The 65,819-nt window shown below is 37.8% G+C and overlaps 3 protein-coding genes across 3 annotated transcripts in view; 1 reads left to right on the top strand and 2 right to left on the bottom strand.

The window, feature by feature from the left end:
- The first annotated feature begins 10,949 nt into the window (after positions 1-10,949).
- On the top strand, positions 10,950-36,577 carry LOC105049332 (protein TRANSPARENT TESTA 9-like). The gene is given in 22 exon segments (XM_073261363.1): positions 10,950-11,248; positions 15,404-15,455; positions 15,536-15,612; positions 15,692-15,825; positions 15,921-16,017; positions 16,211-16,268; positions 20,825-20,933; positions 21,018-21,141; positions 21,964-22,150; positions 22,253-22,584; positions 24,658-24,764; positions 24,849-24,919; positions 26,485-26,595; positions 29,511-29,573; positions 29,957-30,094; positions 32,475-32,580; positions 32,663-32,734; positions 32,874-32,920; positions 33,971-34,130; positions 34,282-34,448; positions 35,904-35,952; positions 35,955-36,577. Coding segments are annotated over 22 exon segments (2,571 nt in total). The 5' UTR covers positions 10,950-11,195; the 3' UTR covers positions 36,212-36,577.
- A 3,397-nt stretch (positions 36,578-39,974) lies between these two features.
- LOC105049331 (protein SMAX1-LIKE 4) lies at positions 39,975-44,528 on the bottom strand. Its single transcript, XM_010928955.2, has 3 exons — positions 42,949-44,528; positions 42,012-42,225; positions 39,975-41,924 (listed from the first exon to the last, which is right to left on the bottom strand). The coding sequence occupies exons 1-3, from the start codon at positions 44,217-44,219 to the stop codon at positions 40,410-40,412; spliced, it is 3,000 nt and encodes a 999-aa protein (XP_010927257.1). The 5' UTR covers positions 44,220-44,528; the 3' UTR covers positions 39,975-40,409.
- A 19,491-nt stretch (positions 44,529-64,019) lies between these two features.
- Positions 64,020-65,819, bottom strand: part of LOC105049330 (mannosyl-oligosaccharide 1,2-alpha-mannosidase MNS1) — a 48,470-nt gene continuing 46,670 nt past the window's right edge. The window contains exon 4 of the mRNA XM_073261320.1: positions 64,020-64,373. Coding sequence (XP_073117421.1) covers positions 64,302-64,373 — 72 coding nt within the window. The 3' untranslated portion in view covers positions 64,020-64,301. The remainder of the gene's footprint in view (positions 64,374-65,819) is intronic.

Below are 65,819 nucleotides of genomic sequence, written 5' to 3'. Positions count from 1 at the left end.
ATTACATCCATTTTCTATCCTGCAAGAGACATGTGTGACACTCTCACTCTTGTAACTGGAACATCATACCCACTTTTTCACACTAGACAAAGCGTCGAATCAATTAATTGCCCTATCAACAAGAGATCGTATAGATCATCAGAAAGCACTAAATATCAGCCATCAAGTGGGGCTAGCTGAACTGGCATGCCGTCCGCATCATTTGAGGGCTTCATAAATAAATTATCCAAAGAAAATCGGTACGGCCATCAAAGTGGTGCAAGTGGCAGCCATCCGATGGACTTGGGCGAATGGGTGCTTTATTCAAGCCATCCAAGGTTTCTATAAATAACGGTCATGTTCCTTATTTTCAACTTTACCATTTTGCCGTTCATATGCACTAAGGCGGCGGTGCCTTTCGATGAGCATTCGAGATCTTTCCTGGTGATGCTTTGGTAACCTCCCTCAGTCGAGTGATTTGCAGGTTGGCTCCAATATTATTCTCCAATCCCCTAGTTTTCTTTCTCCTCTGCTTTGTCTTAGTTTCCTTTCTATTTCCTCACTCTTTTGTTCTTGTCCCCTCTCTCTTTTTTTTATTGTTTTGGGATAGGCGAGCAAAGAGTTTGGTAAGAAGTTGGTCGTCTAACTCTTCATCTCAGGGTACAGTCCTCAAAAGTCTGACATCGTGCACATGGCTAAAGAAAAGGCCTTTGTACCTAGGCATTTTCAGTCGATGTGGGTGCGGATGATCTAAAATTGATTAGAGCTCAGCTCTGGATCCCACCCAAGTACCGATTGGCAGCCACGAAGCCGAGTGATTGAATTTGCGATGTTCCTCCAGGTCAACTCGAGCTGTACGAGGAATCATTTCGGATCAAGTTAGACTTCCCCTCTACACCTTTTTATACAACTTTTCTACTTTCTTGATATGTCATTGAGTTCAATGGTACTGAACTTATGGCATTTTATTTGTGGATTTATAGTCGTTTGCTTCTTGACTGAAATTCAACCATCCATCATCCTATTTAAGATATTTTTCACCATCAAAAAGTACCCCCGTATAGGTGATTAGTGGTACATCTGTCTTTAGAGAGGAATCCCTCCTTTGGTCCGAGGTACTCTCTCCTCCATCCATAATTAAAAGAAGACGTTTCTTTTTATTTCTTGTTCTTCAGTTAAGGACTGGAGATTTACCTCTTGGGGCCGACCTAAAAGATCAGTCCTTTGAGATCTAACCTTAAGGCACAAAGAATTTTGATGCTTCAAAATCTTGAGCAGGTACAAGATTCTACTATTAAAGGAGCTGTTATCAGAATAAATGCTCTTCAACATCGAACTCAGTCAAGCTGACTCTCGAAGTAAATGTTGATCTTCTTTAGTTAGCTTCTCTTTTTTTTTTTAATTTTGATTGATTTATCTTGGATCAATAAAGACATGAGCCAAAAGAGATCGAGAGGCAGAAGAAAGCATTGCAGAAAAGAAGAAGACCTTAGGTGCCTTCGAGGTTCAATAGAAGCATCCATGATCGGATGCTTTGGAGGTCGGGCTGACCCCAGCCTCATACAAGGATAGCCGGCTAGTGGGAGTTCATCGACCTGAGCCAACACAGTCCTTGCTTCTCCAGTCTGGATTCGTGTGCTGGGGACCATACTGCCACTCCATTCTTGATCACCTACCCTCTAAGAGAAAGGGGGACCACATCGATCACCCACTTGATTAGAATTATCAGCTCAGAGTTAACCCCTACCTTGGCTAAGCAGGGGTTGGCAATTCCTTCGATTTGGCCCTTCAAGTCCACATTAGAGGAGTGGGGTTTCAATTCTCGACAGAGATACATACTAAACTACTACATCTAGATAAGTCACACTCCATTTTTTTCATTGTTTTTGTTGCATTCTCCAAGTTGACTAATCTTTACTTTTTATAGCTTGGCCACCATCTGACTAGCTTTATGCAATCAGCCAAGTCGGCTAGGTTAGAGATCGCCAAGGCTCTTCACAGAGCTAAGGCAACTAAAAAGAGGGCCCTTGATGAGAAGAGGCTGAGAAGAAGGCTTGTCTAGGGTGGGAGAGGCCAACGCTGAAGTGAGGTGCCTAAAAGAGGTACTGGAGAAGACTGAGGTAGATCTTGCCTCGGAAGAGAAGAGGTGGTAGATGCCCAAGAGAAAGTCACCGAAATAGAAAAGAAAGCAGAAAATCAAGCTGTTGAGGTAGTGCAACAGGTAGTGAAGGCATTTCGAGCCTTGAAAGACTTGGTCGAAGAGAAGGCCAACTATATCGCGGAGGCCTTCATTGCCGCCAGGAGGTGTGTCGCCAAAAGATCACCGATCATTTTTATTGATCCTATGATTGATTTTGATGATTCTAAAATATTGAGTATAAATGATACTAATCATGTATTTCAATGATGAATATAGGATTTTCAGATGCTTAAATTAAAAAATTCATCTATAAAAAAAATCTCCTCAAAAGAAGCTAAGTCAAGGAAAAGAATGATTTTAAATGCTCAAATAAAACTCAAACAAGAAGTTTTTGAAAATTTTCATAGTAGAAAAGGTCATAAAAATCAAAGTGGAAGCGACTCTTAAAAGTTGAAGTCAAAAAGCACTCATGTAGAAAAATATTTAATATTTTTTAGTTGGCTGTCATTCGAATCGACTTAAATTTCATCCGAATTGACTCAAGTTAAAAAATAAAAAAAAATTTTGGTATGTCATAATTTCAACTGGCATGTACTCGAGTCAACTCGAAAAAAAAATAGAAAATAATTTTCAGAACCACAAAATTCGAGTAGACTCACAGAAATTTGAGCAACAGCTCGAGTCGACTCAAATATCTGAATTGAAGTTGCAAAAAAAGATAAAAAAATATATTTTTTTAAAAAAAGTTTGAACGAACTTGCAGACAGCTCAAGTTGACTCAAAGCCTAACGGTTAGTTCCATAGAATTTTCAGAAGTATGCAAATTTGATTTAATGACTGATTTTTATTTCTAACGGCTAGTTCAGCTCTTTCAACGGTCAAAAATCTATCTCCAATCAATTTCAAGCATATTAAAGTTCAGAGAATCAATTAGGAAGGTAGCCAAGGATTGAAAAAAAAAATTCATCAAATTAAGTGAGTCATTGAATATCTTTAAAAAGAGAGAGAAAAGAGAGATTTATATACAGAAATCAGAGAGCTTTCAAGAGCAATTATCTTTATCATCTTTTACATCCTCTCAGACATCAAGAAGAGAAGTTAAAGCATCATTTGAGCAATCCAACAGTAACTTCTTCGGACTTCAAAGAGTTCTAATTTTCTATTTTCATTTACGTTGAAATTTCATACTTTGTATTTTATTTTCATTACAAGTTTCTTTGGGAGGAAAGGTACTTAGAATTAGGCCTGTCAAGTCTAGAATTGAATATTATAAGTTTTGATTGGTGAGTCCGTAAAATCAACTAGGTTGATTGTGAATCCAAAAAATAATCAGTATACGATTTTGATTGGTCATGAGCCCATAAATCCAACTGATTTGATTATAAGCTAGGAAAATAATTAGTGTAAGATTCTGATTGATAATCTTGAAAAATTATTTGGATTTATTTATGAGTCTGGATAAAACAAATACTTGTAATCGAAAAAATTATTATGAAATTCTCAAAAAAAGCTTAAAAAATGGATGTAGATGCGGGGTTGTACCGAACCATTCTAAATTTCTGAATATTTGTATTATATCCTTTCATATTTACTTTACTTGCTTTTAGTTTCTATTTTGTGTTATTTTAATGCTTGCATAGCTTTCTTATATCTTGATTCCACTACTACATATATTAAGCACTTCATAAGCACTTTAGATAAGTTAATTTGAAGTATAAATTATTTTAGATTTTAGATTTAGTTAAAATTTTTAAACAACTCAATTCATCCTTCTTTTAGATTGTTATCTTTATGGACAACAAGTAGTATCAGAGCAGGTGCTCTAATATTGTTTGTTGACCCAGTGGTCTTGAGTTAAAGATCATGACAATCCAACATGAATCTATTTTTGATGAAAGCATTCTATAAATCGACCCCTACTATTTAATGATTCTAATTATAGCTATTGGAAAGCTAGACTGAAGATTTTCATACAAACATATGATTATAATTTATGAAAAATTATAGTCAATGGCTCACACACACCCAATGCATTGATTGATGATAAAAAAATAATCTTTTAAATGCTAAGGCCATGAATATGTTCTATTGCTCTTTGAATATAAATGAATTTAACATAATTTTTTCTTATATTTCAGCAAAATAAATTTGTAAAAAATTAGAAGCAACCTACGAGGAAGCAAATCAAAAAGAAAAATCAATCTCTCGAGAAGATAAAGAAGCTATCCTCAACTTATGTCTCATAGCTCATAAAGATGAAAAGAAAAAGAAGAAGAAGAAACAAAGAAAAAGAAGTATTGATTAAGAGGGAGTAAGACAAAGAAAAGAAAAATGAAAAAAAGAAAGAAGGTATTGCAAATCCTTGCCTTATGGCTCAAAATGATGAAGTAAACATTGAAAATTCTTCCGACTTTATATTTGAAGAATTATTTAAAGCCTTTAATGAGTTAATGAATGAGTATAACAAGATAAGATTGAAAAATAAAGAGCTTAAATATTCAAATACATCTCTAACTTAAAAAAAAATAAACTTTAGTGGAAAAAGAAGAACTAGTAGAAGAAAAAGAAAAATTTGAAATTTGAAATTTTTTTATGAAAGAAAATGCTAATCTTAGAAAAGAGATGAAAGAAAATGCCAATCTTAGAAAAAAGATGGAAGAAAATGCTAATCTTAAAAAAGAGATTGAAATATTGAAACCTATAATTGAAAAGTTTACATTTAGTTTTCAAAAGCTTCAATTGATCTTGAATAATCAAAATACTGTTTTCAACAAGACTAAAATTAGTTTTAATTTTTTGATAAAATAGAAATTAATCAAAAATATATTTGCTAGAACTTTACATAAAAATTATCTTATTACTTGCTTTAAATATAACAAAGTAGGTCATAAAATTTTTGAATACAATGTCAATAGAAATGGTCATACTTTTATTAAATAAATTTAGATTCCAAAAGAAACTATATACACTAACTTTTATAGGCTCAAGATGGCTTGAATATCAAAAATTAATAAATAATTTTATAGATATACCAAGCATCCAAGAGCATGAAAGAAGCAAAATCTCAAAGAATGGATGCTTAAGACTTAAAGTAAATGGATGATGATATTTAGTAAAAGCTAAATCTTTTTTACATCATACCATCATTGCTTGCTGAATTTATATTGCTTGACTAATTAATTTTGATAATTTTTCAGTGCCTGCAATAATCTCACTCTATTACTTGAATGCTCGAATATTTTGATAAATATACTTTCTTAATTCTAAGTACCATCTTAATTGTTATAAGCATAAGTTTTATTTTAAATTCAACAAGTTTGATGCTTACACTTATAAATTTGATTGAAAATGTGCTCTATTTATAAAACTAAGAGAGAGAATCAAAAATATAAAATTTTTTATATTAAATATTAAAAATAAGAAGAGAATTAAGAAAATTAAATCTTCTGCCATCTGTTTTGCAAAACAGAGGGAGAAATGATTTTAGAACTTAATAGAGAAAATTATTATTAATCTTAAAAAAAATATTGATGAATATTTATATCATGCTTATCTTGATTTAATCTTATGGATTTATGTGAATATTTCAATGGTTCTGCTTATTTAAGCTAATTCATATCTTGTATGCATCTAGTTTCAAACTAAAATTTAAAAAATATTCTACTTCATTGATTTATTTTTAAAAATAAATTTAAAAATTGCTCTTCTATTTCTTCAAGTGATACCTTCATTGGTTAGGGGCTGCAATCTTTCAAGATAAATCATTTTACATATTTGAATATTCATGTTGTTTGACTCATTTTAAAAAAAATTATTTTTGAAATTAAAAAGAGAAATTTTTGATGAACTTGTGTAATTTGGTTATCTTGATATATTTGAGCATTTATGTGGTTTTCTTCATTTAATTCATTTTGACAAATTTATTCATACTACTACATATTTTGATCTTATCATCATTTTTAACAATCAATTGGTATTAAGAGTGAAATTTGAAAAATATTTTTTTAAATTGGTATCAAGCTAAATTTGAAATAAATTTGATAGATTTTTTTTGACATCAAGAAAATCTTTCAAGAAATAACTATTTGACCTAATTTTTAAACAATCAATGTAAATTTGATTATTTCTCAATTGGTATCAGGGTGTTTCTTCTTAAAAAAATTTTTAAATTTGGTATTAATGAGATCATTTTTGCCTTGCATCTTATTGTCTCATTTTTTTTTGACAAAAGAATTGAATATTGAGTCTCAAAGCTGGCATTGCATTACTACATTCTTCAGCTATTTTTAGATAAAATCGAGAGTTTCATATCTTTTTGAACTTAATTGAATGATACTTCCTAAGATGAGGATGATCTAGATTTAAACAAAAAAAATCTCTCTATGGTATATCTTATATGATCTATTGATATCAATTCCAAATGATTTATCTTGAATAATCTATTAGTACATATTTCAGATAATTTTTTCATTCAAATTTTATTGATTCATTTTTTAACAATTGATATGACTCATTTTCTTTTAATTCTTCAACTTTCAAGCTTAAAAATTAGTTTTATCTAAATTTAATCGATTCTTGAATTTGAAAAGAAGAAATAAGTTTTAAAATATATATATATATATTTTATATTTTGCTTTAAATAATCTTTTCAAAATTTTTAGCTCTGAAAAGTTCTATTTCTTGAATTTTTAGGTTAAAAACTGTTAGATGTATACTCTAGAAGTCAATCTTAGCAGATGCATATCATAATTTTAGGACATGATTTTATACTTAACAGGCACTCTTAATTCCATTTATGTTATATGTGACTATGAATTGTCCAAAAGATTAACAAGATGATGACACATATTCTTAAAAGTCAAGAATTTAAGGTATGTGTCATTGATGATTAATTCTTAAATTACTCATGATCATAGGATCATCATGGGGATGATGATTGATCCAGACAAATCGATGTACGGATCACTTCTTTCAAATAGATGAGTTTCGAGTCTGCAATGTAAGAATACTGGAGCAAAAATGCAAGTGATTGTTAGAGACTAACGAGCACTAAATGTGATCAATACAAAAAATCACATGGATGTCTACTCATTCATTAGTGACTTTCTCAATGCTACAGTTATGTGACTGGTCTTTTGACTTGTAGTGCCACGACTGTTCATAGTGAGGTTGCTGGAGTTTGACTACACAGAAATATTACCTCAATGTATCCTTGTAGTGAATGTTGGCGATAGTTGGTCCACTGTAGGAGTAGGGTGAGTATTTAAATGGGATTTATTGACTTTAGTAGAAAGGAGTAATCCTATATGATTTATGAGACTAAGTTCAGAAGTCCTTAACCAAAGCAATGTGATTAGTGAAAAATTTTTTTTACAAATATTCACAGGATGAACTCGAGTTGAATAAATCTTATATATGACTAATGATAGGATTTGATGAGTTCTCTATGACCTCTATCTAGTCAGAACTTACGATAGAAAGACTATATTATACGATAACTGTATCTAGAAATTCATCACTTTTATTCTGTTAGATTGCTACTACATACTGCTAGATATTATTGATAGATTGTGAGGTCCATGAGTATCATCTTGATGATCGATGATCCTTGATAGATAAAGTTGGAATAGTTTCAGCTTATAGCAAGAAGTTTCGATAATATGCCTCACTACCAGATAGAATAGAACATATAGAGTCACACACAAAAGAAACTTTTAACTGATCAAATTGTTGATTTATGATTATGAATCGTAATAGGATTTAATTATCAATATGATTGATAATTCATCAAATACAAATATTACAATTGTCAAACTTACTAAGTATTAATAAGTTGTAGGAAGATTTAATTTACAATTGGATTGCAATAAAATTCAACATGATTGAGCTATGGGATTCAATCAGATTTAATTAAATAAAATTTAATTTGAATTTGATTGGATCAAGTCCTACTAGATAACATGCTTGATTAAATCAAGTCCTATTGATTATGAGAAAACCTTATATCCAAGAAATAATCTCTAGTTTGATGAGGATTTGATTCAATTAATTTTCTAATTGGATTAAGACCTAGTTGGATTCTTAATTGGATTAGGACTTAATTAATTATTTGATTATAACTAATTTCTAAGTTAGTTAGGATTGATCCAAAATTAGTTAGAGCTTGAACCATAATTCAAAGAAGTCCTAGTTTGACTAGGACTCATCTCTTCCAAACCGCCCATCTCTTCTCCACACTATTCCTCTCTCATGCATCTCCCTCTTTCATATGAAATATTCCATGCTCAAGTTCTAGAAAGTAGAAGCTCTTGCACACCACAAATTAGGAGGATTCTTATCTAAGCTCAAACTCCTTCATGCTGAAATTAAAGCCACATCATAAGCTTTTTGATGCTACGAAAAGATGGGATTTTGAATCCTATTCAAATCGATCCTAATGCCCCTTTAAAAGGCCTCTCTTGGGTGCTGGTTGGGCTGGTTAATGCAAAAAAAATCAGAAGTTTAGGTGTGGATTTTGGTTGGCTTTTAATGTTGAAGGACTGCTGGTTTTTATGGAAAAAATCAGAAATAGGTCCTTCCTTGGCATGAGAAAAAGAGAGGAAGAAGGTTTTCTTCATGGGCTGAAGAAAAGGAAGAAGAATCTTCCTTCTTATGCATGGGAAAAGGGAGAGAAAGAGTTTCTCATTGAAGGTCTGAAAATTAAGAGAGAAAGGTTTTCTCTCATGTGTGAAAAAAATGAGAAGAAATGATTCTTCTCTAGATCTCTAGCGTAGAGATCATATGCATGGTTTCAGGAAGAAAAAAAGGAGAGAGTCTCTTTGTTCTTCATCTTCTTTTACACCGTCCTGATCTTATTTTTCTCTCAGAGTATCTTGAGAGAAAAGAAGAGTTTTCATTAACCATCAAGACGTAATCTCTATAAGGGAGTTAGCACCCTGATGAGATCAAAGACTTCTGATCAGATCAAGGCTTTATGTGGATACCTATAGAGATCGGATACTTATACAGTATTAAAGAGACCTAGTAGACATGCAAGCTCATCGCTTTGTAGGTGAAGATTGACTCACAATAAAGATCCAGATTTGAAGAACGAAAAAGCGAAACAAGTACGCGATCCGATTATGTATTTATTTTTGATTAAAATCAGATCATGTTATTTCTGTATATGAACTAGATCCTTAGGTACCTTCATATGATGAATGCATGTTATTGATTAAAAAAATTTAATCTATCATTCTGTTACATTTTGATTTTGAAAAAATTTTAAAATCCACATGCATGAGTACATTAGAAATCCCAACAAAAATATAGATCTAACTGAACTTAAGAAAATATTTTTGCATCTATTCTTTTAAGAATGAAGTGCCATCAATCTTATATTGCTCAAAAATTTTAACTGACGTATTTTTTCTGAAACCAGCCAAGCTTGAATTAAATTTGATATATATCTTTAATTCATTCAAAAAGGAGAAGAGTCATTTTGACCAAAAAGAATTTGAATTTAAGTTATTTTGAAATGAGAAATGTACCATAAAATCTAAATTTGATATATTTTTGAATTAAAAAAAGGAGAGATGTTACAAAAATCTGAATATATGCTTGAGTTGCTAAAAATCTAAATATATGCTTGAATTGCTATAATTTTTTACAAATTTAATTTGATTTGAGTTGATTTTGATGATTCATTTCTTAAATTTTTCTTTGCACTTTTTAATGCCGTCAAAAAAGAAAGAGTATGTTAAATTGAGTATATGCTTGAATTATTTGAATTGATTCACTATGCTTGAGATGCTTATATGCTTGTTGGAAACAATCATATGAAATGAGCATTTGATGAGCATACGTATGTATTCATTTGAATTTATGATAAATTTATTAAGCATTCATGAAGTAAATGCTTACCTGTGTTAAGTTTATCACTTCATGATTATATTGGTAAATTATTTGAAACACATTATATTGCTTGAATTGATTTATTGTGCTTGAGATGCTTATATGCTTGTTTGAAACAATCACATAAAATGAGTATCTGATGAGCATATACATGTATGTATTTGAATTTATGATAAATCTATTGAAGCATTTATGAATTATATGCTTACATGTGATTAGTTTATCACTTCATAATTATATTAATAAATTAATTAAAATATATTATGTTTTTATTATGTATATATTTAAAATTTTATCATCATAAAAAAAAAAAATATTAATCCTATGACTGATTTGATAATTCTAAGATATTGAGTATAAATGATACTAGTTATGTATTTCAAAAATGAATGTAGAATTTTTAGGTATTTAAATTAAAAAATTTATCTATAAAAAATTTTCAAAAGAAATCAAATAAACAAAAAAATAATTTTAAATATTTAAATAAAATTTAAATAAATTTTTTTATAAACTTTTATGATGAAAAAAATCATAAAAATCAAAATGAAAGATCCATGCAACTGTTTAGCAACATGTCGAATGGGGATGCCTTAATACGGTTGCTCAATTTTTTTATATATAATAATAGATATAATAGATATCACATCCTAAACATTTCTCATTTCTTGTGAAATAAACGTTTACGTGGGCAACGCACGATACCGGAAGTCCGGTTCCAACCATCACGCAATGCCAAGCTGGTCTAACCAAAGCAAACCACCTGGTTCACTCACTGGCGCCCGGACGGCGTGGCTTGTTCGATCCAGACGGACGGACTCGATGCCCTCCTGTCGGCAAGGGGGACGGCAGATCACGGTCCCGCGTGGAAACTCGCCGTCCGATACAGAGCGAGCTAAGTTTTATTTTTATTAAATTTATTTTTTTTTTCCAAAGAATACTTTTATCCTCCTGGAACGGGAAAGATCCATCTGAATTTGTTCCCCTCCGACAGCGAAGAGAGCTGCAGGCGGCGAGGAAAACCAAGATAGGAAAGAAAACAAGAAAAGAAAACGCAAAAGAGGATAGAAGAGAGAAAAATTGTGGGAAGCAAAGCTAAAGATCCCGCCTCCGTTCGGCGGATGCGATGGTTCTTTGGTTGGATTCGGGCGTCGTGTGATCCGTTGCAGCTCGGATCGCCTTCACGATGTGGTTTTCTTTCTGGCGATCCAGAAATCGCTTCTCCTTGGAAGAACTCCGGTACGTTGTCAGCCCTCTTCTCTTTAGGGTTTCTAGGTTGTTAAAGATCCTATTATGGAATTCTTGAGTCGGAATTCAAATCCCCGTGTCGGAATTCGAATTCCTAAGTCGTTATTTGATGTTAACCTGGTGCTGTTTGGTCTGGTCTGGAATCTCTTAACCTTCAAAGAATTGGGTGTTTCCGGTTCGTTTTCATTGTCACAAACTCGTCCTTTGGTATCTTCTTCACTGAATAACATGGATTATATGCATTCAGGAAAAGAAATCCAAGAAAAGTGAAATCTAGATGGCTAAAACGAGTGTTTTAGATTAACTATAATCCTTATCCGTGCTGTTTGGTCTGCAATATGTTAATCTTGAAAGAAGTGGGTGTTCGTGTACAGTTCGTTTTGACTGTTACAAACTCATTCTTCTGTTTGCTGCTTCACTGGGATACGGCGGGTTTTGTGTATGTTTTTCGGAAAAGAGTTGCAAGAAGGGTGAAATCTTGACGGCCTAAAGGAAGAGTTTTGGACTAACCACAATCTTAGTGCTGTTTGGTCTCGAAGCTCTTAATTTATGGTTCATCTTAATCGTTAGACGTTGTTTTGTTTCTGTTTCACCGGAATACTGTAGGTTGTTTTCAGGAAAACAACCAAGAGGTTTCAACTGTTTAGAAGCTTCATATGTGCTGTTTAGCCTAGAATCTTCTAAAACCTAGAAGGATCAGGTGTTGCCTTTATAGCTTGTTTAATTGTAGGAACTCGTTTTGGTTTTCCATCTTCATTGGAACTACTGAAATATATGTGCTATGCATGTGATGAACCCTCTAATATTTGCTTATTTAATGAATGACATTACAAAATGCATAAAAACCCTTCTATCATAATTATATTATAATTTTATTGTAATTGAATAAATCATTAGCATTTAGAATTTATAATCTCCTGACTTCAACTGATGTAAAACTTATAAATATCCAATACATCCACAATCCCATAGTTGTCATATATTTTCTATGGGTCAGTCTTATACTTTTAAATAAAATTCCTTTATGATTTTAATAAAATCATTTAGGCCAGCGACCCAAATTCCCCATCCAATCGGTGCCAAAAACCTCAAAGCACTCTAAATTCCACTGTCTAATTTCGTCACAATCACAAAAGTGCAGTAACAAATTACTTACTTTCACAAAATTAATCTAAAAGAACCTCAAAATAGAAAGACAAAATAATAAAGATAGATCACTCACATCTTCATAGTCTGATTTACAGTCTCATCAGGCTTCCTTATGTTCTCAATCACCAGGGGCTAAATTTCAACAATGAGAAAAAAAATTTTTAAAAGAATTTTTGAGGCAAAAAGTGCTCAAAAAAACCCCTAAAACAAAAATAGAGGGAGGGTTGGTGGAAGAGATTATTTTGTGCCTCTTTGTTGTGCTTGGGATCTCTCTGGACTGTGGTGCCTTGTGATCCCTGGCCTGTTTCTTTTTCTCAATCCTCTTGTTGCGCTTGAGCTTGGCATGGATGGTACTCCTTTTTTTCCTTGTTCTTTATTATAGATGGGAGCATCCACAGAGTTTTGGTTTGAGAGATGGTGCAAGGCTGACTAAAATCAGCATCAGTTATAAAATGGTTTACCTTACCCAATGGCCTGGCCTATATTAGAATGGAAGAAATCAGATTTATATGTTAGACTATATTGTTGTTTTAGAAATTTAATTTAATGGAATAGAGGACTATGGTGGAGTCTAAGATTTGTGTGGATATTAATTTTATATATTAAAGTGAAAGATGAAATGGCATTATGTATCTGTTGTGGAAAAAATATTTAATATCCTTAATGGGCTATCATAAAAGGGATTTGAATGTGCCAGGTAGTTTGACATTTACACAAGGATGACCAAAATTCCATTCTATTTGCTTTTAGAAGTACTATAGATATTGTGGATTGTATGCACATCTCTAAAACCGAAAAATCCAGTATTGCAGCAGTCAATTGATTCTTCTACCAGTAAAAAAAAGCAAGGAAAAGAATAAGAAGGAAATAGAAAGTTGGCCATGCTATTGTATGTGTGGAGGGTCATCAGAGTAAAGCCAAAGAAAGAATAGCCAACTCTCAGGTTCAGAAAATCTCATCATTGGTGATATCTCATAATACCCTCTTTAGCATCTAGAGACAGCAAAACGTTCAGAAGGGACTGTCTCCATTCCTGAAGGGTTCCCATTTAATGTGTATTTGCATGTACATAGATGCCAAGTTGGATTGATAACAGAACCACAAGTAGTTTTGGAAAAGAGTATAGTATTTGAAAACTTGGAATTATTCCGTTGCAGTCAAGATCTAAGTTAGTGCCCAAAAGAAGGGACCTGAATTTGTTTTCCTTAGGATTGGGAGGAGGGGAGGCTTCCAAAATGACCTTAGAACTGGTATTGCAGAATGTGAAGATGCTTAGTTAATAAAGATTTCAGATCCATCAGAAAAAGATGCTGTAGAAACCTGATAGTAGATACATAGGACAAACTCATTCATTGATAATTCTTTTGTGGTTATTTAATGTAAATTGTTGGATTTAGATCAGACTGGTTTTCGAGGTTCGATCCTAAAATTTCTGGCTTGTTTTGGAGGTTTGTGATTGCCCTAGAGAATTTCTGCTACAAACAGCAAGCTGCAAACTCCCTTTTTTTTTTTTTTTTTTGGGGGGGGGGTGTGCAGTGAGTTTGTGGTTTCAGCTTCGTGCAGCTGCAAAGCCTCAAACACTTCCAAGTCCAACACTGACAAAATTTGTTTTTCTTTTTTAAAAAATAGGTTTACAGTTTTGGATTTATAGTAAACCATAAATTTTTAAATGGCTTGACCTGAAACTTTTGAGACTGGCAAGAGGCTCTAAATGTGTTTTACTGGATGATAAGATGTAAACTTTTTTTTCTTTTTTTTTTTAATTAAAAAAACTTTTTGAGTGGTGATAATGGTTGACATTTGATGGTTCCTGTTTCTGCAGAGCTGCAAAGCCTTGAACCCCTTCTGTGCTGCCCTAGAATTAATCATAAAACTGAAACCACTAGAACTGGTTTTGGGCAGATGGTTGTTTGTGAGCTAATTTTTTCATTAGAAAGTGTGGTCAAACTTCATTAATCTTTAAAATGGCAAAGCGGTAGATGTTTTCCAAGTAATTCTTTTTATAGCCATTATCATGAAACTGCCCTTGTATGAAAGAGGAAAAGAGTGAAAAGGTGCAGTTTCAACTATTGCTATAAAGTCTGAGTATAGAATCATTATGCAATACAACTCATAGTGGAGGAAATTTCTAGTGATACATTAATAGAAGATTCATAATCTATTAAGAGGTTGCAAAGACAACTTCAAAACTACTGTTAAGAGGACTGTAAGATGTAAGCTCAAATGGAGGCTTTCTTATTCTGTTGCTATACATATAGATACCAGTAGCAACAGTAAATGTCATGGGCAGTACTTCTTAGGAAGTAATTTTACTTTAAAATAAATAAATAAAATAAAATAAGGCTAATATTGCTAACCTTCTAGTGTTCTAAATCACATCCCATCATGTGGAAATTTCCTAATGACTACATCATATGATGGAAGAATGCTGTCATGGTACCATTTCATCAATGGTTGGATATCTCTGCTAAATTTTTGGAAACCTAACCTGCATGTCCTCTCTTTGTTTCAAGGAGCAAGGGAAAGACCATCTCCAATGATCCAATGAATTATTGACCCAGCCATGCTCTGAAAGCATCCCTAGGCTCCTAGATATGTATTTGCACTTTTTTGTCTTGCTTCTAGAGTCTTGACCACCATATGATCTGTCTGACATTCTAATGTCTGCAATGTTATACTGCAAGAACAGCTACTCAATTGTTTAGCTATTTCCCTTGCTGGTATCCCTTGATAAATGGCAAAACAACCAGGTAGATCTTTTTTTACTGTATATTGTTGTACGACTTTTGTAGGCATATTTATGGATTGCTAATCTGGCTCTGATAGCTTGACTTAAAATGTACAAATGATTCTTGTCAACTTTGAATTTAATGCCAAAGACTGCATTGCTTCAATTTCTATGTTTCAATATTTCTTTTAGCACTTCCATAACAACACATTACCTTTCTTTCCTTCTATTGTCAAACTTCCATATTAATCTGTATCATGCCAATGCAGATATGTAACAGATCAGCTACAGAAGGTTCAAATTGTGAACGAAGTTAACAAGGTGAATGATCACTGGATATGGTTTCTATTTTTTCGAGCTTTGTCTATGGGTCTTTATATTTCCATTGACTGTTTGTGAAGGATTTTGTGATTGAAGCATTGAGATCAATCGCGGAATTAGTGACGTATGGCGATCAGCATGATCCATCTTTTTTTGAGTGAGTTTCTTTAGTTGCCTCAGTTCTTCTGTTTTATTTGTAGACATCTATCTATCATAATACACTGCATATTTTTTAGATTCTTCATGGAGGAACAGATCATGAGTGAATTTGCACGCATATTGAGGATTAGTAGGCCAGCAAAAGTTGCGGTTCAGTTGCTACAGACAATGAGCATTATGATCCAGAATTTAAGAAGTGAACATGCAATTTGTAAGTGAAATAATTGGTTAATTGCTACCATCAACAGGCAGAGATAGTATTCACTATAGTTTTTGTATGTAATATGATTCTCATGTCTGATGCAGATTATATTTTCAGTAATGAACACATGAACTTCCTCATAACGTATTCCTTTGACTTTCAAAATGAAGAGCTTCTGTCATACTACATATCCTTTTTAAGGTTTGTACTTTTCTTTATCTATACATTACTGGTTTTGATTAATACTAGTTTTGATTTATGATGTCCACACCCCACACCCCCTATCCCCACCCCTGCACCCCCCCACCCTGCCAAAAAAAAAAAAAAGAACTTTTTTCTTCAAATTAATGTCATTCAGTTGCTCATGGAGTTTCATTTTTTTTATCTGTTGAAGGGCTATAAGTGGGAAGCTGAACAGGAATACAATCTCATTGCTTGTGAAGACTCACTATGTATGAACCTGACATCCTGTTGTCTGATCACTTAGAGTGCCATTGTTTTCCTGTCTTCCAATTCTTTATCCATCAAGTTGTTAGATCTTGTTTTTTTTCTTTAAAATTTAGAATAAAGGCTGCTTTTTTAAAATAAAAGAATTGGCATAGTTTTTAAGGCACATATGCATGCAGAAATACCTATAAGACAGGCAGGAAAAGTGATATACATTATGTGTAGATGAGAGATATGTTACAAAAATTATGTTTGTGTGACGAAGTTTGTTGTGCCTATTTTAGGTAGTTATGAAACAAAAATGATACCATGCTTGCTAATGGCTTTGAATGAATTGAATGATAAAAAAACACCAAGCCTTGCCAGAGATGTTGCAAGAATGCATAATGATAACTCTCCCAGGAAACCTTTCTGTTTCCTTTTGTCCTTTCAAAAGCTGACTACTTTGGGTAGCTTTCTAGTGATGAATTGGTATGTTATACACATTTGGACTGTATTTGTAATTTTTCTTAAACATTTTTTTGGCCCTTTTACGTGGCCTCTCTTGTTTCTTGGAAAGTTCATTGTACACATGATATACGATATCATCATTAAAAGAATAGTACTAACTTCAGAACACAAAATCAAATTAATAAAACATTATTAAGATAAACAAAACTTAAAAGAAAAGGTGTGGTCAACAAAACTATGTTTGTCAACTTTCATTATTTAACATAGGGTTTTTTGCCTATATACCCTTATAAATGTTTGAAATTGCATGAGTACCCTTACAAATTCATGATTTGCATGTATATCTTTGCAAATTGTTTCTTATTGTAGGTCTATCCTTGACATTATAGAATGCTTGACAGTGTTAGTTTAATTAGTATTTAGTTAAAAGATCCTTTGCATGTATACCCTTATAAATATAAGAAATTATGTGCATACCTACACAAATTTACTATTTATATACAAGGTTTGTTGAATCGTGTTGAACTGGCTGGTTGGGGCATACTAAAGCAGGCTGGTCAGGGACCAGCACGATTCCAGCTATTAAATCAATACGGGCTGGTTCAGTTAAATAAACCCCTACTTTGGCCCATGCTCATGACTTGATTAAACCCTTGTCAACCCCTATTTGGTCTGCTTGCTACTCGATTCCATGCCCCTCAATCCCTCTTGCAAACACTACCCTGCCCCTTCGGGCACTCATGATGATCCCCCTCCCCACTCCTGCGTTCTGATTTAAGCTACTCCTTCCCACCCTCTCCCTCTGCTCCCCTCTTTCTCTTTCACACGGGGTTGGGTTAGGGTTTTCCTTGGCCTCTCTCTCTCTCTCTCTCTTGATTGGGTTAACTTTAGGGTTTCCCTTGCCCTCACTTCCCTCCCTCTCTCCTTTTCTCCATCTCCCCCATTCTCTCCAACTCTCTGTGTTGGTGTGCCCTAGAATGGCATGGTACATAACTAGACCATGCCAAACTAGTCGCTAGCTGGTACTTCTTCTAGTTCCAATTCAGTGAACCTTATTGTATAACCTTGTAAATTATTTCTTTTTGCACGACTGCCTAATTAAGGGTATTTTGGTCATTTTAATTTTAAACAACTCAAATCTTTGCAGCATTAGATGGCATGTTGATCGTAGGGTAAACATGTAAGAAATAATTTATAAGCCTATATATGCAAATAGTAAATTTGTGAGGGTATGCATGCAATTTCAGACATTTTTAAGGTGTACATGCAAATGACCATACTATATGGTTGTTATTCTCTTATACAAAAAAGATCCAGTTTATACTAGTTTGTAATAGCCTAATGCGTACCGATTATTGACACCTCCAGATATGAGTGATATGTTAAACTAGGAAATTTGGGAATTAATATTTATTACTGTTAGATATGGAAAGGAGGGGATTTTGGAAATTTGACTGAGAGTATGAGGAATGCAGACTATTTTGAGGCTGAACTCAGAGAAGTATAGCTTCTAGGTTGTTTACTTTCCTACATAAAGATGAATTCTTTATGTTTTCTTGGAAGTATATCCTTTGAATTGTTTGGGATCTTTAATTAAGTTGATTTTAATTATTTATTATTAATAAATTTCAACATTTAGGTATGTTAATCTGGTTTGACAAGCAAATATTTTTTATTTGTTTTGTAAACAAAGCTTAATATAAATAGTTTGATGAATAGTACGACAAAGCTTGAGTAAGTTACTTCTTTTATAGGATGTGTAGTAGATGTAGGAAGGACAATAGTTTAATGAGGGATGTATCATAAGAGGCTTAAAGCTTCAACTTATAAAGGACAATATCTTAGGGATTTGATTGTGTTAAACAAACTGTTGATTAAGGTTCTCAAAACCTATACCAAGAATTGTATTGGTACAATATTGGTTGAGTATGGTACACTTGGTATGTTTTGGTACAGTGCACACTTCGAGATAGGCTGCTAAGCCACGGTATTGCCTGAATTAGGCAGCGGAACTACTTTGATTTGGACCGCTATGGACCGGCTTGGCTTATATACTAAATTGAACCTCAGTATGATGCTAATACCTAACCAATATTATCGGTACAGGGTGTTATAGGTTAGTATGGCAACCTTGCTCCTAATGGTGCTATTAAGAGGATTAGGAGCTTGGGTTTTAATGGATATGATCATGTTTATAGGTAGCGCCTTCAAGGGTAAAGTGATATTATTATTATTATTATTATTAGTACTACTACTACTATTACTACTACTATTATTTGTTGGGAGGGGGCATGTTCCCCTTTGAAATTGGGGAAGTTCCACTTGTAGTTTACTTATGTGATAGGTGGTGAATCTTGAGGCCCCACTGTAGCCCCCCTTCAAAGTATATCCATCTCAAACATGTCCCCCCACCTAGGATCTGGCAAATGGTGCTAAACCAGTCGGTTCGGAGCGTACTGAAATAGATCGGTTGATTACCAATACAATTCAGAGGCTTAGATCGAGAGGATAATCCTCCCTATGCCCTCTGGCTCTTGCGACGCTTCAACCCTCGCCTCCCCACTGTCTCCTCCTCTTGCCTCTTCCTCTGGGCTCTCTCTTTCTCCAGGTGAGGCCTCCCCCTCGCTCTGGGTTGCTTGAAGCCCTCGTTGCCAGATCCAGCTTCTCCGCCTCATCACGAAGCCTCCTCTCTCTCTCTCTCTCTCTCTCGCCTCCTCCTCCGGCTTCTCTCCCTCGATGCCCTCTAGATCTGGATGTTTCTAATGGTATCTTGGCTAGGTGAGTTGCTTCTCTCTCTCTCTTCCCCTCCCTCCCCCAGCCCCCCCCCCCGGCTTCACCCTTCCTTTTCTTCTTCCTCTCCCCCCTCTCCCTCTCCCGCCTGGTCTCTCTCTTCCTTCCTATCCTTCTCGCTGTCCCCTCCCTCTCCCTATTTGGTAAACTGCGTCATGATATGGTGTGGATCCATACTGTATCAAACTGATTGCCAGCTGATACGAGCCCTGGTACTGCTCAGGCAGACCTTGCCCCCACCTCTTGCTTGATTTGTTTCCCACTCTTCACAATGGGCCTCATCTCTTGTAAAGATAAGTTTGCATTCTTGACTAGGTCTCATATAAATTTGTGTTTGAGTGGAATATGAGTCTAGTAAGTCATGTAACTAGCCTATTGATTAGTTTTCGACCTCTTTTGTTGGCCCAATTCCCTAAACCAAGTTTCTGATGCCTACATTCTGTAGACTCTCTCTTTCTCTCTCACTCAAGAAATAGTGGTGTATTCCTGACCCACAGCTGGCTTCTCCAAAGCCAGATTCTCAAAATTCTATGTTTGAATTTTTGATAGTGCTTTGGCAAAGCATAACATCTCTTTGTTCAATCTACGTACATTTACCAAGTTCTGGTTGTATCTCTTGTATTCTCGTTTAACCTTTTCTAATTTCTTTACCTAAAAATGTCAAGTATTTAGCATGTTGATGTTACGAGATGGGTATTATTATTTGTCATCCATATATCAGTACATTGGATTTTGATGTGTTACTTTTTTTTTGTAGTCTTTAAAATTCATTTGAGTTGCTAATGAGTCAAATACTTAGCCAAAAAATCTTATCACCCCCCACCCCAAGATACGTGCATGCCCACACAAAATTATAGCTCCACTTGTGAGGATATTAGGCCCAGATGTAAGAAAACCTTTTTAGAAGTTGCAATATGGATTTTAAAAAATGAGTTTTAATTGGGCACTTAGGTCATTATGTGAAGCATCATTATGAGTTGATGGCTGAGTAGGATAAATCATTGTGACATAAATCGTTCTTTGTGCATGGTCATAATTTATGGACTTCACTGGATGCACAATTGGCAGTTTCATTATGCTACTGCATGTGTGTCATTTTTTGTCTTTTTTTTTTTTTTGGGTGCTTGGAACAATCCTTTTTGTGATTATGGTTTTGGTTCATTCATCAATGAAGATGGATGTTTGATTTGCCATCTTGGCATCATGAAAACAAAAAGTTTTAATCAAGCAAATATGTACTGGTGTCTACTTTGCTGGTTAGATGTTGACGTGAATTTTTGTCCCTTTTTTATTTAGATAATTCCTTTTTGCCTGTGTTCAGGATGAGGTAGTCTCCTTTCCACTCTATGTTGAGGCCATACGGTTTGCTTTCCATGAAGAAACTATGGTCCGTATTGCAGTACGTGCATTGACCCTTAATGTCTATCATGGTAAGTTTTTTGAGTTTTCTCTTTCTTCTATATAATGATCACTTATCTAACTGTTTTGCTTTTGTCTACCACTTTCTGTTTCAGTTGGAGATGAATATGTGAACAGATATGTTTCACGCGCCCCCTTGTCAGATTATTTTTCGAATATGGTTAAATACTTCCGGAAGCAATGTGCCAGCTTGGATGAATTGGTTTCTCAAGCAGCTAGGTGAGTCTAGGGCATTTTCATTAATGAAATCAGACAACCTGAAGATAACACTTGCATGAACTAAAAACTTTTATGGCTATAGACTATAGTAATTTTTTATCTCTTCCTTGCACTCTCCCTCCAATTGCTGTGTATCCTCTGAGACTGGATGATTTGCACCACTTTCGACTCCTCCCTCTCATGGTTCCACCTCTCAATTCCTCTATTTTCTCCAAGGCAATCTTTTTTAGCAATCCAAGAGTGCCCTCCAGAGAGACCATCTCATTTACTTCTCGGACTATATCTTCATTGATCAACTATTTTCATCATCATCAATCAACTATTTCCTCCTTTAACTGTCTCTGCCTTCAGTCACCAGTATACTGCCTCTGCAACGTCCTGCCTCCATTCCCACTTTGCTGTTTTTGTCTGACCCTCCTGGAACACTTGTTCCAGCACCTGTGCCACCTAGTCATCATTGCTTCATCTTCCACTCTAGCAGATGAACAGAAATATCTTATATTGGAAGTGCTGTGGTGGATGGAGGAGAAGGTGAGGTTACGGTGGGTGAAAAGGTTGTGCACTGGAAATGGAGGTTGGCAGCTGTAAAGGAAAGTCTTATGGTCACTGATCATTTGCTCTTATGATTGCACTTGCACTAGGATTTAGACAGATTTTTTTTATCCTAACAATGGTAGTCTCACATCTCTGTCATTCAACAGACACATGCACACAATATTTGAAGAGAGATGGCTTTTTTGTTCATGATAGGTCCTATTGTTTGTCTTGACTATCAATTTTACAATGTTCTCTTCTAATAAACATAATTGCCTTCTGGGACAGGAATCCTTACCCATCTGATCCAGCCTCCTGCATTCTTGCTGCAGTGGATGAAATTGAGAACAACTTATACTATTTTAGTGATGTTATATCAGCTGGGGTTTCTGATCTTGGAATATTAATAACTGATAATATACTGCAACTTTTGGCTTTTCCATTGCTTCTGCCCTCACTGAAAAAGCAAAGTGGTGTAAGTGCTATAGTTTACTTCTGGACGTCAACTTACATTAGTCCTACTAATGATTGTCTGAGCAATGATTTATGCCTTTCATTCATTACTTTGCTGCTCCAGGGTGCACAAATAGGCATCACCACCACCTTATATTTACTTTGCTGTATATTACATATTTTTAAATCCAAAGATTTGGCAAGTATTATTGCTGCCACACTTTTCTACCCACCAGAGGTTTTTGTTATGAAATTTGAATCATCACCCAATGGCTATTCCTTCGAGCATAGAGTTTCTCAAGAATACCAGCAGCACGATCCTTATTCTATTGGTGCTCAAGCAAATACAGAAGACTTGGGAATTTCTACGCGAGATTGTTCTGGTTCTGGTCAACAATTTTTGCCAAATCATTGTTCCTCTCGAAGTGATACTTGTGGCTCACAATGTACCTTGAGGTAACTTCATTGGTCTTTCCCTCAAAAAAAAAAAAGGTTCATTGATCAGATTGCATCTTCAAGCATGATTAATGATGAATAAACTTTTGAGTCATCTTCTACGTGCATTCAGTTTTGTTGTTTAAAAACTCCTGATTGTAGGATATCTTTATTGAGCAGTAAGTGATGTACTTGATGACAAAAGGACAATCAATGTGGAAGTGGCTCAATGCATTAGTTTGCCAAGTCATTAGCAAATTTAAGTGCATGAAAGAAACCAAGAAACCTTGACTATTTGTATCATTAATGGAAAAATACACTGAATTCTGAAATTTTTCATACTTCCTATCTATCCAAGTGTTAGCATTGTATAATCACCTGCTAAAATCTAGCCTTCGAACTTGCTTGGAAGAGTTACCGGTCCACTTGTCCTGCATTTTTCTTCAAGTTTTGACATCAATTAGGCAAGATACAACACCTTTTCATGTCAATTGTGCATGAATTCTCGTTACATGTTTTTTGATTTGAAACCAAACTTAAAATGCTGTTCTTTCTGGATGTGGATTTTTTTCAGTCAATGAGAGCTGTTATTGGGCTAAGGGCAGGTTTTCTCCTGATTATTCTCTTTTTATTTTTTTTTTTTTTTTTTGAGTTGTCATTATAAATATGCCATATAGTTTCTTTGAAGTATGGAGAACTAAATACTGTCTTACTTACATGTTTTCTTGCTTCCTGAATGCCTGTTTAAATACCTTGATTAGTCACTCTCTTGCAGTTGCAAAGAAGTTATTAGCTCCCAACTTATAAATCCTAAGGGTCTGCTTGTGTTGATAATACCCCTCCTGGTGATTGCTGCAAGTGGAACATTTGGTTTATCAAATCATCTTTCTATAATCCTCCCTGTCCTTAATTGGAACACGTATCCTTTAAACCATCCTTTCTTCCATAAACACCAGAGCACGATATTAGCAATCATCCAGCCATTTGGGTTATGATGTCTAGAGTACCATTTGTTGTGTCTTCTTATGGCTTGCTATTTTACCGTTCTAACGATATTCACATCATTTTGTAGGATACTTTCTGTACCATTTTCACTTACGACTGTTCGTTTCCTTCTTAGTTCAGTTTATCCCTTATCAAGGGTATGAGGCTCCCATAAGGTTCAAATAAAAATGTAGTGAGGAAATTGAACAACTTTGGCATGTGGTTATTTTGTATTTGAAAAGGATAAAAGATTATGGTGCCATCACTAGCCATCTTACTATTGTATTTTGATTTTCTGAATGAAGATTAAGGAGTGGACATAGAGCAGGTGTAGTAGATACTTACAAATCTTATTCTTAATAAGATACCACAATAGGGTAGAATAGTGGCTCAATATATTTATGCTATCATGTGCAGGCTCATACACACATAGTAGAAGGATGTGTAAGAAGAAAACACATTAAATATGAACTTACATCCATTTGTTGCTCCTCAAAACAATAAAAAATGGGGGCTCCACCATTAGGTATGGATATACTTTTTATTTTATAATTGTCATAGACATGATTAGCTAGAATTACTTGGAGCAAGGTATGCTGTCTCGGTACAAAGCCTTGTACTAGTGCCACCCTATCATTGTGTTAGTACGCCTGATATTGGGTCAATTCAGCATACTGAGTATCGGTATGCCCTCATATTACGTACTGATATTGAACTGGTATGATATGCCCTATACCGTCTGGTTCGGTATGTGATGGCATATCATGATTTGGAGCCTCATTGAAAACATGGTAGCTCGGTAAAGGGATCTTTTGAATACTATGGACCTAGTCTTCCATTCCTTGTCCTCGTAACTAGTTATTGGTGATTGTGTGCTAGTCATACCAAGTATGCAACTGAGCTGCTTGTTTGGTGTCATCCTTTTTTTTTTGCTTCTTTTGGACCAGTTGCTGAACTGCCATTGTTATGTTTCTTAAGCAGTTGTGAGTAATAATTCTGTTCTAAATTCCTTTCTCATTGTATAATCTAATTTGTGCCTTTAACAATAGCCATTCTGGACACATCTAGAATTGCTTCTTATGTCATTTACTGGCTTTCCTGATCTGGCAGTCATCTTTGTACATTCAGGGAGGTATTGCTATCATATGTCAGTGGTGGAAATGACTTAGAAGTTTTGGGTTCTTTGAGTTTTCTAGCAACCTTGCTGCAAACAAAAGGTCAAATTACTGTTTCATTTATTCTCTTGTGCTGCTTAGCTATCTTGACGCATTATTCATTGACATCTATGCTATAATCTAAAGAACTAGATGAATCAATGCTAGATGGACTTGGAATTCTTCCTCAAAGAAAGCAACATAAGAAGCTCTTGCTAGTAAGTTTCATCATTTTCTGGCAGTTTACAGCTTCTCTTTTTTTTGAATTTTTCTTTTTATCTGATTCTGAGTTGGTTAGATGGTATGTTACCAGAAGTTCTGAGATCATATTCTACTTTAACTACTGAGTTGTTAGGCTAATGAGACCAAGGGTTTATGTGTCAGTGCCAGTACAAGTGATCGTCACCTGGTGGCACAACATGGTACATGTTCGCCAATGCACAAAATATATGCCAAGCCCAGCTGAAACAAAAAAAAAAAAAAAAAAAAACAGAAGTTTCAAAAAGTTATTTTTTATAAATTAAATATAAGAAAGATTTAATGGGTGCCATAATGGAAAGTTGCGCCGGGCCGAACCGCCTGGTACATCTTGAATGTTACCATACCGGTCTCGTACGAATACGGTGTCTCGTACTATACCGAATCACGTATCGACACTGTAATAGGATGGTATCAGGATGAGGTCCAGTACCAAGATAGCAAACCTCAGGTGTCATGACCACATTGTTCTGGTCTCTTACCGGCCTTTGGTGCTGAGTGTGGGCTGGTGTTGGCTAGTCCTTAAAATCTTGAATTAGAATTAGAAGTCATAAAATATCCCGATAACACAAATATTTTTCTATCTCAAATTAAGTATGTCCTACTTTTGAGAATTTCAAAAGTGAAGCTTAATTGTCAGATGTTGTGACTTGCTGTCTTGGTTGGTGCATTCCCTTCGGTACATCAATTAAGAATTTTTTTAAAAAAAAAACAATTTGTTAACCGAATATATGAAGCATGGACATGGATACAGGAAGTGGTTATGACACTATATGGATATGTTGATAAGGGAACTCTTGAAAAAGTAGGATAAGATACATCTATGATGGCTACACGCATTGTTTTAAAATGCAGTGCATAAGGCTGCATATGCGTATGTGGTCCCTGAGCTCACCGCATAACCTATATTGTCTATTATATGCAATTGGGCTGCATATGGGCTCAGAAGATAGTTTCTTAGCACTTTTCAGGCACATACACAGTAGGATTAGCATTATGTGTCTGTGTATTCAACTTAGTTATCTTTGTACAATCGCGTACGTAGCCCTTTAAGTCTTGTGCAACCAGATATATGGCCGCTTTTATGTAGGCTCATGCAAATTAGGCATGCTCAAACTGATAGTTGGGTTGGATGTGGGTTTTAAGTGAGTTGGATGTGTGTATATTAACCATGTCAATATGCTATAACTATTGGTACTAAAAATCAATTGCAAAGTAGAAATCACTAATTACTAGATGCACTAATTACTAGATGTTGTTGTTATAAATATTACTATTTTTTGCATATCATTGTCATATCATTAGTTTGTTACTAAATGTTGTTATTACATGTGTATATGTATGTGGCAAATCCAACTTTACGAACTTATGATGTATTCATCAGGGAAAGTGTATTTTTTCTTGTCATGAAAACAACTCCTTTTTTCTGAAGTAGGAAAAATAACTTTGCTTTCATTGCCATTTTCATCTTATATTTTCCTAAAATTGTAATTTTTTCCATGACTTATTTGTGGTTGGCCTGCAGCAAGCTTTAGTAGGTGAAGACTCTGGTGAGGAGCAGCTGTTTTCTTCAGAGAACAGGATGATGAGAGATAGCATAACTACCGAACTTGATAGATACCTGCACAAAGTTGAGGTATTCATGTTGCTTTTATCCAAATTCCTTCTAGATCTTCCTTGTCTAATATTATATCTGGTTGCAGTGCAGTCTTATCAGATTTTGGCAGTCTCTTAGTCATTCTTGCTTAGTTCCTTTATAATTTTCAACGACTTGCAGCTTTTGCTAATGAATTTCTACTGCTCTCTAAACATGAGTCCATTTTTTTGCTTCCACTGTCTTCCATGTAATTGTAGCCTCTAAGGTTTTTGATTTGGTAAATTTATTGCTTAGCGTCAATGTTGAAATTCTTTTGGTCGAGCAAGGATAATAATATCCAGCGGTACCATATCTAACAATTGACATATTATTGTAACTAGCAGGCAGCCTGCACGATGTGCAGGGATTTGATCATGTGGAATGAGCATAAAACATTATGCCTATAGGTTGTGCAAGTTGAAATGCATAAATAACACATGTACTAGCAAGTTATAGCATCTTCGTCATCATCATAATAATAATAGTAATAATAATCATGGTGGTGGTAGTAGTAGTAGTAATAATCAATGTTTGCCATACATACCTCCCTATACTGTCCGGGACAGGGCATAATGTACCATATGACACTGTCGTACCAGTCCGTACCACATACCGATACTGAAAAAGGATGGTATTGGTACAGGGTCCAGTATTGAGATGGCAAATTTTGGTACTAATAATAATAATAATAATCATGATAATAATAATAATAATCATTATAATAATTATGAAAAGTATAGGAAAGGCACATGGAATCAAGCAATGAAAAAAATTATTACAAACAAATACTGCATTTATGTGGTACTTTATGAATTGCTGAGGACCAACAGCAACTAATATAAGGCATATTTGAATTTTCAGCATGTCAGGTATCAAGCAGTGCTGATAATTAAATATGTCTGAGGTGCCAAAACAATGGTATGACAATGTCAAGACACACTTGCATTCAATGCAAATAAATGAATCTTAATTAAGACCACTTTGAACAAACCATACCGTACACCCACCATGACAGGAAACAAAAATGCTCTAAGTAAACAAAACAAAGGCAAAGAAGCAAGAAACCATCCCAAATGATACATGTATAGAGAAAACAAACATACTATGTGTCCAATGAGCTAACTTCAGTAAACCTCAGTTGAACTCAAGAAAAGTAGGTAAAGGTAATCATTGATAATCTTAACAGTAGTCTCGGTGAAGCAGTCATCTGGGCTGCTTAGATCATTTTCTCCTATCCCATGATTGGGATACCACCTTTCCCCATCCAAAGAGGTAGTTCCCTATCCATCTTGGACCACCCCCATTATGCTACAAGAACAACTGACTCAATGTTTCTACTTTAAGATTTTAGATGATGTGGGTCCAGGATCCTAACCTCCTGGGAATGAAGGCCTAATAAGAATCTCTAAGTGAAATCAGTAACCAATACAAACACTGCCTTCATTGTACAACAGAAGCAAACCGATCCAAGGTGGTCACAACAGAATAATCCTGCTGAACCATATCAGTTTGAATGTTAGAATGCCCAGGAAAAATTCGTCATAGCACTCTGTAGAATCAAAAATGTCAATGACAAAACGAACTATCGTGGAAAAAAGCAACACTGCTTAACCAGAAAAATCTTAAATTTTTTAATGCTATAATGCTCAGGGAAAGTTCATTGTAGCATTTTGCCGGATCAAAAGTACCTGTGGGAAGAAAGGTATTGCTTAGCCAACACGGAAAAACCCAAGGTTTCCTCAGTAAATCATGTCAAAAGAAGCCTGAAGGAAAGAGTAAACTGCTCAACCAAAATAGGTCAAAGCCCAAAGTCTTCTCAGATAATCATCATAACTTCAAACTAGTCCATATCAACATGTCATGGACCCAAAGCACAATTATGCTAACAAAAATAATCCAGCCACAATCTATCAAATTTACTTGGTATGCTCACTTTGATTGCCACCCAAGGAAGCCCAAGCAACAATAACACTTAATCAAACATACATGCACTCAATCCAACCGGACCAGTGGCTTTTTGCTGGTAGAGGAGGGTAGCAGAGGTCCAGGCCCAAACATCAGTGAGGGTGCTAATGGCAAAGGCACCAGTGAAGGTGGTGGTTGCCGGTGGTGGTGGTGTTAGTTGGAATGAATCGTATGTAGGCAACGACCTAGGTGTTGGTGGCAGTGAGGAGGAGCATCCAAAATCAGTTCAATGATCTGAGGAGAGAAGCTGTGGGAAAGTGAAAGGAGATGATACACCCAACCTTGACCACACTATGGCCAAACCTTGCTAGATGGAGAACATGACCTCAATGGGAGAGGTCAAAAGTGTGAAAGTTCACCCTGATGGGGACATGTGGCCAAGCCTTCTATGCTCAAGGCTCAGCCATTGGCTGATCCTATGGCCAAATTGAACCTCAGCACATCTATTTCTCCCAGTAAAAGCCAGCACCTGTATTTAAGCACTGATCCAAGGCCCAAACCAAGGTTTTATGAAGGACAGGCATGTCATTAAAAGAATGGAAAAGTGGAATGGGAACATGAAAATTCTGTGCATGGAATTTTACTGGTGGATTCTATAGTCACTGTGACCTATAGATATGGATATAGTTGACCCCGAAACCATAAATCCGAGCTCTAATATACAAAGGCTTATATCATCACTGCTCTATATAGCAGAGAGGTGTTATTGCAGCCTCAGTTGGACCGCCAAAAAGAATGTTAAAGCAAACTATCTTTGTCACAATCTATTACAAGATTATTGTGTATATGTTGTTAATGGAGGTATTGTGGTTTGAGAACATGGTCATGCCTCTACCCAGCTCTGAGATATCTGTCAGTTAAAAGTTATTTTATTTCCGCTGCATTATTTTGATTTTGGACCTGACCTGTGTTTAGAGTTTAATCAAGCTTGTTTTGTATTTCTTTTGTAGGAACAGTTTGGCCTATTGAGTCGTGCAGAACAAGGGATTAGCTCTCAACTACACAGATCTCAGGTCTTGGTTGACTCTTAGCTTTCCCCTTGGTCTTTCCAATATTACGAAGCTGTTGATGATCTCAAATCAGAAAGAAATTAGAAACCAAAACTGAGAATTTCACATCTGGTTTTGGAAAAGTCAAACTTAACTACCTAATATTGGATTGATTTTTTTTTTTTTTGTGCATTAAATGGTCAACCTGCAATGCATAATTTGGGTCAAAGTTGTGCTTGCCTTGGACTACAGGTTTATCTGATTAACATCTCCCATTCCTAGCTATGGTGTTTGAAGCATTCTAGTATATTTTTACATTAAACATCATATCATTAGAATAAATGTATATTTGGAGTTTTAGAGCACAAGCAATTACCATTTACATAGTGATTGTTTGTGCTCTGTAGGTGCTCGATGCGCTAGTCAGTCTTTTCTGCAGGTCCGATGTATCTGCAGATATACTATGGGCTGGTGGTTGGCTATTACGGCAGCTGCTCCCGCATGGGGAAGAAGAATTCACTTCTCTTCATCTTGAACGACTGAAGGTAAAATCCTAAGGAGTTGTTTTTTCATTTTTTGTATGTTTCACTTGTATGTTTCTGGATCACTACCATTGTTAAATGGTGATGGGGTTTAAGTACATTTGCATCTATTTTTGTATGAATGTAACAGGTTTGCATTTTATGCCATTTGATAAAATGCTAATAGAGTGAATTAGGAAGCTATTGCAATTGCTGTTGACTTGTGAAATGTTAAATATTGCATTAGGTTTGCATTTTATGCCATTTTGATAAAATGCTAATAGAATGAATTAGGAAGCTATTGCAATTGCTGTTGACTTGTGAAATGTTAAATATTGCATTCTTCCACCTTTGTCAATGAAACATCTTGCTTTCATAAAGTTTTGGTCACCATAACATAAATGTAATTATTTATTACATTACCAATTTATAAACTGCTTCCACTTGCAATCTTCCTTGTCAAATGCCTCTAATTACATTTGCAGTTTTTTAAGGAGCAAGCATGTTGATGGCTTAATAGGTGAATAAAGTAGCTCGAGCTCGCATGGTTACTTTTTGGCAATCTGCAAAATGTCTGTGACTAGGTGTTTGTCTTCTATTGTAGTTCTCCAAATTGGTGGTTGCTAATCAAATTTGATGGTGTAGGTGATCCAAAATCTTGGGAGGTTGATTTTGCAATGACTTCTATAAAATGTAGGTAGCTGGAGAGATGTACTTAAATCTTTTCAATTGGTTCTCCTAGTTGAATTAAGGGTGCTTGTGATGGGTTAAAAAGTGCTTCACATCTTGCATGGGTTTATATTATATATGGCATATGCATACGAACTACTTGGTTGAGTTAGTGTGATAACGTACCTACCATGAACTAGGACAGTTTGTGGCCTTGGTATGGTATTTGGCCAGAACTGGTGCGAACAGGCCCTCACCAGGCCGAACCTTCTGGAATTGCTTGATTTTTTGTGGCCCTGTACTGGTTCAGGGTCCTTAATGATTGGAGAAAGGAGAAAATGAGGAGAGGAAAAAGACTGGGAGAGAGCGGAAAGGCGAGCGGGAGGTCTGATCTAGTTAAGGGCCTCTACCTTTTTTTTTTTCATTGATGTTGCATCCATAAATGAGGAAAAAAATAAAAAAATAAAAGCATATCACATTTAAACATCAAAAGTGAACTCAAACCCTATTTTCCATTGAAAACTAGAGAAAATAAGTTTTGAAAACATTAAAAAAAAAAAGAAGAAAATACGTTATTTTTTGGCCTACTAGTATGGTTTGTAGAGTCTAGTACGGTATTGCTACGGTCTGGTCTGGTACCAATGTGGTACCACTACTGTGCTATACTAGTCTCCTACCAATACGCTATACTGTCATCCTTGTTATTATGGATATCAGCTTTCTAGTGGCCTTCTATATGGGGGAGCTATAAAGGTTGACATTTTCTATATTTTGATGTTAGGAGAATATAACTGGGGTTAAAAAGGTACCAGCTCTAAATTTTCAGATTACCTGACTAGCCGGCACATTGGATGTCAAGGGAAACTTTCGTGGTTGCATGATCTAGAAAAGGGATTGTCTTAGTGGCCCGACCAAAATGTTTAGATGTAATCCTCATATAGATAGGGAGGACTTAGGGGAATATAATTTTGGGGCTCAAGCTCTCGCATGATGAGATAATAAATAACAATAATGGGGTTTGACCGGTTTTGATCATAGAAAATTGACACTGGGAATTGTGATTGGGTTCTTTATTTTTTGATATAAATTTTGGGGTTTTTTTTTTTTTTTAGTTTGTACTTTTTAAGGCTACAAGAGCTATTTTATGGTAAAGTACTTAATTTATACTGGTACCATTTACGTTGGCATGTCCATGCAGAAAGCTGAATATAGCAACTCATGTTGTAAACTTTTCAGTATTCAAGTGGAAGGAACAAACCATAGAGTTTCACTTTAGTTGCCGTTGTCCATTTGTTGACTTGACATGCCAACTTCTTTATTTTCGATAAGATTGCATTAAATAAAAAGCCATCTTGGTGGTCCTTTTTCTCAAAATGCTAGCATGAAGTTTAGATGTAAAATCAAATAAAAGACATTTTTATGTTTAAATGTATTAAATAATGTTGGTTAAGAACTAATTCTTCTTATTAAGTTTCTTGATAAGCCTTCTTGGTGTTGCACAGAACTGTTTCTGCTGTTATTCCATTTCTTTCATGATTAGATTAAAATGTGACCTGATTTCTGTGATTATGTATGCACACCCATGGATGATTACACAATCTGCAAACTCATATTTCTGTAATACATGCAAATTTGTTTTGTATTATATCTGACAAGGAACAATTTCTGGTTCAGTTGCTGATTCAGTTGTGCATGCTTGTACATTCATCATACATAAAAAGCTTGCTACATACAGGATTCAAACCAGTACTCCACTGCTTATCTTTTGACGGAAATTAAAGGGAGCTGGTGCGATCTGCTTATAACGGTTCTTAAAGATCAATGGAAGAATTGCAAGAGAGGTACTTTTGAATGTTGCTGGGAATTATTGACATGCATATTCACATTGATCTGATGCTCATTCTGCCATAACTTTCAAATCAGCAATCGAGGCTTCATCACCTCCAAAAAACCCAAGATGCATACTTCTGCCATCACAGACATTCTCTTCTGGAGGTTAGGTCTATAAAGTTGTTGATGTTTACTTCTGTTTTTATATTACATTCTTTCCTGATAATCAGATGTGCTTGGCAATTTATTTTAAAGAGAATGCTTACAATGGATGGTTCTTAATATCAGCTTAATAGTATTCCAGGTGAATCCTCTTTTGCTGCTGGTGAAAGAATGTGCGAGATGGTCAAGGTTGGTCACTTCTTATTTGGACAACTTTTTTCCCTATTCAGTGGTGCAGGAAAGCAACATCCAAAATACTGAGACATTGTTTTCCTATGATATGTTATCTTTTAATATAAGTATGTTGCTTTTGGATTTCTTTCTTTTTTTTTTAGGAAATTTACTGAGAGTCATAGACCTCATGCCAAAAGCTTTGTTTCTGGCTCGGCACAGCATGCTACAGAAATCATAATCATCCATACTTCATTGCATGTGCGTCACATTTGCCAAATAGTAGTTGGTATAGCCTATGAGAGCAACAGCATTAAGGCCTTTATTTTTACACAACTGTGAATGTATATGCCAGTGTGCGTGCATGCTAGTATTTTTCGTGGGTAGGTGTGGAGCTTGGAATCATGAGTTGGTAAGCAAATACGCAGAACAGTTCATACCACCATTACCAAACTGTGAAAGAGAGTGAGAAAAGAGCCTGGAAATGTCACAGTTGTCAACATAATAGTTGGTAATCCAACAATAACAGGGAATGAATAAGTGAACAAACAAAATCTGATCAAACATTTTGGAGGTGAAGTCCTTGTTAGTGTTAATAATGGTAACATTTTGACTCATCCTAAGTGTTAACAATGGGTAACATATTTATATCAGTTTCCTTGTATACCTTTTGTTCAAGGTGGGGTATAATCCACATAGGGAATTAGGAAGTATTTTAGTTGCACGCTTCCATCAGTATTGGCTGCTGCTGATGGTTGGCCTTCTGTAGACCATGGGTTCTGTTGGGAAATGGCTGCATGGGAAGAGATTGAAAGGGGGAAAGATCTTTTGATAGAAAGAAGAAAGAGAGGTGCTAAATTACAATTATAATGGCAAAAACCTCCTTATAGAATAGAAAGTGTAGCATATAAGGTTTGTGTTTGGTCATTATAATTTGTGAAGGTGGACCATCACCCTGCTTTTTAAGCATTTCTGCAGGTACAAACCATTCATGATATACAAACATGTACTTGCTGTCTCTTTTTGATGCATGTGGAATCAATGATTCATCAGCAATGATATTTTCAGGTATTTGTACTTCAACGTCAGCTTATATTTTTATCATTTGGAGGAACTTTAGCTGACCTACCTCCGAGTCATTCTCCCATAGATTCTCCTGTATCTTCCCAAGCAAAAACTGCTGGGTTGGATGTTCTAGTACCTAAACCTGGCTGCGAAATTAACTTAGGTAAGCTTTATGATTTCTTTCATGTCACAATTCTGCTTATAATTGGTATTACTAGTATGAAGTTACCATTACTGTGGGATGTCCATTTGTTGTTAAATTTTATGTCAAGGTCTTGAATTTGAACCCCCTTTTTTGTTTGTTAATTTCACAGTCAATGCGGTATCTTGTAGAATAGCATTTGAGAGAGGAAAAGAACGCCACTTTTTCTTTTTAGCACTGTCAAGGGGAACATCTGGGTGGATTCTCCTTGCAGAAGAATTACCACTCAAACAGCAATCTGGAATTATTCGTGTCACAGCGCCCTTGGCCGGCTCAGATGTATGTATATTTAAGCTGTTAGTCTTAATGGTTTTTCTGTCTTACCTGAAAATCCATTGTCCTATCAGTTCGCTGTTGTTTTAGTCCATTTAAATGAGCCTGTTGATTAAATGACTCTAAGAAAGGACACCTGGACATGATTCTCAAGACTGGCTTTCTTCATGATCCTTAACTTTATTGACTTGCTATTTGATTTTTCACCCTTAATTTAATTAAAGTCTACTAATATAGTTAGAGTTTATCAGAACTTGGAGGGACACTAATCATTATGTACAGAATAAATGTTAAGGATTTTCATATGTTTCTAATTTAGAACATAGAAAGCACTGCCTCACTGATGCTTGCATTCCTTAATTTCTGCAGCCCAGTAGCTAATTTCATGTACAAGCAGGGGGCATTATATTGTTTACCTTCAAATTTTCAATAATTTCTCTCTTGGTTCTGCAAAATTCATGTCATAAATTTTTAAAATTACTGTCCTAACTATGATGTATTCATGCATGGCCTTCGACCTTTTGACATGACTTTCCTCCCAATTTGACCAAATGATTGCTCATGCCTTTTAGGCCGAAGGGATCAAAGAAGCTGACCCCTTCTCTGGAAAAGAACAAAAAAACAAAAGCATTCACACCACGAGTCTAATGAATTGAAGATTGAACTCCTAAAAAACCTGTGCAGAAATGCAGTATGAGATTTGATCAAGTGGACACTCACTTTCAGGTTATCTCCTGATGCTTTGCATGATTCTACAATAGATCTCCTAATTCATTATCCCTTTGCCAACTGAAGAAATAGTCTCGGATTATCCAGCATACGGAAAAGCTGTTAGTGGTTAGAAATTTAGTTATCCACCCAGCATCCACTGTGAGGTCCCACGTTGCAAAATCCACCTATTCATCCTCCATATGCTAAGAACTCAAATTTAACTCACCAAACAACACATTGTGATACTGTATTTTTCAAACCAATAAATGCCTATGAAAGCAAGGAGCCATAACCATTATAGGATGCACTTTCATGAACTATTGTTGCACAGTCAAATTGAATAACCTTGGAAACTATACTGTAGAACAAGCTCTTGAACAAGCATCAAGGCAGAATGTAATCTCAGTCTCATCCCAACCACAATTCAGAGATATCCCTTGAAGTGACAGTTTTGATTACCTTTTTATCATCATGTAAGGCTCCAACAACCTTTCAGCTTCCAATATGAACTGTGCCTTCTAGGTATTACTCCAACTATTTGCTGCATACAAGTTAACTTCACTGGGATGGTTCCTGACAAATGCTGATTTTCTCAAATCCCTCCCCCTCCTCCTTCCCTCTTTCAAAAAATGCTGAAAGACACTTGAGATGAAATATGCAGAAGCATAGTCTTCTTTTGTGTTCCTTTTCAAATCAGAGATAGTAAATAGTGAAATAGTGCTGACTTTTCTTGTTTTCACTATTCATCAGCCGAGAATAGATGAAAAGCATTCGAAGTGGTTGCATTTATGCATTCGCCCTCAAATTTATCCTTATTGGACCCTACGAAGTATGATGCTTTAAGCAAAGGGAAGACAAAGATTTTGCCTGATGGGAGATGGACACTAGCTTTCAGGGATGAGCAATCTTGCAAGACAGCTGAGTCTATGGTAATTGAAGAGATAAATCTGCAACGCAGGGCAGTGGAGCAGAGGCTGAAGCCATTGCTTGAACTTGATATACCCGGACATACTCCAGGACCTTGTACTCTGGAGGCATCAACAGCAGAAGTTGGTTAGTGATTTTTTGTAGATTCCAACAAATGGAATTGTGAAATAATTAGCGGCTTTTCAGCATGGAGAGAGTTGTGCCTGGTATCTTTTACAAGTACTCACCGACATCTGTATGATATGAGCAGTGTAGTTCTCCTAAGTCACCATTTTTACACCAAATGTAGAGTTTGAGTGATTTGAGTGCGCGGCGGCTCAATGCCATTCTTTGTACGTTAGTTGTATCTACTTTCTCTTTTTTATTCTATATGTTCCATTATTCATTTTTTAACTAGCCATAGAGCAAAAATCAGTTGTATTCACTCAGATCAATTGTATGGTGGACCATTGTGGATGATATATACTACAGGCTGGTGGTTAGGAGTTCTCGCACAATTTCAGGATTGTCAATCTCGACTTAGGATGATACACTGTATTTGAGTGTTGTATGCAAAAATTTGAAAATTAAGGAAGGAGGTGCAGCTGAACACAAGCAAACTGTTAGCAGCAAAGCCTTGAATGAATCTACTTGGACTCGCTATTGTGAATCTCACTCTGTTGCATCAAATATTATATCATTAAACTAAACTCGTATTTTGAAATCCTTGACATTTTTTCATATTTCTTTTAAGGTTTCGCTGTTAAGCCTTTAAAATCTTTCTGCGCGGCCTTGGAGGGGGATGAACGTGTATGGTGTCTGGAGGAGAAGCCAGTACCATGCAAGGAAGTCAATTTCATGACCTAACAATGGGAAAAGAAGCAATTTATTGAAATATTTTATGGTTATAAAGAATGCAACTCTCGTCACCCAAAAGTCAAAAGTAATCAATGTAATTATTTTTTTTTATTTTAAATTAGGCCTCTTAGTTCTTATCTTCTACATATGTGTAAAGTTATGCTTAAATGTTTGTGTGGACGGAAGGCAGGCGTACGTTAACACTCACTCTGTAAAAGTATATATGGTGCGTAATTTATATTAGTTTTAGGCATATCCATTGTACGTCAGCCCATTGAGCAGATTAGGTTTGCGGAAGTTTGAACCTCGATTCAACTAAATGTTGTGTGTGCATGACAGCAGGACTGCTAATAATAGCAATTTATTTTTTGGTTTTATTCGGAAAACAGTGGGGTTAATTTGCAGTGCCAAAAAAAAAAAAAAAAAAAAAAAAGAAAAGAGAAGAAAATCTTTGTTTTCTTGTTGGCTAGAGTTTTTTTTTTTTTAATATATATATATAAACACGAAGCCTGACTAGCCAAGTTAAAGACTTGTGGGACCGGGTTTTCCTTTATTATTTCTTAATGTCTGTGGGGACGCTGCAGAAGACCTCGGAGAGAACAGTCTCAATGGACATTGTATTGATATCAAGACTGTTTCAACATCACAAATCAGAACCATGGTCCCAACTTTACTTTTGATGCCTCTGGAGAATATAATTGTTAACAATGTAATTGTGCTTCTTAAAGCCGTCTTCTATTCTTCTTTTTTTTTTTTTTTTAAGAAAAAAAAAAAAAAAGAGTCATGGCCCTTTGTTTGCACTTCGAGTAACTCGAGAGGCAAAAACATGAAGTCGGAGATATCTGAGACCAACCTAGTTCAGACTATCCAATAATTTTAGAGTACAACACAATTTAATGAGCTATCATTAATCTAATATCACATGAAAACGTTGGATAATTTTTTTTTTAGGCCTAAGGGGGTAATTATACCATGTGATGCCATTTAAGATCCGTTGTACCACCTCGAACTCAATAAAACTGGCAAAAGTCCTTCTCCGACAGCACTCAGACCAACTTTAGAGGTGGAAATCATTCCTTCACAACCACCAGATGGCCTGCACTCCTCGTCATTGCTGAGTGTGCAATGGAATCAGATGCCGTCTTCTCGCACTTGTGGGTAAATCAAAGATATATCACGCATTGGGCGGTAGCCTTGCTCAACTCAAGTAGAGAGCTTGGCCACTTTTTACATCAAAAGAAGCAGAGAGCCCCTCTTCTCTGCCTTTCCCCAAGCTTTATAGCCGGTGGATAGGTCTGAAAAGTGGAAAAACACCACGCCGTTTGGTCCTTGCCATAATTTATGGGAGCAATATCCAAAGCCTCAAACGTGGTGTGCACTTCCGACTCCCAATCCTACTTCAAAAGTTAGCCTAATATATTACCCTTTCCTACTAAATTTTTGCCAAACAAGGTGGGTCACAGGGTTTGATTTAGTCCTCTTTGGACATATGCTACTTAGTGGTCCATAATTGGGCCCCATGGTGATGAAAATTGTCATGATAATGGTGACCAATTAGCATAAACTAGAACCTTAGCACTAGGAATTATAGTGGAGAGAGCTAGTTGGGGGGTTAAAGCCCTTAAAAGATTACCATGAGTCCGGGATCTATGAGGGGGCCAATGATTGAGTAGACAAAATGTCACAAATCTAGTGCTTGGATTTTCATAAAATGCTAAATGCAAAGTTAAATTCTGTGCTGTATCTTGGTTACCATGCGACGTACCGGCACAACATCCTTACCATAGCTACATGGTCATACTATCACATTTGAGGAACATCATATACATATGTACATGCCTCAGTGCATGCGTTTTTAAGGTACATAATCCCACAACTTAGGTTGCTTTGGCCTCATGTATGGTTCTGTGTCCAGTGCTCTTGGCAATATTAAAATCATCACTACCATTTGATTGGAATACAAGTCCCTCTTTATCAATGACAAAAGAAGCATTTTCCCCTAGAGATGAGGATAGGGAATGTAAAAGAAGATGGTGATCGGTAATAATGACTTTGTCTTTTGCTAGTCACTAGCCTGAGGAGTAAAAGCTGGGATTAGGACATGGGTCTTCTACTTTCAAGGCATCAAAGTTAGATTATGCTTGCCAGCACTTATGGACAGAAAGTCCCACATCTGCCGTTGGATGCAATGATGTTCTCTCTCTCTCTCTCGTGTGTGTATGTGCGTGTGTGATCAATCAAAAGTGCTCCTTTGAATGCACTCTTCATGGATGGGGCTTAGGTCAAAGCAATGATATGAAACATAAAAGCTTGTTTGCCTTTTCTGATGAATAAAGGTGTGAAGGATCATTGGGTTGATGTGGTGGAGGATTACGCTTTCCTCATCAGCTATAATGACTAGCTTAAAAGTCCCGTATTTTTAAGTAGAAATGGGTAGGGAAAGGTGGATGGATAAAGCTCACGGGCGGCTTGTTTTGAGTGAGTTCCACGTCCCTCAGATTTCAAAAGCCTATATACTTCTTTTCTTTGGATGTCCATATTGGTCTGGCAAACTATAATTGCTCTCATAATAGATGGTCTATTTTTATTTGTTTATTTATTTTGTGAAAAGATGCTCATCATAAACAATAGATACTGCCGTGCGGTGGTGGTGGTGGTCTCAAATATGCTCAACAAAGCTTCTTACCACCATCTTAAGCTTGAAGGAGTTTCAGAGCTGTTTCCATTTCTTCAACTACCGAAATGTATTGATGGGATCTTCCAATTCTTCCTCCTAAGAAGAAGAGAAGCCCTTTCAACAAAAAGGCTGCCACTTTGGCTGGAAAGAACAGAGGAAAGTAGTAGTCAAGAGCCAAGGAAGCAGGAGTTGAACTAGGAAAAGGACTTCAAAACGACAAACACTTGAACCAATCCAAGCCATCCATCATATAAAATTAGTTGCCCGTATTATAAAAAAAGCAATTCTATTTCAACCCAAAAAGAAGCACCTTAAACTTCCCATCCTCCAAGTTGAGCTACCTCTTGAAGCCTCGATTATCACACCCATCTCATGGCACTAAACCAGTCAATTAGAAATCAAATGCAACCCCCCCAGAAGGATCAACAAAGTATGAAGCTCTCTCTAGGAAACATAAGATCCAAATCCATCTGTTACAAAGGTTGAGGTCCGAACTTTAATGTTCATTGAGGTCATTCTAGCATCTGCCCCAGGCCTGTCTTTGGCTGCGCTCAATGACTTTTCCAGCGTGCATGCAAAGCACATCCAAACAAAAGGCATCAGAAGAAGGCTAGGAATTTGTCCCCTGCCATGGCTACTTTCTCACTGACATAAAAAAAGGGGCTAATAATAATAATAATAATAATGATAATAATAATAAAAGGGACTAGCCATTTAAAGTGGGAAAAAAATGCCAAAAAAAAAAGGGGTTACAAGATGTGGTTTTGGTGATTTCGCTATTTTTACATGGAAGGGGGTGGGACAGATTGGGGGGTTCAGCCAACATGAATTCTGTTGGGGAGGACAGAACACTGGAACCCAAACTCCCTCACATTTCCCTCTTTACCCTCCACACCAAGCCTCACCTTCCCGCCCTTTTTGACCGTTACCAAGCTCATTTGAAAGACCTCTCTCACCCACTTGTCGAACAAGCTCTCCAGGAATGAACCAGAGGCCATCATCAGCTCCTCCACCGCCGTCCGATCCACGCACAGCTGCCCCATCACTTCTCCACCGCTCATCACCTCCTCGAACGCCCGGTGGAGCTTCGACAGCAGGTTCTGCGACATCCGGCAGGACCGGTCGGGGCTGGCATCCATGGTGAAGCAAGCCGTGCTTGATTCAAGAAGCTCGTATGGGAGATTGGGATCGCCACTGTCTGTCTCGTGGGTCAGATCACTGGGGACAGCGTCCTCTTCGTCATCCCTGCGCTCCTCCTCCTCCTCCTCCTCCTCCACAGCACAGAGGTTCAGATCAAGACTGTTCTCCTCTGACCTCGATTTCTTCGATATGTATGGTAATTCCCTCTCGGGCCTTCTTTTGAGATCATGGGGAGTCTCACTCTCAGTCTCTTCAACCCACAACTTCATCTTCATGACACCTTCAAGATTCTCATTGGCATTGTCAAACTTGGTAGAGAAGGATGTAGTCAGAATGAAGACCCCATGAACCACTCCAACTTCTCTACCGAGTGCGTCCTCAAAAAATCCATTTTTGAGACCTTCAGCAATCCAATTGATGAAATTGGGGTGCGCTCGATCAATGTCCTCGATAAGGACAGCACATTTTTGGTCCTTTTTGCAGGCTTCTGCGAGGATCTCGGTACACGAACTAGCTCCGCAAACCAATTTACTCCTGTTAATGTGGATGAGCCTGTCTGTGGATCCACAAAATATCTCAGCAATTACCCTTGCTAGTCTTCTCTTTGCTATGTGATCGGTGCCTCGTATCAGTAGCCAGGTCCCCCTCTTCTCACTTGATCTGCAGTCATGCAGTGCTTCGACTATTGAAGGAATTGTTCCAGCTTGCCAAGGGATGTTCTCTTCCAATTGCTGGCTTAGCTCTTGTGGGTCTACTATCGCTCCTCTTCTTTGGTCTTTGGATGTTGCTGAATCTGAGAACAGAGGGTTACCCAAAGCCAGTGTAGTCTTTACCTCCTGGTTTGCTGGCTTTTGGACAAAAGGCAAACTCAGTTCAGAGGGCCAATGCATTGGGGCATCCCTCTCCTGCCAGTTCCCAGTTCCATTTTTAATTTGAGATGTAAAGCTGGTGCTGCCACCATTAAGTTTTGATGCAGTCTCAGGGAAGGACATTGAATGCGGCTCCATGAAAAATTTTTGGCTGTGAGGTAAGCTGCTAGACCACCATGGATGTGATGAAGCATGAGTGGAGCTCTTTCCAACTGGGCCTGGAGTTAACAAGGGTGGATGCAGATGAGCCTGGCTATGTTTGCCATGATGAAGGCTTTGGCATAGCCTGCTCCATTTCCTCCTCAGTTCAGGCAATGCATCCTGAAATCAATATGATGCAGATGTTACTAACTCATGAGTTCTGAAGTGACAACATTATAGTAGAGGTGAATAATTTGATCTTTTTACCTTGTGATGGTTGTCTGGTCTATGTGGTTGCAGCCAAATTGGCAAGTGGCTTGAGGCATTTTCTGACTTGAGAACTGATGCTTCCTTCTCAAAATTGGAAGCGCATTCAGCACAGCATATGAGCTTTTCGTCTTCCTCCTTGTAGTTAAAAGCCTTCAACTCTAGCATTTGGAAAGGATAATGACTGAGTTTTGTCATCCTTGAATCTACGCCACTGTAGAGCATGAGAGAGAAAAAGGGCACCCAAGTAAGCAAATTAGTGGAGCCTCATGTAACATCTTTCTACTCTCAGATCTACTATTTGCTCTTTAATATTATTTCTTAATAGTTATTCTACAGCAGTGCTTTTCTTTATTTCATTACCTAAATGTAATTTGTTAGGCTCCTTCGAGCCTAACTTTCTCCCGGGAACTTTTTTTCTTAAAAAAATCCACAGTATTGGTGAAAAAAATTTGTTTTATGGGGGTCCACAATCAAAGGACTAGGGTGACCCGAGTGGGGACATCATGTTAACTAAACAGAGCTCTAATATGTCTCGTCTGCACTCTCACAACAAGGCTATGATTGAGAATATCATCAGATTTGAAAAATGTATGGAAGGGAAAATTATAACTTGCAATCAATTATTTAATACTTAGAGATATGTCTTTTTTTTTTGGGGGGTAAGAATATGTCTTTGGGTTTCCAAGTGCAGAACTTTTGTAGCAATGGCTGATATCATAGCCAGATATAGGAAAAAGAAAATGACTGTGCGCACGAACCCCTTTCTGAGGTGATCGTAGTGTCAAACCATGAACACTAGGTAACTCAAGAACAAGTAAAAAGAACCAAGCAACATCATACACTGCTTCTTCCTTTCATAGGAACAACAAAACTGACACTTGGAAGACAGCATCTATGATGGAAGAGACATGAAACTCTGGGTTGGTGGACTAACCTTGGAGCTTGGAGGCTCAGTGCAAGCCCACCCGAGGGAACGGCCACAGCCTGAAGGGCCCACTGTGTCTCAAGTGATGGCTGCCTCATCTGGCACCTCATGTAAGTCTGGTAGCTGGCAGTGGCCAATAACCACACCTTGTTGTTGCTGGTCACACCCCCACCACCATGGCCATTGCTGCTCCTGAGCTCAGATAGCAACCTCCCCATCTCTCCTATCATGTGATCCACTGGCCTGAAGCCCTGCCCATCTTTGGTTTCCTCATCCACAGCCCATCTCAAGTCCCCTGCATAGATGATCACACCCTCACCAACTGTGTCTGATGCTAAGGAGCAGATCTTTCTCCTAAGGTCGGCCACCTTCATGTCCACATCTCCCCTGCTCATGAGCCTAAGGTGAACATAAGATAGATGGAGTTTGATGAAGTGAGCAGACTTGAGCTCATCAGGGACCTCTCCTCTCTCCACCCTACCCATAAGCTCAGACACAAGCCCCTCTGTCATGGAAACAGAGTCCCCCACCACCACAGTGTTGTTCCTCCTCCCCTGTTTCCTGACCATCACCTCCAAGACAATCCTCAGATCCTCTTTTTGGGAGGATGGGACTACTGGGTTTAGCTCAGAAGGTGGCTTTAAGAACTGGGATTGCCAGAAACTTCCCTGGCTTAAGATGTCCTTATGGGACTCGAAGTAAAAGGGAGGAGAGGATTGGACTAAAACAGAGGTTTCTTCTTCTAAGTTGTTCTTGACACTGGTGCTGGAGAAACCAGCCTCTCTCATCACCCTGCTAACACTTGGGTCATCTAAAATAGAGATGATGAGCTGCTCTAACTCTACTTTGATGGCTAAAAGAGGCTGCTGCTGCTGCTGGGGCTGCTGCTGCTGGAGCTCAATGCAGCCCCTCCTCTGGTGAGCCTGGGCCCTCTTGAGGGCAGCAATGAGGGCATTAGACAGAGAAGGCTGGGTGTGGATCAAGGAGCCAGAGGAGGAGGGGGGAGGGGTTGTGGGGAGCCTGTTGAGGGCCACATTGAAGCAGAGCTCAAGAGCCCTGCACCGAAGTGGGTGGGAGGCAGGGTGGTGGGGATGGGACTTGAGGCAAGCTCTTCTTAGAAGGTTAGAAGAGGAGGAAGAGGAACTCAGGAGGGTGGCAGCAACATGGAGAGGGGTCACCTGGGCATGGCCTCTTCTCTTGGCCAAGGTAAGGGAGAGCTTGAGGACTGAGGCAGCCTCTGCTGTGAGGGCCTGCTGTACTGTGCAAGCTCCCGTGCGCATTACTTAGCCACCAACACCAACCCCCACCACCCCAAAGTTGTAGCTCTGTTGAGCTCCTATGGCACTTCTTGCAGAGCTTTCCTCTACTTCTTTGCTAGTTCTTAGTTTCTTTTTCCTCCAACCTTAGAAACACCACTCTCTTCAACTTGGTTTGAGGTCAAGAATAGTGATTACCACCCTTTGAGGAGACGGAAATGGGAAAAAGTTGGAAGGAAAGGGGTGGGAGAAGTGAGAAGTGGAGGTTGATGCAGCTAGACTAGCTTCCTTCTTCTTATATCTATTGTTTTTCTGTCTCTCTCTGTGTATGTCTCTTTCTTTTTTCTCCTGTGGTGGATGTTGCTGTTGCTTTCTATTTCCACTGCAGGAGTTGCTCGCTTTCTCTTTCCGTGACCTTTTTCTTTCTTTGTTAATATTTAATTTCAGTCCTTTTTTTTTTTTTTTTTTTTTCTTTTGCAGGTCATTTTTCATTCCCTTGTTGTTTGGTGTTGATATATCGCGATAATTTGAACCCATTGGCGCGAATTAGTGGCAGGCAATGGAGAGAATGTTTGCTCTGCTACTTTACTACTCCACATCAAAAGCATCCATTGTATGGATTATTGTGCACTTTTGAGCGTTAAAGAAGAGAATGCCAAAATAGTCGGTAACAAATGAAGAACCCACTCATTGGATAGTTAGGAATAATGATAATATCATAGAAGTGGCCTTTTCCAGTATAGTTCCTTCGTAGAGGAGATCGGTTCAGTAAGATAGTGCCCAATATATATTAAACATCAAGTCATTTTTTGTCTGTTTTTGTATATTTTTAAAATACATAGTCCTTTGATTTAAAAATATTTGCTTATTCTAAGTTTTAGAAATGCTAACAAGACATTGTGATTTGTGGGCACATTTTGTAAAGGGTGGCAAGAAGTTTACTTGTCCAGATTATTTTTAAAGAAATTGTTATGACAAGAACATGTCTTGGTTCTTTAAGTTTCATCACATAATACATGAAACATTATGAGCTTGGATGCCATTTGATAGGATATCACAATGCTTGCCAAGTCCTCTTTCAGCGCACACAGTTGTGGGAGGCATTATGGGCTATTCAATCCTATTGCAAGCAGCCGAGATGTAGAAAAGCTGTTGAAAGAGATCTTCTCGCCTTACAAGAAGATCATGCAAATATGATACTATTATGCTGAGCTTGGTTATTAGAAATATAATTGTGGTGAGTTTTTTTTTTTTTTTGAAGGCATGCTTTCAGAAAGGTGGCAAAAATGGGACCCACAGTTCAAATGAGTTCAGAGGCCTTCCCTCCTTTACCATATCATTCTTTGAATGGCCAGACAAAGCCATCAGAAATTTCAAAAGAAAACAAATGGGAAAGCAGAAAAGAGGTGAAAAAAGAAAAGAGGTGGAAGGGTGGCTAAAGCAGCAGGGCATTTTCCTTTAGCTTTATACACATACACATGTCAAGTGTTCTGGTGTCCCACTTTTCTTTTTCATTGGAATGGACATATGAGTGTTATCTCGTTGTCTCAAAAGAAAATGAAATCACTCACACCAATCCTCGTAGAGAGACAGTGTTATATTCCTTCTCTCTCCCCTAAGTACCCAAAAAGCAAGCCCATGTCTGCTCCTCTGCATTGCATTAGTTTGGGTTCTTTTCAGACCTCCAAAAGCCATCTAAATCTCTAACCTCCATCCGTCCTAAACCAATTTCCTTTCCCTAAACCACGTACTTGGTTTTTCTGATGTTATCCCCTCATGCTTTCTTACTTATGGTTAATGCAAGAGGACCTTCTACATATGAACTAATGAAAGTGCTGAACAAATTCACAGCTATCAATAGACTACGCTGAAAAAAATCAGGGTTAGGAGCTAACTAATCGCATCGATGGTGAAGGGACATAGGTCTAGTGTGAGGCCTTCCAGAAAACAGAAACTTTTAATAGGTTGTCTATGGGTTAGCTTTAAATAAAGCATATGCAAAATCTTTGACAGTCTTGACCAGATAATCCAGCCAATACAACATAAAGTGAGGCTTGAAAGCTGACCAAATTTATCTTTAGATTCTCGAAAAAATAATCCTAATGTTTTAGGTTCATTCATCATGCTGATCGTAAAGAATCTTTCCAAAAATATATATATATTTTGACGTTCATGTTTATTTTGATTTTTTGTTACTATATCGTGAAGTTATCAGGTCTGTTGGTTGGCACCTCGTCCAAGCGTTTGCTTTTTGGAAAGGTCCAAAATTCAAACCTTGACACTAATACTTTACCACTATATTTCTCAGCAATGTTTGTTTATTAATGTATTAGCCCTTCACACTCATTTTCCAGGCATGAAGTGTCCTTAGTTTTAATGGTAATATATTTGCAAATACATGTTTTTTCTTCTGGATATTTTAGTTAGAATTGTTGTGAATAGTGTTTCCACACCATAAAAAAGGTCAAATTTTTAAAAAATAATCAGTCATGATTCTTCATTTTTATCAAAAAATCTTTTCATATATATAGATTTCTATATCTATTTTTTTCAATCAAATGTTTGATACATACTATAATTTTATAGATTTGTTCATCAAGATGCTCTTCTTAGTCCCTATGTCATTCCTAGGGAGTTGCTAGCCACAAAGAGTACAAAAGTTTTTATATGCTTCGAGCTTAGAATAGATTACATACTGAATTAGAGGAAAAACTGTTTAGAAAAAAGTACGTGTATTTGTATGCATGCATGTACCTCACTTTCATACATTGATAATACCACCACGATGTGTATATTCCTCTATTTTCTTCTAATTCTACCATATTTAATATGCATATATAATGCTTTATATTTCTATCAGTAAGAATTACTTGCTGCTCAATGAACATTCCATATAATGTTGTTTAAATAATTTTCATATGGAAATCAAGAATAAAAAATATTAAAAAATCTTCTAAAAAATTCTCTAACCTTGAGAACCCTATTTGCATTAGGACAAAGATATCCAATGCCTTAAATTAGGTGAGATGGGTTTGTGGGAGACAAGGTAGGAAACCCCCATCCCTTGAGGTACCCCACTTCTTATATCAACAACAAGTAGTGGTATCACCTATCTTTCCAATTAAAAACCAAAAAAAAAAAGAAAAAAGATCACATTTATCACGGAGTTTACTTGGTGTATGTGAAAAAGTTCAGAAAATTATAAACGAACAGGTGATCATGGGATTGAAATTGGGGGAAACAACCAGGTATATATTTGCAGTTTGATATACCCATTTCTGCTAACAAGGAAAAGGTGAAGAGTGTACTAATTAGGAGATCAATGCGCATGTTCATTAAAGTATACAGGTATGTCTCATATTTCTTCACTCTTTCTCACCCTCCTTTTCTTATAGCTTGCTTTTTGACCAGTCTTTTAAAGCTCAGACCATTTGAAACCCGTGAAAGTGCTCTCCCCCATACCGTCTTTTTTAGCCTTTCTACAGTTGCATGGTACTAAATAGAGTTTGTAGTACGGGGATTGTGGCAGCCTCTCCCTGTTGCCTTCCATGTGAGTGGTCTTGACACACCACAGCAAAGGAAGAAACCGTAAGAATTGGATGTGTGCGTGACTTTGAGCAAAGTTTAACTTCAATATTGTAGCCAAGGTTGATTGCTGCCAACTTGCTCACTAAGGCCATGTTTCCTTAGCTTCATGCATAATGGTGATCTAAAATCATACAATCAGAAGCCAGAAGTCTCAATCTTTTCATTCTCGATCTTAATCTAGAGTTGTGCTTGGCGACCGACACATGTAGATGGAAACAATACTTGGATGATGAGGTTGATGCCACATATATGTATATCGGTCTTTTTCATTGTAATAGATGCTAGATTATTTATTCTTTTTGTGATGCTATTGGTGTGTCTCTATTTGTTTTTTTTCACTTTTCTTACTCAATGACCCGAGTGTAAATATTCCTATATTCTGCATTTGGTGAAGACCTTGCCAATGTTGCTTTCAACTTGCGAATGACATACAAATGTCGTTCTTTGTTTCACATCACAAATTTTAATACATTGCCTTCAAAATGTCTTTACAAAAGTGACTTTATGGTAAGTCACTGTATAATTGATTACAATTTATTTATCTCCAAGAATATATTGATATGATGTTTCCTTTTTTTTTTTTTTTAGGGTAAAGATGTGATGTTTCTTGAATAGATGGCAGGACTACTGAATATGTTAATATTCATCTTTAGTCATCAATTACAACCTCACGATGAGATTCTCATTATTCCCAAGGGTTTTCTCACCCAGTTAATGTCACAATAAGAGAGAATGTTCTCTAATAGCATTAGAGGTATAAATATCATACTTTAATGAATAATGATAAAAAAAAAATATAACAATCTAAGATTTCATCCAAAAAATTAGTCGAATATATTGTTTAAATTTCTTTGTTATATTGAGTATCAAGATTTTTTCAATGATTAATCAATATAGGACTAAATATCCATCCATACGAATCCTCACATACTCCCCGTGTTTAAACCTTAATATTTTATTGGGTTAACGGTCCAAATTCATATATCCATTCATAGACACCACTATCAGCCCATAGTTAATTCCAATGAACTCGTGCTGCAATATCCCCAATCTACATAGACTATGGGCTGGATTGATTCTGATACTATTTGTAACGATCTAGGATTTCACAAAAAAAAACTAATTGAAAGATATTATTTGAGTTCCTTAATCCTGTATAAGTATTAAAGATCTTTACGACAACCTATATAGATTCTCACATACTCTCACCCTATTTAAGCCCTAGCTTCTCATCAGGCTAAAGATTTAAATTTTTAATCAATTTCTTTTATTCTCATTCTATACCTAATTAGAGATATAAAGCAAACCAATCAAACCACAAAACTGATCCGAACTATCATTTCGGTCCGGTCTGGATCCCTTTTTGTTAAATTCAGTTTAGTTTTGGTTTAAAATTATAGAAAATGAAAAAATCAATTTAATTTCAATTTTAATATTGAAAAACTTGATTTAAACCGAACCAACTCATGTTTATATATATATATATATATTATATTATATTATTTATATATATATATATATATATGAATTGTCACTGATTCACTTATATTTTGTCCTAGCCCCACTAGTTCATTGCTTTTATGTGTAGCTCATTTAACCTATCTCATAAGTTGCTTATTTAGCATGGTTAGAAAAAATTAAAATGAATCACAATCCCTCGTACCATTAACTGTTTATTTAACATAAGCCCAATAACCTACAATTCGATAAACCGAATTGAATCAATTTTTTGGTTCGATTTGAACCAGTTTTTCTATATGGTCGGCTCAATTTTGATTTCAATTTTAGAAAATCGATTCAAGTCAGTTTGGTTCGAAAATTGATCACAAATTGATCCGAATCAAATCATGTATATCTTATGCTTAAGTTTTCGAATCATAAACTTAAGCTTAAATTCTATCTATAATCAAACCTATTGCTTTGATTCCATTTGCAGCAATTTAGGGCCTCATCCAAAAAAACTAACTGTAAGATGTTATTTAGGTTTTTTGATCTATATAGGTACCCAAGATCTCTCCATCCAATAATTGATGTAAGACTAAATACACACCCACATAGATCCTCACAATATAGCTTCAAGGTAGTAAAAATAGGAAAAATTTTTAAAAACAGGGTTTGGAACTATTGCTAATATAGAATCATGCTTCACTTTTGTAATTTGATCATCCTAATCACATAGCTTAGTGTGGTCCGTGCACTCCCTCTAATCCAGCTCACAAGCTGAAGATGAATTCTACAAGGCCAATAATGGTACTACAAACTCCATTTCTTCACGGCTGGCATACCACATGGCATATTGAGAGAGTTGGCGTTGTCCATAATAGAGATTGCTATGGTAACACAAAAATATCACCATATAGCACATGCCCAACTCAGCATCCAATACTTTCGTCTCTCAGCTGGCATCATTGTGGCACAGGAGAATTGGTATAATTCATGGCAGAGATGTGGGCTATGGTATCCATAATTCTCATAGAAAAAGTTAACAGAGTTGTGGTGCAACTCTTCCATTCCATCTCTTTCTAACAAAAGTATAAGCTAGATCCAAGGACAGAATGCAGAAGTTAGCATAAGCTAAATGCAACTTTTTTTGTGAGCTTAATTTCTCTTCAAGGTAGGGTTGTGGTACAAAGCACTGATCACCTTTTACCACATGGCATGCTAGTTGGGAAGAGAAAGTTTGTTACTAGAGTTGGGTCTTGTGTTTTCCCAAGCTGAGATATGAGTAGAATATAGTAGCTGGTCCAATGGATGGAAGATTAGAGCATTAGAGTGAATACTTGTTTTAAGGTGTGCAACCCCAGAAGGTGCGTTAGCAATTAATCAAGTAGTTTTCCCAACTCACAAGAAAGGTATTCCTTTTTATCTTTAGGAGGCTAAAAGCATTTATTCAAACGGGTGCGAGCTGGGAACTTTTAGACACTTGCAACTTTTAGTGGCATGTTGGGAAAGTACCTTGAGGTTATTGTTCTCTTTCTTCAGTTTCAACAAAGTGAGAGCACTAGAAAGCAATTTGAATAATACTTGAGTGCTTTCACCACAAGCACCACAAAAGGGTATATTCCTGTTCCTTAAGTGATGGTAACTACAACAACTAGCTTTCCTAGCTTGTGAAATCATCATTTAGTTATGCAGTCCTTATTGGATATTGAATAAAGGGGCAAAAAAGCTGTGGGTCAACAAAGCTTTACCTTGGATGAACATAACTATGTGTAAAAAGATAGCTGAAGGATATAGCCAGGAGAAACTTTTTTATTTTGAGAAGTTATGTTGCTCCCATGGATGAATTTTTGACCAAAATAATCATAGTGGATATATCTTATTTTTGTTATCACCATCTACACATGATCTGCAGTGGTATTAATTATCATCCAACTTCATATTTTCTCTATAACATGTGGGTTTTTGAGATCATTAGGGTTAATTTGCACTGCCCCACCGCTTAATGGCCGGCTCCAACCGGAACCAAACCCCCACCCCCTGGTGCAAGCATACCATCCAAAATAATACTTGGTAGATGTTACAACTACTTTATATTATCTTAGTCCATGTTTAGATATGGATTGTGATGATACAATCAATTCTTAAACATGGGCTTACTGATATTAGCATATGAAGACTATAGATTTTAGTGAATGCTTTTTTTTTTTTTTTGGATGTAAAGTAGATTTAGTGAATGTTACATAAACTGACCTTTATAAGTCTTGGAGGAACAAAAAATCATGTTTTGACATGTGAGAGTAATAGGATAATTTATTTCTATTATCTATGAAGAGAAATACATAGAAGGCTCAGGAATTTGTTCAAGGTCTGCAATGATTTTCATATTGGTGAGCTGCCTTAATTATGTGCTTCATTCAACAAATATAAATCCTAAAGCCTGATGTATTCAATATCAGCCCAGCAGTGGACCTAAACCTTTCGACCGTAGATCCACTTGCTTAGATTCTTTTGATTCCAGGCTCCCATCACTTACATTCTTTTTTTTTTTTAATTATAAAAATATCATCTCAACTTTAATCCAACTTTATTTATACTCTCGACTTTGAAAAGTATTAAACTAGCTCTTTATATTTTCAAAATATTCTAAAATGATTCTTTAATTTATCTCTATTAATGAAATGATGTCACGTAACAATCACATGATAACATTATTTTATAAAATGATAAAAATATATTTATCCCCATTTTCAATTGATCTTCTCTTCCTCCATCGCCAGCATCCTTCTTTCTCCCTTCTCCTTCTCCCTCCTCTCCTTTCTTCTCACTCACTTCTCCGCTATCGCTCTCTCACCTCCACCTATTCCTCATCGACGACTCCTCTTTCCCCTCTGTTAGGATTTGACGTCTCGAGATTCAGCCCACATTGAGCCCACAGCGAGGTTCACGGTGAAAAACGGAGTCCAACGAGACTAAGATCACCTGAAACGGAGCTCGGATGGAGGAGATACGAGCTTTTGAAGTCGGCACGACATTTGAGGCGGCAGAGGACCGCCGGCGACCGGCGGCGGCGGCAGCGGCGCAGCCGCAGGCGGCGGCGCGCGGGACGCGCGACCCAGGCCAGGCGGGACGCGCGACCCAGGCCCGCACGGGACGTGCGACCCAGGCGCGCGCAGGCGCGGCCCAGGCCCGCGCGCGTGGCCAGCCCAGGCCCAGGCGGCCTGCTGACCCCTTTGCCCCGGTCCACCGTGGACCGGATGGTCCACGGCTGGGCCTGTGGATCGCGTGGGCGTTTCCCATGCGTTTCACGCGGTCCACGGTACTATTTCGTGGATCGGTCATGATCGGACGGCCCAGGGATATTCCGGTGACGATTCGACAGTTGAGGAGGTTGATTTGGCTTGTTTATGACTCTTAAACTTAATTTAGTTAGGTTTAAACCCTGTTTAACCCTTTAAAAGGGTCTGTGACGAACAGTGTTCAGGGGGTTCGGGTTTCTCGCCGTACAGCGCCGTACGAACCCGAGAAGAGAGAGAGAGAGGCGGAAGCGCTGAGAGAGAAGGAGCAGGAGGCTCCTGGACAGCGGTCGCCAGACACTTCAGAGGTTCAGGGGGGTCTTCAAGAGAGAGAGAGCTTTTGTGAGGGAACTTCTAGTGAGAGAGAATTGGGTGTACAAAGGTTGAGGATGAGGTCTCCTCTTGTAAAATTTTTTTTCATAGTGAAGTTTGCATGCCCCGTGGAGGCGAGCCCTTTTGTGGCTGATCCACGTATTTTGATTGTTTTTTTTTTTTTTGTTTCTTCTTTCTTCCTGCTGCATCGCGTGGTACTGAAAAGATCTTGGGAGGTGGTGTTCTGGCCAGACATCCACCAACAAGTGGTATCAGAGTAAGGCGGTACAAGGACGCAGATTGCAGTGGTGGTGAGCAAGACTGAAGATGGAGAAGATAGGAACAATCAAGATGGAGATCAACAAGTTTGATGGTAAGAGAATTTCTCCTTGTGGCAGGCAAGGGTGAAGGACGTGCTCATCCAACAGGGGTTGATCGAAGCTCTCTTGTGCGATGAGAAGCCGACCACCATGGAGGTGCGGGATTGGAAACGGCTACAGATGCAGGCAGTAAGTACCATCCGTATGTACCTGACGGATGAGATGGTGATCCATGCCTGAGCAAGATTTCCCAACGGTACTGTGGTCGAAGCTCGAGGAGTTGTACATGGCGAAGTCTCTCACCAACACTCTTTTCCTCTGGAGGCAGTTTTACCAACTGCGGATGACTGAGGGACAGAGTGTGCAGGAGCATCTAAGCCACTTCCAGAAGATTCTCACCGACCTTCTCAGTGTTGGCGAGAACATTGAGGAGAAGACCAGGGTGCTGGTTTTGCTGGCGTCGCTTCCCCCTTCGTACGAGTCCATGGTGACTGCTCTTCTAGTGGGGAAGACACTATCAAGATGGACGAAGTCACCGCGGCGATACTCCAAAACGAGGTTCTCAGGAGGGAGAACCCAGCTTCGAGCTCAGGTGGCGTAGCTCAGCTTTGGTGGCTTCTGGAGGAGTAGGAGGCGGTAGACGGAGCGACAGGAGATCGCAACGAGGGCGGTCTAAGTCCAGGAGGGACTTGAGCAAAATCAGGTGTTACTGGTGTGAGGAGTTGGGGCATCTAGCCAGAGATTGCCCTCAACTTAAAAATCGGACGATGGCTGCTGTAGCGACGGCCAGCAGCGATTCAGATGGAGATGTCCTGGAGATATCTGACGAGGTATCTACTTCTTCACAGCAGTGGATATTAGATTCTGCATGCCCCTATCATGTATGTTGCAGAGAGGAGCAGTTTGACTCCCTGGAGAACAGTGATGGCACTATATATCTGCCGGATGGATCGAGCTGTGCGATCAGAGGCATTGGGACGGTCAGCTGAAGGACACATGACGGTGCAGTGAGGAGATTGGGGGAGGTCCGATACATACCCGATTTCAGACGGAATCTTATCTCACTTAGCAGACTGGATTCGAGAGGCTACAGGACGGTAGCTGGTGGAGGAATCCTGAGGGTGCTATGCGGTGATAGGATTGTACTGGAGGGGAAGAAGGGGAGCAGAGGACATTATTACCTGGCAGGGAGCCCAGTGCAAGGTGGAGCTTCGGGAGCCAGGTGGAGCTCCAGGAGGCGGATCGGGCACGAGACAAGAGACTCGGGAGGATGAGAGGTGACGTCGCAAGGTGAGATTCCTATTGCCGCAGGACGATGCCCCGAGCAGGTCTCAGGTCAAGAGGAGCACAGCATACGACGGAGATGGGATCGAGCAGCCTGGCTCGACTTCATATTTGCCCATCCATGATCAGCAGGCGATTGCCCCAGGGCATGGGGGCGAGGAGATCCAGAAGCTCTCGGAGTTTGAAGGAGGTCGAATATCGAGTCGAGGTGAAGATTGTTAAGATTTGACATCTCGAGATTCAGCCCACATTGAGCCCACAGCGAGGTTCGCAGCGAAAAACGGAGTCCAACGAGACCAAGATCACCTGAAATGGAGCTCGGATGGAGGAGATACGAGCTTTTGAAGTTGGCACGAGATTTGAGGCGGTGGAGGACCGCCGGCGGGCGGCAGCGGCGCGCGGGACGCGCGACCCAGGCCAGGCGGGACGCACAACCCAGGCCGGCGGGACGCGCAACCCAGGCCGCGCCAGGGCGCGCGGCCCAGCCTGGCGTGCGCCCAGGCCCGCACGAGCGGCCGGCCCAGGCCCAGGCGGCCTGCTGGCCCCTTTGCCCCAGTCCACCGTGGACTGGGCGGTCCACGGCTGGGCTTATGGACCGCGTGGGCGTTTCCTACGCGTTTCATGCGGTCCACGATACTATTCCATGGACCGATCGCGATCGGACGGCCCAGGGAGATTTCGGTGACGATCCGACGGTTGAGGAGGTTGATTTGGCTTGTTTAGGACTCTTAAACCTAATCTAATTTGGTTTAAACTCTGTTTAACCCTTTAAAAGGGTTCTGTGACGAACAATGTTCAGGGGGGTTCGGGTTTTTTACGCCGTACGAACCCGAGAAGAGAGAGAGAGGCGGAAGTGCTGAGAGAGAAGGAGCAGGAGGCTCCTGGACTGCGGTCGCCAGGCACTTCAGGGGTTCAGGGGGGTCTTCAAGAGAGAGAGAGCTTTTGTGAGGAACTTCTAGTGAGAGAGAATTGAGTATACAAGGGTTGAGGGTGAGGTCTCCTCTTATAAATTTTTTTTTTCATAGTGAAGTTTGCATGCTCCGTGAGGCGAGCCTTTTGTGGCTGATCCACGTATTTTGATTGTTTTCTTTTGTTTTGTTTCTTCTTTCTTCCTGCTGCATCGCGTGGTACTGAAAAGATCTTGGGAGGTGGTGTCCTGGCCAGACATCCACCCAACACCCTCCTTCTCTTCCATGGTGGCTTGCTCCATTTCTAACTATTCTTCACCGTGATCCCTCCATTCCCCTCCTCTCATTTCTCATCCATTTCTTCTCCTTCTCTTCCAATCTGCCCATCAGCCCTCTCCTCTACGATGACCCCCTCCACCTCTACCTCTTCTCGCCAGCCGGCAATCTATGAGTCCTCCCTCTCTACAATGATTTTCTCCATCTCCATCCATTTCTTGCTAGTGGCCCTTCTCCTCTCCTTCGTTTTCTCCTCATTCATTTTCTCCTCATTCTCTTTCTCCTCCAAGTGCGCCCATGAATTCTACCCCTCCACGGTGACTCCCTCTACCTTCGTTTTTTCTCACGACAACCCATCCTTCCTCTTCTTTTCCTTCTCAAACCCCTTCTCCTCATTATCTTCCTTCTTCAAACTATCCATAAGTCCTCTTCCTCCATGACAACTCCCTCCACCTCCATCCATATCTTTCTGATGATCCCTTCTCTCCTTCCTCACCTCTTTTTTCTCTTTCTCCTCGAATCGCACCAATGAGGTCTTTGACGCCGTCCTCTCCCTCCATGCCGACCTCTACGATCCCATCTCCCTCTCCACGGTGGTTCCCTCTATCTCCATCTTTTGTTCATCAACGACCCCTCCATATGAACAAAAGGCATTTCTGTCTATCGAAAAGAAAAACTAACACTGTTTGTTGGTAAACGAACAACAAAATTATTTTACAATATTTTGAAAACTTAACGGGCTAATTTGATGCTTTATAAAACTAAAAAGTTGTAAATAAAATTAAGCTACAGTTGATTTTATAATTTATTTTTTCTTTCCTCCTCCTCCTCCTCCTCCTCCTTCTTCTTCTTCTTCTTCTTTTTTGTCACAACGTTCTGATTGTTTTTCTTCTTCTTCTTTTTTGTCACAACGTTCTGATTGTTCATCAAGGACAATACTGCAAATTAATTCTTTTCTACCTCTTGGACTCAAAACCAAGATCCTTTCAATCATTTAGGAAATGCTACTTGCCAAAGGTTATCATGGTCTTATCATCACGACTTGCAACATTTCTATCATGATGCAGCAAACTTTCATGGCTCGGGGCCCATACACCATCAGCACTTGGTTTTGGCTGGTTTCCATGAGCACCTCTTCAAAAATCTCTTTATAGACGTGTGCCTCTCCCTCCAATATATACTTCTTTGTATTCACTCTAACTAAGCAATTTAGAAAGAAAAAGAAGTACATAAAATTAAACGGTTAATATAATTATCATATGTCCTCCCTATAATCTTAACCAACAGCAATATGGCCATCTACCAATTGTTGTCTTCTCTTGAAAAAACTTCATGTTATCATACATGACGACTTCAACACTACTTGATTTGCTGAGAGAGAGAGAGAGAGGGATCTGTGAATGTAGCTTATATGCTCAGTCCTCGGTCCAAGTTTTACTGGATGCTAGTGCCGCTGATGTTAACGGTGTTGTCTTCATATGGTAGGATAAGAGTTTGTAGCCCTGCAGCGAAGACAACAGGCGAATAGGATGTTTCAGAAGGAAGGGAGGAAGAGTAAATTTGAATCTTAGAAGTGATATTTGAACCCCAAGTATAAATCGATGTCAGGAGAAGAGTCAGCATAAACCCATGAATAGCCAACTGGATGAACAGAAAGCAGACAACTTTTCTACACAAGCATCCCCACCATGGATCATATGCCCATCGTTTTATCCTTTTCATTCTCCTCCAATCTCGGGAAACTAGAAACTATTAATTTTTTTTTTTTTTTTTTTGTTGTTGGAATAAGTTAATCCAAATGACTCCTTTGTATTTCCAAACAATGAATACTCAGATTTGTGTTATGTTGTTTGTAACTAGAGATTATATTCCATGCTTTTAGTTTGATTGGGGCATATTCTAAGAATGGGACACCCACGGAGTAACACATAGGTAGATGTTGGAAACTCGCTCCTTATGTTGGGTTGTATTTTGGACAGCTGTTTCCTCTTTACTCCTATAGATTTTTTTTGTATCTTTCGTAGAGTGGCAGTGTACTTCATAAAATGGGAAGTATCCCATGCATGGCGCCATATTAATTATAATTTGCATTCTTGTGCGTTTAGAATACTGTCCGAATGTCCCATTAATATGATAACGATGAAAAAGATTACACCATGGCAGCTTTTACATATTTAAGTCTCATGGATGTTTTGAGGAACATTGTACATCTCTATAATGATTCATCTCAATATCTAGAAACTCAGGCATGTTTAGCACAATATTTTTTTTGAAAAGCATAAAAATATGCAATCCAATATAGAAAACATGTTTGATTATTTTTTTCAAAAAAAATAAAAAAAAATTATTTCAACTTTTTCAAGAATAAGCTTTTATCTCTCTCTCTTTTTTCAACTTCTGTTCATCTATTCAACCTCATCTTATTGTCCCTATCCAATTGCATGTACGTTGAATGTTTAGATTTGGTTGATTGTCACTTCGTTCATATTGAGTACCTCTCATCTGCTTTCAACTATGTTGTTGACTTCTATCTTCTTTTCTTTTGCTCTATTACTCTTTATCTCTCTCAACCATCTCTTTGTCCGACATCGAGCTCTTTCTTATCTTTGACCATATTATCGGCTTCATTTTCTTTTTTTTTTTTCATCTCAAACGCATTGTCTGGCTTTGTTGTTTTTTCTAAAAGAAATGAATCAAATATATTTTCTGCCGTCAAAAGTTTCAAAAAAAATAAATTTTTATTTTTTATTTTATTAAGAAAAAAAAGCTGCAGAGAGCCTTGGCCCAACTAGTTTGGATTTTTCGTTCCAAGTTCACGCTCACATGAGTCCCGCCACCGCCACCGGTTTTTCTGCGCTTCCACAGCGCATCGGTCGCGGGCGTGTCGGAAATTCTTTTCCCGTTTCCTTTCAAGTCCAAAAGGTGGTTCTGACGGCTCTGACGGCCTGGTGGATCCCGGTCAAACAATCGGTCTCTGGATCAATAAGAAAAATACAAATTTAGAATAAGAAAAAAAAAAAAGGAAAAAGGTGGAAAAGATATGTTTAGCTAATTAGATCGCAATTACATAGAACCCTACTTGTATTCCTGTGGAAAATCCCTACGCTACATGGGAGAAGGAGATTGGCACATGACTTGCAATGATTTGTGGTATGGTTCATCAATTAACTTTTTTTTATTTTTCGAGATAAATTCTCTACATGATGGCGAATTGGTAAAAGATACCAGCAAAGTGTTAGACTACTTCTATATATGTTATAAAATGACATTTTTTTTGAACTAAATATAATTTTTTGAGCAGATGTAAAAGGACATCGAGCTCCTGCTGTTATGGAATCTAGGAAAGAATATGCACAATTATACCTCTGCATGGTGAGAGATTGTTTTCATATTTGGAATCTACAATTAATGTTTTGGTTACAATAGAATAATCTTAGGATGGTGCCAAGACTTGCTTTTACAAAAGAGAAGATGAAGCTCGTATAGTTAACATTAACTTAAAAAAGAGAAATTAGAAAGGACAAGCTTCATCATCAGCTCAAAAACGTGCCAACACCAGATCATAAGCCTGAAGTTGAGCCTGGATGGTCAAATTAAGTTTGTCAAATGAAGAGCAATGAGACTGGCCTCTAGTCATCTAAAATAAGCAGTGATCCTATAAGCCCACCTCACGTTGGGACTTGGGATAGCTTCTCCAGGGATAGAATAGCAAGTAAGGATGGCAATCGGGTTAGATCGGATCATAAATGGGTCGGATCATAAATGGATCGGATCAAATATGGATCTGATAAAAAATATTAAATTTGAATATGATCTATTTAATAAATAGATGAGATATTCAAATCTGAATTTGACTCATTTAATATTTGATCCTATCCATATAATCTGTTTATATTTATAATTTATAATTCAGATGAAAAAATTTGTTTGTGGCTTTGTGGTTCGTTTAAAAAAAATAAAAACCTTCTCTCAGACTCATGATCTCACCTCTATCTCTGATCTTTGATAAGATGAAAAGAGGGAGGCTAAGAATCGCCTTGGAACCATCGAAGAGAGAAATCCCTTCGTTGCCCTCCTCTTCTGCGCTCTTCTCAACCAAGGGTTACAGCCGTTGCCTTTCTAAACAGGAGACAATCACAGGAGAAGAATTAAAAATGGGCCTTTCCCAACATCAAATACGAAGACTAACGGATGTCCAGATCGCATGAAAGTGGGCTTGCCATCACTGTCACTTCAACAGATGCACATACACAAAGAAGTAAAAAATGGAGAAGGATAGGATTCAAGGTCCAAGAATTATTACTATCATGCTCTCGGTCCAACCACCCTCCCTTTGATACTTTCGGCTTGACCGTCCCTCCGTTGACACTCTAGATCTGACTGCTCTCTGCTTCGTCTGCATCGCCGCACTTTCGGCCTGACCGCACTTCACCGCCTCCAAACTTCAGCTTCGTCTGACCGCACCCTCAGCCGTCTCCAGCTTTCCACCCCATCAAGATCTCGGTCACCTCCAGCAAGTCTTCGGAACAATGGCGGCATGAAGAAGAAGGAAAGGGAGGACTGAGGGAAGAGAAAAAAAAAATCTTAATAAGGTTGCGGGATGGGGAATTGGAGCTCGGTCGCTTGGGCGCGAAATCAAAAGATAGCATGGCATGTTATCGATCATGGGATGTCACGCGGTCCCATAGCCGCACGGATGGATGAATTGAAAAAAATGGGCGCGCTCCACACCACCGATCCGTATGGGAGGAGCCCGTTAGCCTATTATCCAATGATCCAATTCATAATCAATCTAAAATTTATAAAGATTAAATTAATCAAACAAGTTAGATATATAAAAATTAAATTTAATTTAAATAACAAATAATTAAATAAAATAATTTATTTATAATTAAAATTTATTTAATTTAAATTTAAATTTATTTTTGATAAATTAAATACGAACTAAATTAATTATCGGGTCATATTTTGCCATCTCCCGTGGCATGCAAAATTTGGGAGGTTCGTACATGGGAATAAAGCGAGGGTGAGGTGAGAGCGATAACGCATGGGCTAAAAGCATGCCTCTGGAAACGAGAACCCTAAAAGCATACATGCAAATGTGGCAGCTGCCTTTTGGAGAAAAAACATAAGAAGACAAACTTTCTTGCCTCCCTCCCTCTCTCTCTCTCTCTCTCTGTCTCTCATCTACTGCGGTTCCATTTCCAATAGACCCAATGATGCACTGCATGCTACAACAAAGAGCACAACATGTGACTCGAGCATTGTTACAAGACAAATTTCTTTCCACACCAATAATGATGATGATGATGATATATACACAACAATTCCATATCTTACTATTTATTGTGAAAAAGAACTGAAGAGCCTCCCTGCCCCACAAGACCTGGACCTAAAAGAAAAAAAAAAAAAAAAGAAGAGAATTACAACATATTCCCCTTCACAAATTTTATTTATGTATTTTTCCTCCCAAGCTCGTATCAACAACAATAATAGCAATAGCAGCAGTAATATATAGTAGTGGTAGTGTCTTCCAAGTTATCTCACAAAACATCCAAGAGCAAACTATAATAATATAAGCATGGAAGTGCAGGTCGGTAGGCCCTTCCCATGGAACCACAAAAGAGAGTCCAGCTGAGAATAGAGCGATGACACAAGGTGCAGGCTAATTCTAGTTGGGCCAACCCAATAAGTTTGCGACAGCCAAGAGTCAGATAGGGTAGTCCCATGTGGATTGCTTGGTCTATGTCTGCATCTGCATTGTAGATACTAGGAATGAGATTAAAGGCTGCAGAGGGGACTGATCCAAGTAAACAGGAGCACAATATGCCTACATTAGTTGGCCCACCTAATATCAACATCTCATCTTAGGGTCCTTGTTGACAAGATGATCTAATAACCATGGGCCCCCATCAAATCAGTATGGCCTTGTAGGTAGACTCTGTCCATCTGAATATGTTCACATGAAAAAAAAAAAAAAAGAAAAAAAAAGTGAGAAATCTCATGATAACATGTTGATCTAATACTCTACCATCTTTTGTTATACCTCATGGATTTCCATGGTTCATAGTTTGATGGGCCTAAGATCAATAATCATGCCAAAATATTCTTTCGAATCACACATTGAAGCTTTCTTCACTATAGATGTGTATATGTATCGAAGCCGAAGCCCATAACAGTGGCCAAGCCCAAGATGATTAACAAAACATCTATGATGAAGGCTGATCCCAAAAGCACATGCCAACCAAGCTAACTCAAGTTCACATTTGGACTTTTTTTATTTTTTTTTTGCCCTCCTCTCTAGTAAGGGACATACTCCAGGTTCAATAATTAGCTGCATGATACGAAGGGACATGAAGTAGACCAAAAGAGCAGGGTACCCATCACACATCTAAGTCTTCTCAATTGGGCTCTCTGCACAATGGGGGAGGAGCCCAAGGGGAATGTGATGGAATGTTTTCTAGCCCTGCTCCCTTGAGGAGCACAAAGACAGGGCCACAGCACAAGACAAGAGCATGAACAAAAAGATAGAGGGAGGGAGTGATGGAGAGACATGAGATTGGGGTTTGTACATTGAGATGTGCTTCTAATGGGAACATGCACGCCAGAGAAGACACTGCAGTTTGATAGATAAATGACATGGGGGGACAAATCAGCTTAGGATACTAAGGAATGTAGCAAAATGCCAAAGGGATGGAGCCCAAGACCCCAGAATTCCACCATATAAGGTCTTGAGTGGGGGCCCATGCCCTTTGAAAGCTTGCGCATGCATCTCTCCCTCCCTCTCTCTCTCTCTCTCTCTCTCTCATTGGGCTCTCCTTTTGAAGCACTTTTTACATGGATTCTTTTTGTCAGTATAAAACACATCACTCCAATCAAGGGGCTGCTTACTCTTTCCCGTCTATGGGTCCAAGGCGGTCAATTTTTTTTGTAATTTATTACTAGTTTTCTTTTGCACAGTTTGGTCGCATGGTCATCAAAGTAATGTATAATTTTTTTGTTCTCTTTGGAAGCTCTCACTGCCATTTGTTATTTGCAACGAGGTGGGGGCCGATCCTCTCTTTTTGCTCAACTTTTTGGGTCCAAGCATAGAGAATGTTTTCAGCATGGGATTTTTCTATATGTTTCTTTTCAGTCCCCTTTCCTTGTCATCTCTCTCTCTCTCTCTCTCGTGAACCCTATACATTCAGATTCTATAGTTTCTGAACCTTGTCAAAGCTCGGCAATTTGTGTGGGACCCCAGCCACAGTAGACCTGCATGCAATTTGACCAGTTTGACCCATGGTCGGCCCGAGAAATAATAACTTGGATGGTTATCCCCTCTTATATAAAAGTTATGCTACCGATTCAATTAACAAGCATATCTGATCCATTCCAAGAACTATATTGTATGGTTCACATTAGCTCAAGCCTTCATGCAAGCTATAAACTATAAAGTTTCTTGTTGTCCCTTTGTTTATTTACTCATCTTTTCTTTTCTTTTTTTTTTTTTTTTTTGGGAAACCCTTGTTCCTTTCAGTTAAACCATCACCAGTATTTGGATTTAATCACCAAACATTCTTCCACAGCAGTCACTATGTAAAGACTAGCAATAGTGAACATAAAGCATTGTCGATCGAAATGGATACATGACATTCTTTCTATTGTCTACAAAAGTTTCCAGCCTTTTGTGGCTATAGTCCCAGACCCAATAAAAAAAGTTGAACTCAAATGAGAAGAAAAAAAAATTAAAGTATATATCATTTCAGTCATGGTTGTATCTTTGTTTTCTGGTTGACAGAAAGGTGCAAGAACCGCCTTGCTTTCCCCTCGTACAGACGCAGCCAATAGCATCTCTTTCTTTTTATTTTCTTTTTTTTTATTTTTTTTTCCATAGAATCAACCATTTACATCATTCCAATTAAGCTGAAGCCCTTCAGGCGGACAACCAGCATGCCATATCTTTATCCCTTCATGAAACCACTCCACAGACAGCAGATCAGTCAGCTGCAGCATTGCCCTCCCAAACCTTTTAAGAACATCTAAAAAGTTAAAACTTCACAAGTACATGCAACCAGACCAGCAATTTGATCCAAGATGCCGCAAGGATTATATAGGCCGTCTGAGGAATATATTAGTAGAGGATGACATATAGGCAAAGGTCCCCGTAAATTACAAGTCGTTATAATTTATAAGTATGTACCTCAAAGGCTCACAGAAGTAATTTCCAGACACATGATCAGCAAGTGAAAATTGTAATGTATTTAACATTCTAAAAAAGGCCAGCTTTTAGTTCTATGTTGCATCTTCTGTCTCATATGTCTGAAAACGACGAGAAACCCCTAAGCATACAAGAAAACAATTGACTTTATTCCAGATTTGCAAATTGTTCATCAGTATATTAAAAAAAAAAAATCTTACTTTAGAATTGGTCCAATAGTTTAGAATTAATCTATTGTGACTAACAAGTCTTTATTAGACTGGGGACTATCAAAGAGGTGTTGAGAATATTATACAACACGGCCAAAAATTCTGAAGGTTTGGTCATAAGCAGATATGCCCTGCTTTCTTCCCAAGAAACAAATGGGAGGCCTTAGTTTTGGTTTTCCATCTGACACCATTTCAAGGAATTATTCTTAGAGGATGAGCCTGTGTTGAAAACCCGCTCATTTCAAAGAAGATGAATGATGGTGGTGAGAATAATTAATAGAGATACTTGAGGGTCTCAGCAAGGAAGAGGCTTGGCATCATGTCATCCTTCGCACCTGTTCTAACCTGCAGAAAATGAACATCAAGTCGTATCAGCAGAATCACAAGAAATACAAATGAGTTAAGCGATCATTGTCTTGCTTAACCAACAGTATATAATTATCAGATTACCAGACAATTAGAATGATCAAGGGTCATCTAGATACTTTTCTGCCATGAAATAGCACCTCATTGTAATTTCTGAACATTACTAGAAGCATAGAAAATGCAACTCATTTTGAATTTTTACAATTAAAAGGCAAGAGCGTGACACCACTGACGTTAGCAGTCAGGGAAGTTGTCCCTCTGCCTCATTTTTTGCAGGTAAGAACAAAACTTCATGGGAAAAGCTGCTATAAGCGTGACACTGCAATCCTTGTTATTTCTCTGAAAGGCATCACCAGTGGTAATAAATTTATTTCTTTATTTATTTTTCTCATTGTTCTTTCATAATTGCAGAGAACTTCAAAGTTTTCTCACTCAAAAAATCTTTCCTGCCATATGGTACTAATATTGCGCAGGCACTTCATTTCTCTAATTTGCAAATCGAAAAGAACTACTCCTTTGACCATTGAAAAAGCATCTAGAAGTCATTCGAAATCACACAAATGCTAAGTAAACAAGTCAGCAACAGGAGATGAAGCACATTACATGCACTTTGTGAATGAATAGAACTTTTAGCACCAGAAATGCTACTAATAATATACGTCTGGAAGTCATGAAATCAATAGAAGTCTAGAAAGGGAGAACAGGCTAAGTAAAAGAAATTGGCTAAGTGTGTTTGAGGTACAGGCATTCAGTTATCCTATCAGGACCAGATCAAGAGTTGACCTAGACCCCACCACACACTTGGTCCGGACCGGAACTCTATAGTAGGCCCAACCGGTGTAGAGCTAAACAGTTGTTAAACACTGGGTTACAGAACTGAAACCAATTTGATTTACTCAAGCTTGTAATAAAGACACTTGGTTTGGATCAGCTAAAATTCTAAACTGAACCCACTCGGTTCAAGTTAAGGTCATGACATTAGCAGATGCCAAGACCAGGTGGAAGTACAAGGAGTTATAAAAGAGCATCAGTTTGAGGAATACATAATCCTTCAGTCCAACATAACCAGAATCTATAAAAGAGTTCTTCTCAAATGCTTGGAATATGTTCCAGCCCCACTCTTGTTATGTTTTATTTCCAGTCAAATGCTAGAGGTACATGAGCAATTCAACAGTCGCTGCCCTCGGTATATTCCATGACGTGCCCACATTCATATCCTGCAGTTAACGAAACTTCAGGCACGCAGCATGACATAATCACATATAAGTTCTTACATGAGTACAGCCGTTATACCTGGCCTTGATGAAAGAAATAATTCTCTGCAGCCATTTTTGTAGGAGTTCATTGATAGAAATTATAATGATTCCAAGCAAGCTGTACGAGAAAACATGACATTAAAAAAAAAAAGGATAATTAGCATATAAC

This window comes from Elaeis guineensis, chromosome 7 (genome assembly GCF_000442705.2).
Source record: "Elaeis guineensis isolate ETL-2024a chromosome 7, EG11, whole genome shotgun sequence".
Taxonomy (NCBI): Eukaryota; Viridiplantae; Streptophyta; class Magnoliopsida; order Arecales; family Arecaceae; genus Elaeis; species Elaeis guineensis.
The sequence above is the reverse complement of the archived record's forward strand: the minus strand, read 5'-3'. Positions and strand labels throughout refer to the sequence as shown.

Coding starts and splice junctions, on each gene's coding strand:
- LOC105049331 (XM_010928955.2), bottom strand. CDS start 44,219: ATGCGCACGGGAGCTTGCACAGTACAGCAGGCCCTCACAGCAGAGGCT. Junction 42,226..42,948: donor CTGAGCCTCCAAGCTCCAAG/GTTAGTCCACCA, acceptor CATGCTCTACAG/TGGCGTAGATTCAAGGATGA. Junction 41,925..42,011: donor GACCAGACAACCATCACAAG/GTAAAAAGATCA, acceptor TATTGATTTCAG/GATGCATTGCCTGAACTGAG.